The following is a 72,089-nucleotide window of genomic DNA, read 5'->3' as shown; positions in this document are numbered from 1 at the left end:
CGAACATGCACACACACGCACACACACACACACACACACACACACACACACACACACACACACACACACACACACACACACAGACACAGACACACACACAATCAGGCTCAATCATGTGAAGTTTATTGGTTGAATGGTATATGACATTTTTTTTTATTTTTTACACTAAACTGGACAATAATTTTTACCCTTAATTATTTATCTCACTCCAATATCATTCCAAACCTGCTTGACTTTCCACCTTCCACTGACCACTAATGGAGATGTTTTCCAAGATTTTACCATACACCATGAAAAGTGGACAATCATTTTTACTAATATATAATAATATGTCTAATATTTTAAAATATGATTATTTATTTTTTAAATGCCATAATCATTAGAATTAAATCAAAGACTGAAAAAAGGGCAAATGTATTAATTTATTTTTAATTTATTACAATTTTAATTTAATTTCCATAATTAGGTTAGTCATCTTTCATTCTTTTCAAGTTCTGTTGTTTAGAAATATAACAATAGGTTGAACGTTCTGGAATAATTCATATTCATTCAACAAACTGAATGGGAACGGATTACGCACAGAAGTTAAATATTTGGGGTTAAGAGATTTTTCAAATTAATCCATGTGTTACTATTTTATTGTTTAACCTTTTGAACATTTTGAATGACCTATAAAGAAAAAAAGCAAGGTGGCCTTTTTGTGGTGTTCGGGGGGAAAGCTCTTCAAAAGACTTTGAAATGCCTCTGCAGGGTAAAAGACAACAGGTGGCATGAATATAATGATGCTGTAAAGGTCCTTGTCTGCAACATGTTTTAAACACTGAGCATCCATTGATGCATATCTCATCATACACTCACAAGTCAAAAAGTTAGACAAGGCAACAACCTCTTTAGATGAACTTTCCACAAGTTAAAGCTAGTCTCTCGTTGTTCTTACTTGCAAACAATACAGTATTTTATTTCAAAGACTAAGAGAAAAGAGTGTCATGAGTTTAGCTTTGTAGATCTGTTCCAAAACCCGGTCAGCTGTCTACTTATACAACTCTTTGCAGTCTTGTGTCTGAGTTTGTGTAACTTGTGTAAACTACTGTATTTTCACTTTAGACACTTCATTTCAGACACAGGAGGCACCATTACAGTTTAGTTTCTTCCTTACAGAGTAACTGCCATTGTCGGCAAAAGGCAGCAAGCTTACCAGGTTTTGGAACAGAGTTAGTCTGGTTTGGGTGTGTTATAAATGTACTCTCAGTGTAAAAGAGCACAAAATGTACATCAGGTTTCAGGATCTTGTCCAACAATGTTGCTTTGCGAAACCACAAACTCCTCCGCTTCACCTCCTCAATCATGACTTATAGATCAGTGTCGCTTCCTGTCGGACTGGTCCATTATTTCATCCGGGGGTGTCAGGTGCCCAAAGTGCAATAATAAGCAGGCATGCTATTGTTTTTTCACTTTTGCTGCTGACTGTGGGCTGGTTTGTATTCTAGTAATACTTGTATTCTAATTTTATATTAATATAGTAATAATTGACTTCTAATTGACTTCTTTTTAAGATTGGACATCATGATAAGGAAGTGTGTGTATCTTGTCCACTTTGCAGCTTATTCTGGTCAGGAACCAACCACTTAATCCCCTTTTCCACTGCAGGAAATTACCACAGGAACTAGGGACTTTGGGACGGTACTCGGTGTGTTTCCACTGCAGAATCCGGGTCTAAATAAAGGTCCGGGTAAAAAATTGCCCCTCAGAAAGTCCCTGCTCACGAGGTTGGACTTGAGCTCTGAATATGCTGATTGGTTGAGTTAACGCAGCATTGTATTTCAACCACCATTTGCATAATATTTTTTTATATATAAATATTACTGTTATTGTGTCATGAAATGTAGTTTTAAAAGTATTTCAGGCAAGAATGTAATTGTTTAAAACTCATATCTGCGATTTATTTCTAAAAACAGCGCCTATTTGAAAATGTGCTTCACCGATTTCAGAGACAGTGCTCATGTATCCCAACGAGAGCAGCCTCAACTCGGCTAGTCCTTCTGACATTTGCCGCTGGCTCTGATGTCTCTGTAGTGGATAAACATAAGATATAATTCTATTATACTGTTCATTTATTAATATGTCAAAATTAAAATGAAAAACAGGCAATTTTTGTTAAAATATTTTATTTCATTGTAATGTAGGTTATGTACGTTCCCTGAACTACATTTCTGCAGCTATTAATATGTTTAAATGAAAATGTAAAGGGGCAATAATGTTTGATATATTTCGTCTTATTGTAAATACAGTGAGGAAAATTGAAGTAGCCAAGGTGAGCTAACTGATGTTATCAAGTACGCTGCTGTTTGCAGAATTACTGGACTTGCGTCGTCCCATCCGCGGGAGTACACACTCCCAAGTTGAATTCGGGAAGTCCAAACTACCAAGGATGCGAGTCCGAAATTTGCATTCTTGGTATTGAAACGAGTGCAGACCTACGTCACCAAACTATTTGCCTATTCTTCTCCGTACTTTAGACTGCGATGGAAATGCAGACAAGCAACAGGTCTGGGGGAATAAAACAAAAATAACGACTTTTTTCAACAATTTGTCTCTGTGTCACCCCACATCAGCATACCGATATTTTGGCGAATTTGAGCTGTACGCAGGCTGCTGCCTTTCTGTCAGGAAGTTGGTGATCCACTGACAGATGGAGTTGGGCACGGAGATCTGAAATAATTTGGGCAGGAGGAGGTTTAGGATGATAGAGTTAAAAGCAGAGGCGAAGTCCACAAACAGGATCCTCACATAAGTCCCTGGTCTGTCTAGATGTTGCAGGTTGTAGTGCAGTCCCATGTTGACTGTATCATCCACAGAACTGTTTGTGCTGTAGCAAACTGCAGGCGGTCCAGTGATGTCCTTCAGATAAGTCAAAACCAGTCTTTCAAATGATTTCACGGCCACAAACATTAGAGCCACAGGTCTGTAATCATGTAAGTCCAGTAATTTTGGGTTTCTTTGGGACAGGGATGATTGTTGAGCATTTGAACCATGAGGGGACTTCACACAGCTCCAGTGATCTGTTGAAGATCTGTGTGAAGATGGGGGCCAGCTGGTCAGCGCAGGTTTTAAGACAGGCTGATGTCACAACGTCTGGGCCTGGTGCCTTTCTTCTCTTGTTCTTTGTGAAGACCGGATGCACATCATCTTCACTGATCTGAAGTGAAGGTGTGTTTGAGAGGGGGGGGGGGGGTTGCAGGAGGTGTGAATGGTGTTTTTTCAAACCTGCAATAAAACTTGTTCATCTGCCAGGTGTTGATTCACCACAGTGCTGGGAGGATGGTGTCTTGTAATTGGTGATGGCTTTCAGACCTGTCCACACTGAAGCAGGGTCACTGGAAGTGAATTGGTTCTTTGGCTTTCCAGAATAGTTTTTCTTTGCCACTCTGAAGGGGCTGTCTGAGTTTTGCAGTTGTTTGACCATTGTTTGTCATTGTTGTAGGTCAAATGAGTCATGGTAGGAATGCACATGTCTTCACAGAAACTGATATAAGAAGTTACAGTCTCTGTGAGCTCATCTAGATCGGAGGCAGCAGCTTCAAAAACACTCCAATCAGTGAGGTCAAAACAGGCTTGTAAATTCCGCTCTGCTTCATTAGTCCTTCTTTTTACAGTCCTTAAAGGGATACTCCAGCCCAAAATGAAAATTTTGTCATTAATCACTTACCCGCATGTTGTTCCAAACACGTAAAAGCTTTGTTCGTCTTCGGAACACAATTTAAGATATTTTAGATGAAAACCGGGAAGCTTGTGACTGTCCCATAGACTGCCAAGTAAAATACACTGTGTCAAGGTTCAGAAAAGTATGAAAAGCATCATCAGAATACTCCATCTGCCATCAGTGGCTCAACTGTAACATTATAAAGCAAAACGACAATACTTTTTGTATGTGAATAAAACAAAATAAACGACTTTATTCAACAATTTGTCTTCTCTGTGTGACTCCACATCAATGTCTGTGTCAGCCGTGCCACAAGGATACAATTTTTACATATATTTACACTTTGATTTAAAAGAAAACAGCGCATCCTGTTTCACGGCTGACACTGATGGCAGATTCTCTGATGATATTCTGATGATGCTTTTCATACTTTTATGGACCCTGACAGTTTATTTTACTTGGCAGTCTATGGGACAGTCACAAGCTTCCCGGTTTTCATCCAAAATATCTTAAATTGTGTTCTGAAGATGAGCAAGGCTTTTACAGGTTTGGAACGACATGGGGGTAAGTGATTAATGAAAAAAAAAATCATTTTGGGGTGGAGTATCCCTTTAACAAGTCCTTCTTTTTTTCTGTTATCAAAGCATTCAGCAGGACCTTTTTCTGCCCATGTTTTCACTGTTTTCTGTTTACACTTCCTGGATTCTTGCTTTTCTTTTCTTGGAAACCTTGTAAAATCATCCCTTTCTGATGCTATCTGCAGTGCTTTTTATGTGGTCAAAGTGGTGCATCACATTTGTGTTCAGATAGGGACTTTAGTCTAATAATAGTCAGGATAAAACAAACAGCACTATGTTTTATACTGTGATTATTATATGTTATTTACATTGAAAACTAAGATGATCCAACATATTTTAACATGAAAAAAAAAAAAAAAAAAAAAAAAAAAAAAATCAAGGAGAAAAGCTTGATTGTGGAAATTCTGGAATATTGGATATTGTATGGCAAATACCTAAAGTTGACAACAAAAAAATAAAAATAAAAATGAAAATAAATAAATAAAAAAGGATGCCATCTACGAAGTTATATATATACGGAAGAGGATTAGGGCCAAGCAATAATAAAAAAATAAAACCATCTCGAGATTAAAGTCATTATATTGCGAGATTAAACTCAATAAATTTCGAGAAAAAAAAAAGTCGAAATACAATCTTGAGAATAAACTCATTAAATATCGAGAATAAAGTCGTTGTGTTTCGAGAAAAAAAACTTTGTTAAATTTCGAGAAAAAAAGTCGGAAAACAATCTTGAGAATAAACTCATTACATTACACGCCATTAATGGCAATGCCATACGGTTTTAATTTATCATAGCTGTCCAAGTGCCAGAGTGCATTTGAGTGAAGCCAGCAATAACCTTGCATTTGTCCTCTGGTTGTCATTTCATGTTGGACAAAAGCGAGTAGCCTACATCGCGCAAATTGGACTGATTTTTTCTTCCAAAAAGACCTAGCTGCTTGCAAATTCTCTTTAAAGTTCATGTGCTAATTATTATTGTGTCATAATTAGCTAAAGTTGATAGTATTTCTTTGTTACTGAAAGAAAGTCTAAAATATAGCTTGACTAAGTGATCCAACTCTGCCATGTCCTCTAAATGCTATGCAATGAACACTGATCGAATGCGTTATTCTCTACATTTCATTTCGACTTTTTTTCTCGAAACACAACAACTTTATTCTCAAAATTAAATGAGTTTGTTCTCACGATTATTTCGACTATTTTTCTCGAAATTTAACAAGTTTTTTTCTCGAAAACACAACGACTTTATTCTCGAAATTTAATGAGTTTATTCTCAAGATTGTATTTCGACTTTTTTTCTCGAAATTTAACGATTTTTTTCTCGAAACACAACGACTTTATTCTCGAAATTTAATGAGTTTATTCTCAAGATTGTATTTCGACTTTTTTTTCTCGAAATTTAATGAGTTTAATCTCACAATATAATGACTTTAATCTCGAGATGGTTTTATTTTTTTATTATTGCTTGGCCCTAATCCTCTATATATATATATATACATGTTTTACATTCATCAGCTGTGCAGTGCATTGCAAATGCTCAAGAGCACCATAACTCAACTAAATAACTCATCCACAAAATGTTCTGTTTTAAATGTTCAGGCTGTCATTTTGTTGCAGAGTGCAGCATTTTCGCTTTCAGTGTGGACAGAAAATTTGCTTGTGTCACTAAAGTATGTCCGGTGTTCAAGGTGAGTAAACAACATTGAAGTGGGTTTGAAAGAGACAAAATTCCGGACTACAGCAAGAAAGAAGACTATATGCTTATATGTGAACACAACATTCTGGAATTAGCATGTCCTCAACCGTGCAAGCATCAGACACTAACACATAACTTGTGAAATGTTTGAATTGGATCTAATTTAAGATGGACCAGCACAGACTCACACACACACACTTCCAACAGTCCCCTGGGGCACAGAAGGCAAAGCTGGACAACTCAGCCGAGGCTTTTTATGACAAATATTGATCCTCTTGCCAGGGTGCACCGCAAAAACTCTGCCTAGACAGACAACAAAAATAAATGTAACTATATCACAACTTCCTGCCAGAGGGAATGAATCTCTTGATATGAGCTAGTGTGGAGGCTATTTTGGTCCACAGTGGGGGGCTGAATGCAGGAGACCCAAGCACAGGACCCTTCCCTGGAGATGTTTGAGTGTGGGAATGTGTCAGGATGCTGCAGATTACTGTAATAAGAGTGTGTAAAGGTTTAGGGGTGTAAGGCCGAGTGCTAGTACAAGTGTAATGGACTACCAGCAAGAATATATGTGTCAGAAAACAACTGCATTGATGGATTACGAGAAGAAAACTGGAGCTTTGGTGGGTATGTGAACAGGAGAGAGAATTGCAGTGAGGAAACTGGTGGGTGAAAGGTCACATTGTCTGCAGATAGATAGAAAATATCCCTCCACCTCTTTTGTTGTATTCCAGATCTTCCCAAAACAGAAGAACTACTCACAAACTCCCATGGGTAAAGAACAGTCTTAATACCAGTTTAGAAAAGGTACATTTATGCAAACATATTGTACAGATCGAACACACATGCACAACAACTCATGGTCAGGGTTCAAGAATACAATCTTATGGATAACTTAGTGTACTTTTGTGCTCTTAAAAGCTTTCACGCTGATTATTTACAAGTGTGCCCTCTACTCTGCCATATGCTTCAGATTTGATTTAATTATGATAATACTGGAGTCTTTGTCCAACAAACTCCATTTAAGTAATAACTATATTTCTATAACGTCCAGAGCACTTTTTTAAGCCCAGACCCATTTAATTAAGTCAAATGTCAGTTTAAAATATTACGTGCATCACAGAGAGGAGAAATGTGTTTATTTGGTAGTTGTGATGGTTGTGCAGAGGTAGCAGTGGCCATAGCAGAGGCTTTATAGCTGGTATAACAAATAGATTGTCTTTAATTTTGCAAGGAATAGTTGTGGTCTCAGTAGGAAGTTGTTTAATTTACAATTGAGTAACAGGACTCAGCAGTCAGCTTGACAATTACAATGACAATTATTGCTGTATACTACAACAAAGTGCAGGCTTAAGGCCTATATACAAACAAACAAACAATGGATAAATAAATAAATAAATAAATAAATACAAAACTTTTAACACCAAAAGTGAGTGAATGAACAAACGAGCAAGTGAGTGAAATAACAAATAAATAAAAAAAAACACACTGATTGCAAACTATTAATGTGTAAGCAAAGCAAAAAGGCAGACAACAAAATGTGAATATATCCACATCAAACGTGTGATAAAAGGCAGTGTGAAGTAAATCATATATATCATATTTAAAAAAAAAAAAACTCATCGTTCTGAAAAGAGAGGTGTACATTAATTGGCCAGCTATCCAGTGCGTTGTGATTGGCTGAATGCCTCAAGCGTGTGACTGAAATGTTACGCCCCTTAACATACTGTGATGCCGAGTCCTGGCTCAACGAGACAAAATCAATAAAACCCATTACAAATGAGGCATTTATAGCATCCAGTGTGGACATAATTACTGATTATAATGACTTATACTGTATTTTTGCGTGTTGCATTGCTTATCACACTGCGTAAACATAAAACCACGTCTGCATGTGTGATCAGAGAAACGGCAAACAACAAGTGATACTCTACACTGCTCAAAACTTCGTTTGAATCATCAGTGTAAAATTCTTTAAATATGTAAACATACAGGCTGTGAGTCAGAAGCACCAGACTGTCCTTGCAAAGTTGGAATTGCTACATCTATGCTAATATTAGTCTGTTTTTCTCTTATTCAGAGGTCACTGTAGCCACCAGATCCAGTCTGTATCCAGATCCAATGGTCACTGCAGTCACCCGGATCCAGTACGTATCCAGACCAGATGGTGTATCAGCACCTAAAGAGAACCTCTACAGCCCTGAAAGTCAGTGGAGACCAGGACAACTAGATGAGCCCCAGAGACAAATCCCCAATAAAGACCTTTTCTCAGATGTCCACCGTGACATTACCACAGGAACCAGTTGAGTCCTCTGCACAATGTGACTTTGCTGCAGCCTGAAATTGAACTGCTGATTTCGTCTGGCCAGAGGAGAGCTGGCCCCCTGACTGAGCCTGGTTTCTCCCAAGGTTTTTTTCTCCATTCTGTCACAGATGGAGTTTTGGTTCCTTGCTGCTGTCACCTCTGGCTTGCTTAGTTGGGGAGACTTCATTTCCAGCGATATCGTTGACTTGTTTGCACAGATACTATTTAAACTTAACTGAGCTGGATGATGACATCACTGAATTCAATGATGAACTGCCTTAAACTGAAAAATTAGTATTTACTATTGTCATTTTCATTATTGACACACTATTTTCCTAATTAATGCTGGACAGTTGCTTTAGTTGCTTTAACTAGGGCTGAGAGTCGATTCCAAAAAGAATCGATTCCGAGGCGTTGGGAATCGAGAGTCAATTCCAAAGGTTGGAATCGATTCCATCAAGGGGAATCGACTCCTCATTCAGAGCCTTTTACAGTTCAACAAAGCATATCAACGGGAGTCTCTCAAACGGAAGGCCATCCGACAAAAGCTGCACACATTTAAATCCACAAAAAAAGAAAAGAAAAAAAAAAACAGAAAGAAAACGAGTCGGTAGGCTACTGATCAATTGAATTTTAGGATGTAGGCTAGCCTTCCGTTTCAGAAGCACAATTCACCAAAGCCATAATTACAACAGTTGTGAGATAAAAGATTATTATATATATAAAACGATTCAGAGGTTATTTTACGGTAGAACTGGCTTGTCCACAATTTTGAGCGGTTCATGACAGAATAGATCATGACGTCAATGAGGGTCTTGATCTTATTACCAACTAAAATACTATTTTTTAAAAACATTTCTATCAGCCAATGATAATTATAAAAGAACACGTCACGAGCATAGATCAGTGGCCGAGAGCGCATCTGATTGAAACCATGAGCTCTATCAGTTATTAATGTTCTGGTTATTTAGTTTAAGTGTACAGTTTGTTAATATTGTGCAAAGTATACAAAGTAAACTTCATCATTCAGCTCAACTGTGCACATTTCTTTTAGACACTTCATGTCTTATTTAATATATGCGATAAATGCATGTCCCTGCTTAGCTGGGCTATGACTAATTTCACAAGCAAAGCTGAAAAAACAAAACTTTTCATATCATCATTTTTTTACAAATTTTTTCAGCTTCATATTATATGAAGGATACATTATACGACCTATCCTGCAGTCATCATGATGAGATTAGGTTCCTTTAATCTAAAAAAAAAGAAAAAAAAAAAAACAAGAATTGAAAAAGAATCGAAAACAACAGTGAGGAATCGATTCTTGGAATCGATTCCCATCGATTCCAGGACCAGGAATTGGAATCGGAATCGATTCCAAAAATTGTGGAATCGAACAGCCCTAGCTTTAACACAATCTGTATTGTTATAAGAGCTATATAAATAAAGGTGACTTGACTTGATTTTATTTTTTTCAGTTTCAGCATCAGGCTTCCATAGGTTTATGAGCACACGAAAATCTCAAAACCTCAGACTATTGACACTGAATGTAGAATATTGAACGTAGATGAGAGAAAGATTATTTTGAAGCAGAGTCAATGCAGGCTAAAGACAAGACAGTTTGAGCGTGTGTGTTTGTGTGTGAGAGAGAGATAAAGAGTTATAATGTCAGATTGATGAAATTATATTAGAGGCTGTTTAGGGTAGGATGAAATAGAGAGCATGTAATACTCACAATAGTTTGTATACATGAATTTGTGTGTGTGTGTGTGGTAGCGTGAGTACGCATGCATACACACATGCACAGGTCCAAGGCCATTATTTTTGCAAGCACACATGTACATTCACGAGTTCACCCTTACATCTAATCTGTTAGCAAATAGTAAGCATATTTTGGCATGCTGTCCTGGGGGAGGGCTTGGGGTGGAGGAGGGATGCCGGAAAACTGTCACAGGATAGAGGTAAGTAGGCTGCATTTATATACACGTATTGTGCTAGTTAAGATGGTTAGCTAAACGAGTTGCACCTGTGCCAAATTGGTTGATTATCTGATCGTGCTCCTCCCGAACCTTGTTAATAAAACATCATAATGTGAGCATAATCAACATGCTCCTGAACACTAGTTGTTTGTCTTACTTTCATTCTTCCCCATTCACTTTGAATGGCTGTGAAACACCACAAGTGTGACTTTGTGTCATTTCTTTACAAAATAAAAGCATTTCAAACATAGAAAACAAGTTGACAAATATTTAATCCAATATTTGGTGATAATACTGTATAGCTGTCACACGTGTTGGTGTGTAAAGCAAGGTGCACGGCAAAGGAGATATCAAAATATTTCTTTTAATAATCCACAGGAGAGAAAACCAAACACAAATCCAAATGATCAAACATCAAATTAACATTACATTAATAGCGGTCAAAAAGGAACTGAACAGACAGGGTTTTTAAACACAAAGAAAAAGTAATTAGGGGAATGAAAACAAGTGGGGATTAATCAATTAACAAAACGAGGAACGGAACATGACCAAATAGGGATAACACAAAAGGAACAGAAAGTCCATGACTGTGACAGTTCACCCCCTCCTGGAATGGTGCGTCCTCGCACCGAAAGAGATAGTCCAGCGGAGGGAGGGTGGGGGTTCTGGAGGCGGGTGTGGGGCAGGCAAGGGGCAGGCAACGGAGAGGGAGCATGGAGCCAGGGTGGAGTGGATGGAGAGAGGAGCCAGGGAGGAGCCTGGAGCAAGAGAAGCCAGATGATCATCCAGAGATCAGCCAGGATGATGACCCACGATGGAGTCAACGGCGGGAGGAGCCATGGTGGAGGAGGAGCCGACAACACCAGGGGGCCGACTGACAGAGACTGCACTGATGGATGAGGAGCCCAGGATGGAGCAGAGCATCCACAAAGCCAGGTTGACGCCGAGGATCTGGAGGGCCAAGACAGAGCAGAAGGCTCAGGCGACCAAGGCGGAGGCGGGGCACTGGAAGACCGCTGCGGAGCCGGAGTGACTGAGGATGGAGGTGGAGCCGGAGGGAAGGAGGAGCCTGACAGAGCTGGAGGGATGGAGTGACGAGGCAAAGCCAGAGGAGTTGAGTCCCGAGGTGGTGGATGGTCGACGACTGACCAAGGTGGAGCTGGAGGGACTAGGGAACCCAGTGGAGCTGGTGGGATACTGGGCCATGGTGGAGACGAGGGAGCTAAGAGCCAAGGCGGAGCCAATGGGTCGGAGGTCCGAGGTGGAGTCCAGGACTCGCAGGCTGGAAGCGGAGACAGGTGATCCTCCCGCCAAGGCGGAGTTGGAGACTGGATGTCCCGAGGCAGACTAGAGCGCCCAGATGGCGCTGACTGAGGGTGAGCCAAAGGGCTGACAGACACCAGCGGAGATGGAGCAGAGGAAATGACTGGTCTAGGAGGAGGCAGGAGAGGGAGGCTGGGAGGGAACACAGGAGGATCAGGACTGGACGGAAAAGTGGGAGATACAGGAGATTCAGGGCTGGACGGAACCAGCGGAGACACAGGAGAATTAGGAATTACCTCCCCAAACCAGTCTATAAGGTCCATTTGAAAAATGTCCATTAATTCCTCTACATAATTAAATGAAACCAGTTGCAGCTCACCCTCAGTTGCAGGAGTGTGGGCAGGGCTTTCCTCCACACCCTCGATCTCCACCAGTAATCCCATGACACAGGGTGTTGCTGGCTTACACACCTGGTCAGTCGCCCTCTTGAATCCTAGCTCCGGGGTGATGATGGGTTCTGTAATCCTATCCGGCTCGGGCTCTGCGGCTGTGGTGGGCTCTGGCAATTGCTCCATGCAGCGGGCTGACAGCTGGCTGGTCTCTGGTTCGGGAGTGGGGCTGGAGATATCCTCAGCGGGGCAGACGGTGAACGGAGATCCATTTTTCTCCAGCACCCACTCCACGAAAGCGGCGAAATCCTCTCTGGGACCGTTCACTGGTAGGCATGCCTTACACCACTTGCCCAGGCCGGCATAGTAGAAAGCACAGAGCGAGCGGTCAGGGAAGTCAGTAAGGCACGCCAGATCGAGAAAGTCCCTGGTATGGTCCTCCAGCGAACAGTCAGACTGATCCAGGCATAGGAGCTGGACTGCCGGGATATTCATTCCGGGAGAAGGAGGAAACAAAACAAAAAAAGAAAGAAAATTGCTGCTAAACACACTTTTTTGGTCCGTTATTCTATAATACGTGCTGGTGTGCTAAGTAAAGCACACGACAAAGAAGATACATAAACAGTTCTTTTAATTATCCACAGGAGAAAAGGGCACATCCAAACACAAATACAAATAATCGAACATCAAACATTAACAGCAGACCAAAAAGGAACTGAACAGACAGGGTTTTTAAACACAAAGAAAAAGTAATTAGGGGAATGAAAACAAGTGGGGATTAATCAATTAACAAAACGAGGAACGGAACATGACCAAATAGGGATAACATAAAAGGAACAGAAAGTCCATGACTGTGACAATAGCATAAAAATAGATATATAAGCAATTGTTTGGAGGCCGGTCATTTTTGTTACATGAATCTGAACACATCCAGAGGGTTAATGAGTGAGTGAGTCATTGAATCATTCATACTACCTATTCCTTTGCAACTGTGCAGATATTCAGGAGAAAATAAAAACAATACCCTTGCTTGTGTAATATTGCTAAACTATACAATATGATATGATATGATATGATATGATATGATATGATATGATATGATATGAGATTAGATTAGATTCAACTTTATTGTCATTATGCAGAGTACAAGTGCAGAGCTAATGAAATGCAGTTAGTATCTAACCAGAAGTGCAAGAATATAGTGTTTTATATACATATAATTGCAGAGTAAGTGAAGCTATGATTTACAGAATGTACAGTGAAGTTGCAGTATTAAGCAGAGTATGTACAGAATATAAATAAGAATGCAATGTAGGGATTATATGTACATTATGAACAGCAGCAATGTAGGGTTATATGTACATTATGAACAGCAGCAACGTAAGAGCAGTGGTAATAATACAGTTGGTAGAGTGTACAATAGTACTGTTAAACAATGTATTCTATGCAAGTAATCAGTAGTGCAATGATATTTTTACAAAAATAGTTTACTGTGCTATGTACAGATGTTAGATAGCTTACAGTGTGATAGCTTGAACAATGTGTAGTCCATGCAAAATATTAGTAGTGCAAATACATGTATGTAAAGTACTGTGACCAGAGCAGTAACAGAGCAGGTGCAGGTTAGATTGCTGGTGTGGAGTTCAGAAGTGTCACAGCCTCGGGGAAGAAGCTCTTCCTGAGCCTACTAGTGCGAGAGTGTAAACTCCTGTAACGTCTGCCGGATGGAAGGAGGGTGAAAAGTCCATGGTTAGGGTGAGAGGCATCTTTGATGATGTTCCTTGTCCTGCCCAGGCAGTGCTGATCCATTGTGCAGTTTTCACTACCTGCTGGAGTGTTTTGCGGTCAGATGCGGAGCAATTGCTGTACCATACTGAGATGCAGTTTGTTAGTATGCTCTCAGTGGTACAGCTGTAGAATTCTACAAGGATCCTGGGACTCAGGTGAACTTCCTTAAGGCTTCATAAGAAGTAAAGGTGCTGCTGAGCCTTTTTGACCAGGGTGGAGGTGTTTAGGGACCAGGTGAGGTCATCAGAGATGTGGAACTTGAAACCCGACCATGCTCCACTACAGCTCCGTTGATGTAGATGGGTGTGTGTGCATGACTCCTAGTCCACCTGAAGTCCACAATGATCTCCTTTGTCTTCTGGGTGTTTAGTTCCAGATTGCTGGTGGCACACCACACAGCCAGGTGCTGCACCTCATCCCTGTAGGCTGACTCATTGTCATCCTTGATCAGACCTACCACCGTGGTGTCATCTGCAAATTTGATTATGGTGTTGGAGCCATAAACAGGAACGCATGGGTGAATAGGGAGTACAGGAGAGGGCTCAGTACGCAGCCCTGTGGCACGCCGGTGTTCAGGGTGATGATGGAGGAGGAGAGGTTATCTAACTTAACAGACTGAGGTCTGTTAGTCAGAAAATCTAGAATCCAGTTGCAGATGGATGTGCAGATTCCAAGCTGGCTGAGCTTGGAGATCAGCTTGGAGGGGATTACCGTATTAAATGCAGAACTGAAATCAATGAACAGCATTCTCACATGTGTATTTTGACTGTCCAGTTGGGTGAGGGCAGTGTGAAGTGCCATAGAGATGGCGTCCTCTGTTGACCTATTGCGGCGATAGGCAAATTGGAATGGGTCTAGTGTAGCAGGGAGACAGGATTTTAAATGGGATGCAACCAGTTTCTCAAAGCACTTGGCAATGATGGGGTTGAGTGCGACAGGACGGAAGTCGTTAGGGACCGAGGCAGTGGAGTGCTTCGGAACTGGCACGATGGTGGACGTTTTGAAACTAGTGGGGACAGTTGCTTGGGCCAGGGACAGATTGAAAATGTCCGTGAAGACCTCAGCCAGCTGCTCCACACAGGCTTGTAGAACACGACCAGGTATTCCGTCAGCGCCAGCTGCTTTCCGTGCATTCACCTTACACAGAGTGGAGTAAACATCTGAGGTGGAGAGTGTGAGAGGCAGTTCATTGGGTTGATGCTCAGCTTTGAGGGAGGGCTCCTTATTATTTTGATCAAAACGAGCATAAAAGTGATTGAGCTCATCAGGGAGGGAGGGGGAGCTGGAGGGGGGCACAGTGTTAGGTGGTTTGTAGTCTGTGATAGTTTGTATGCCTTGCCACATACGCCGGGAGTCTGAAGAATTGAAATGTTCTTCAATCCTCTGTTTTTGTGTGAGTTTGGCCTGGCAGATACCCTTCCTCAGGCTGGCTCTGGTTGAGCTGTAAGCCTCCCGGTCTCCAGACCTAAAGGCTGCATCTCTTGCTTTGAGCAGGAGACGAACCTCTCTGTTCATCCAGGGATTCTGATTGGGGAAATTTTTTATTTCGGACCGCAAAAAAAGAAAAAGAAAATATTGTACCCGACCCGCTTCCTGACCCACATTTTTTAAAAGTAGTAAATGCTCATCGTAGCGCAGGGGCGTAGAATTTGGGGGGGGGGACGCCAGGGACGTGCCCCTACCAATGTCCAGCGACTGCCAAACTGTCCCTAGCGATAATTTTGAAAAAACAATTAAATATATGTATATGTTTTGTAATTTCGCATCTGATGAAGCATCTGAAACATCATACCATTGATATTATTACCTAAGAAGTTAAAGTTAATAGGCTACGTTAGAAAACGGCGCGCTTTCATGTATTATTTTTAAATGGGCGGAATGTAGTCACTCACCTGATAAGAAGCGCAACAGCTGATGATACTGAACTGCAGCCTGCTGGTTAGAGCGGTTCTCATTCTCGAGTCAAGAACCGGTTGCATCGGTTTTCGGATCACCAGTACACTGAAATGAGAACCGTTTCTGTCAGACGCGTCCGATTCGAGAACCGATGAGCTGATGATACTGCGCATGTGTGATTCAGCGTGAAGCAGACTGACACACAGCATGTCTGAACCGAACTGGTTGATTCTGAATTGATTCTGAACTGATTCTGTGCCAATGTTATGAGCATGGGTAAACCGAAGACTTGAATGAAAGGCAATGTGGCAAAACATAAGTTTATTTAAAAACAAACAAATCGCAATGGATTATGGTATAGCAAGTGGATCATGGTTTCTGCACTGATGACACCTAATTTATTTACTTTATATCTTCAAGACTTAAATCCTCGTATGCTCATTATTGCTGTTACTGTATTTGGGTGCATTGTTGCAAAACTTTTCATGATTATGAGTTTTTTTTATCTAAAGTTATGATTACTGACTTTGTATATTTGAGTGTTTGATAGACTTGACGCCATTACGTCATCGCCAATGGCGATCGTAAAAGAACCGGTGAACTGTTTTTTTCAACCAGTATATTGAATCAAACTTTCCGAAAGATCTTGTCCGCGGAAAAGAACCGAACTTCCCATCACTAGACTGAGCTCATGCGTCATCTTCGCGCCAGTTATAAAGTGTAGGCCTACAGTATGTATTTCAAAATTGTGTCTAGTACTATATAAATTACAAAGGTTTAATTGGCATCTTTATTTTCAAAGGACCCAACTGACCGCGACCCCGAATATCATTAAAAATAGTTTTGGATGACTCGTAACCGCGGGTGACCACAGGCACCCGCTCATTTTGGATCAACCCGTGCATCACTGGTATGTACACATGACCTAAACACTATTGTTTTATGTTATTGGTCAGTAACAAAAAATAAATAAATAAAATGTAAAAAAATTGTCAGTCAAAAACTTGATATAACGAATATATTTCATCCTGGATGTACACAGGTCCATAAGAATGTGACAGAGAGAAAATGAGAGAACGTAAAGGTTCACCCTGACCTCGTAAGCAAAACCGAAAGAAACGTAAAAAGATACAAAGGAATTGTAAAATCTTTGAAGTGTGTGTTAACTGCTCTTGTTATTGAATGTCTGAAAAATCCCTTCTGCCCTCTCATACATGATTGCTTTCAACATCACAGGGACACATTTCAGATGACACACATCAAATTCAAAGCAAGAGGAAAAGGAACCCACAGGAAATGTTATTGGTAAAGCAGCTTTTGGCTCTTCATTGAACACCATGTTTTCTGGAACTGAAGTGTTTTTTGCAAAGTTTTCTGCTTAAGCTGTCGTGGTGTTCATTCATATTGTTCCTAGATTATTGTGTAGAGTGATCAGATGCATTTGAAATAATTCCTAAAAGCTTAATTGGCCAAAAAATTAACTGTTAAAAAAAAAAATCACTGTTTTTGGATCCTGACACAAAATGACCACCTAACATTAATTGACTAATCATATCAGCAGCACATGTGAAAGGGTGAATGAGTACTAGTCAAGCAAAATCAACATCAAAATAAACATATTGTAAGAGCAGACTGATTGCTATAAAAGGAGGGAGGAATGGCTTCTAATTATTGTGTTTTTGTTAGCAATGGTTTCCTTCAAAGAAACATGTGCAGCCACCAGCGCTTATCAAAGTTGCCTCACATGCAAGGAAATTGCTACAAAAATATTGAACCTGAAAGAATCATTTACAGACTGAAATTCTGCAGGAAGTACAAGGATTAGACAGCAGAAGACTGGTGCAAAGTTATTTTATTTTCTCTGAAGCTCCCTTCCAACTATTTGGAACGTCTGGAAAATCGGAAGAAGAGAAGAAAAGGTGAAGTCCTGTGTTGTGCCTAACGTAAAGCATCCTGATACCATTCATGTATGGGGTTGCTTTTCAACCAAAGGAGTGGGCTCTCTCATAATTCTGCTCAAAAACACTGCCAGGAATAAAGAATGTTATCAAAACGTCCTGCAAGAGTGACTTCTTCCAATGGTCCATGAGCAATTTGGTGATCCGTGCATTTTCCAGCATCCTGGAGCACCATGTCACAAAGCAAGAGTGATAAAGAAGTGGCTCGAAGATCATTACACTGGAAATTTTGAATCTGTGGCCAGACAACTCCCCCGGATCTCAGTCCCATAAAGAACCTGTGGTCAGTCCTCAAAAGATGAGTGGACAAGTAGAAGCCCACAAATTGTGATCGACTCCGAGAACTAATAAGGCAAGAACAGACTGCCATCAGTCTGGATTTGGCCCAGAAGCTAATAACCAGCATGCCAGAGCGAATTGCAAAGGTTATGAAGATCAAGGGTCAACACTGTAAATACTGACATTTTTTGCCAATAAAAGCCTTTAAAACTTATGATATGGTTATCATTGTTTTACAGTATACCATAGAAACATGTGGAAAAACAATCTACAAATACTGAAGCAGCAAACTTTGCAAAACACAACATCTGTCACTGCCAAAACTTTTGGCCATGACTGTACTTCAAGATGAGAATACTGCTCTGAACTTACACTGTTAGGTGTTATAGTAGACTATGGTTCTGTACTAATGGTAACAGTAAGTACTATGTAGTTAGATTACTTTGTCACACAATATTGGGTAGATTACATGCAAACTGTAGTGGATTACTGAATACAAACTGCACAACAAAGTTATTATTATAATATTTTACATTGTACATTTTAGGCAATATAATCTAATTTCATTTAGATTACTTTTGATCTAACTTATTTCATATTGATAAAATAAAATTTATCCCATTTTTTATCAACAGTGTGAAGTGCATTAAACATTGCATAATATTAGGGTTTCTGCTGTTTCTGAGGATTATACATCTAAAGGTATTGTCCTACGTAGGGTCATGGTGTTGATGGACCCTATCCCACCATCCTGGGATAGGCAGGGAAACACTTGTGAGCATATTGCCAGTCAATCACAGGGCTACACAAACATTCATGCATTCACACGTTAAATCTCACATAAGGACATTATTGTCTCTAATTCACATCCTACATGTACGTTGGAGCAGAGGAAACACACACCAACACAGGGAAAACAACTCCAAATGGCCTTTTGGCTCAGCTGGAAACTGGGGACCGTCTTGCTGTGTGGTGACAGTGCTACCATGCTGCAATCAAATATATGATATTACCATCTGTTAACAGATGAAAAGTAAGGCCTTTCTGTATTCTTTGAGGAAGCCGAAGAAATATGGTAAAGAGGCATAATATGGTTCTTGTATATCAGTTTTTCTTTTTTTCAATTTGTCATTATTTTGAGTTACAAGGCTGCTCTGACAGGCCTTACAGACAAACACTGAGGTAGGTCTTTACTGTGATGTCTCAAAGGTGGTCGGTTTATTGGTTTACTCTGAGTGTGCCACTGTGGTAATCACTAGTTATCAGTTTGATCTGTGGTCTTCAGGACAGAATCTCTTAACCAAAGAGATTCTGTCTTAATAAAATACCCGTGACCCTTTCTCAGAAAAAGGGTGCCAGTATCATGATTAGACAAACAGGTTTTTCACTGAGGTTTCCTTCTGAAATCAAGTGTGAAAATCAAGCTCTCACAGCCAGAAAGGTTTACATATATTTTGGGCTTACAAGAGCATCTGTGGCGTGACATGTAGCCAAGTAAAGTGTCCCATACTCTGAATTTGTGCTCTGCATTTGACCAATCCAAATAAACACACAGTAGTGAGTAGTGAACACACACATACACACACCGATATGAACCTATGCAGATATGAAGAGACATCATATAGTCTTCCTGCTTTGAGCATGATTGGAGGCGAGGGGGTTGGGGGCAATGGAATATTAATTTTCTCTCTGAAAAGAAGATCCCCACAGGGAAGTGAGATTTTCTGCACAGTCTGCAGTGCACTGGTTCATATCTGGAGGTGTTTCTCTGGACTGGGGGTTCTTATTAGACTCTTGGAACTTCTAGATTGGATTCATGGTGGAGGTTGATGCTAGCATGTTATCTGTTTAAACAAAATCCTTTCAGTACATTATATCAAACAGTTCAAACAGTTTTCTTTCTCAGCTTTTCAAGCACTTTTATGGGATATCTAAAAGAGACCCATGTGCATACTTATTTGAAGAGGTTTATTTATTTATTTATTTTTTTGGCAGTTTTATTATTGTGTAAAATGGACAAAATGTCATGCCTGTTTTAATCAGATGCTGTTGCATTAAAGGAATACAATGCAATATGAATGCTGTATCATGCTGACTTTAAAGTTTGTAGTTGAGAAGAGGGTGAAAAAGAGTGAAAACGAACAAAGCAATACATTAACACTTTCATTTCACACGTTCATTTCACAGTATATAAAGTGTTTATTTGCAGTCGGATAGCTAAAACAACTCTTAAATCATTACTAGATCCCTTAATAGCAAGTAAAAGAGAAGACTGGTAAAAACGTTTGGTTTTGGACAGAGCTCATCATTCGGAGCAGTCTGGAAAATGTCTTGAAGAGTGACGCACACCGGTGTTTTTTTTTTTTTTACTTATTGCATCGTAGGTTACTGGGTACTCTTGGATTTCCTCTTCCACCCACTCTGACGGCTTGAGACCCAAGTCCAATTCAGTCATGAGTGCTACACGTTCCACAAATGCATATGAAAACCTCTACTTGAAATGGTAAAAACATCACTTGCTTATTCATGTCCTGACCTATGAAAAGACACACTTCTAAACTCTGTTATATCTATTCTGGGTCAACAACATTCATAACGGTAAAACAATGATTCATACCAGAATAGTATTAAATGTCAAACTACACCTTCTTAAATAACTATGAAACTCTGAAAATAGAAAATCACAAAAGAATCCATGAAGTTGCTTGATGAGCGCAGTTTTCTTTCTTGTGTTGACACATTTCCTCTTAAAATAGAAAGTTGTGGAGTCATATTGCATTGACAATTTATGTGGGAAGTAAACGATCATTTGTTGTGGTTTTGCTGCTGGAGTTTTGTCTTTAACAGCCGACTATAATCCAAAATGTGAGTTTGGACACAAAGATTTAATGCGCTTGAAATGCCTGAAAAAGACGATGAAATCAAAAGGCAATGTGACCATTTAGAAGAGCTTTGGTAGTTTCCTTTTTAACGGCAACCATGAAATCAACATGCCACATGAGTGTAGAGCTGTCTAGCCTCTAACAATGTGTGTCAAAACACTTCCTGTTAGAAAATAGAATTTTTCTGAAAAAAATTCACAAAAATGTTGCAGATGCTGTAGAAATCAACCTCTGCAGAAAGGAGACATGTAAGTCTGTGGCTCTAAATTAACATCAAGAGCTGCAAATACTCAAAAGCCTTTAGAATCTGCAGTTCACTGTCCATTTATCCTTCCAGCTGTCAAACTCAAATGGTGCTAATGCCATAATACTTGAGTTGTGTGACGCACCATTTCTTTTCTAATAATACAATTGTTAGTGCTCACTAATAACAGAGCTATGCCAGCCAAAAGCCTGATTCGCATGAGAAACTGCACAAATCTATGGTGGCTCATTGGGATCAAATTGTACAGCTTGTTCTAATGTGCCATTTATTGTAGATTTTACAACACAAACATTCTTTGTCACAAAATGCGTTTGTGAATCCTTCACACTAGTCTGCTGTAGAGTGAAACCTTTGAAGTTACCTTCAGTTGGGGTGGATTGGAGCAATTTTGAATCTGGATAAAACATTCATACTTACATTCATGCAGCTAAAAAGCCCAAACTGATTAAATTATTGATCCAAATTATTTGTGAATGTGAGGCTGTTTTAAGATTCTTTAACTTTGCACATGCCAGATTAAGTAAGACTTTATAGTTTGTTATAGAAACGAGGGTCTCACCTCAGTCGTGGTATTAGTCATGGTGGGGGACGAAACAAAACAAAGTGCAGACTCTGTGTCAGTTCTTGCCATTTTTTGCATACACTATACTTCAGACAGTCAGTGACTGGATTGTGGGCAGGACATGGGCGTGCCATCTGAAGCTGAGACTATATTGCAGTTAAAAGATCTAGATTCCCAACACACGTACTGTACATAGCAATCTTTATATCTGGGTAAAATGAATGAGCCACTTAGAGTGACTCAGTGAGGCATGAGCTTTCCCTAATCTTCTCTCTTATATTTCAAGAAGAGGCAATTTTCTGCTAAATGTCAATTACAATGTTTTTGCACAAGTATACCAGCAAAGTGGCTCCATTAATTGTGGTTGGTTTTGAGGAGATAATTTCCCTCTGTTAAGCAGACTGTAAAAACATATGACTTAGAATGTAATTACAGGCACAGACGCGGGCAAATTTGTCTACTGCTCAAATATACCATGAAGCCGGGATTCATGTAGAAAAATCTTTTTTTTTTTTGAATAGCTGTTAAGCGCATGCCACATGTCAGCTCACCCAAAACAGCAAGCACTTCAGAAAGTCCTACCAAATAAGGGTGACAGTGTTTATGCTCAAATAAACTGTTGGCATGAAGTGCGTTCTTAAGCTGAATATTTCAAACAACAAATTAATAAAACAGAGAATGAAAAGAGAGGATGAAGAACAGGAAGTGACAGGGTGCTCAAATTTCAAGGAAAATTCATGGATTAATGTGCCTTTCAAATAAAAATGTATGTATTAATAGCTAGGAAAATCCCATATTGGAAAATATACTTGTAAAACACTCACTATAACATAATGACATATTGATAGTTAAATGTTGTTTGCAAAAAATTATGTTGTCATAAATCAGGCTTATGGCCAGCAAAACGTTAATCACTTCCACTGTTATAATGCAAACATAATCCAGAAAGTAAAACTTGTTTTAGACTTTAGAAAGTTTTTTATTTTTTATTTTTTAGAAAATTGAAGCAGGATCAAACAGAATTTTCTAGAATGATTACAAATGTAATTACATGCTAAGAAGTTTTATTTTTATTTTTCCAGTCCTCAAATGGTGATGTTTTGGTAAAATGCATGTACAGAACAAGACAAGGCAGGCTGCTAGATTCCCAGCAGGAGGTCACATAGACAGCTCCAGGAACAAACTTCTGCAAATTAATCAGAAAACTGCAAGAAAGAAAGAAAGAAAGAAAAAAAAAGAAAAGAAAAACAGCTTTTACCTGTCATGGGTAAAGTGACATTAAAGAGGAGATACTAGAAATATCTCTGTTAAACTTGTACTGTCATACGGTAGCATGTATGCGTGTGTGTGTTAAGAACTGTGGGTGCGTCTGCATGAACAGTGAATTAATATAGTTTATTTATTTGGCAAGAAGGTGTTCAGTTTAGACTGCTGTGACGGCCAGTGGCCTGTTTTCCTGCGCGCAGCTAAAATAGACTCTCACAGTGGACAGAAACTCAGACTTGGCTATTTACAGAACACACAGACACTGCATATGTATACTGTTGCCAAGGCTATTTGTGCGCACATATTCACACTGAAGAACATGAAAATGCACCATTTAATATGAAGCTGCAACAAATCGTATTCCTCAAATATTTAAACTAGCAAAAAATGGTTACCTTCTCTACATATACAGTATGGCTGGTTGTGACATGATTGTACAGAAAATGTAGAGAAGCAGAAAAATCATCCTGCATTTTGCTTCTCTACATTTAATGACCCAATAGTAACAGTATACAAAGACGTGAGAAAAAAAATAAATAAATTAAAAAACACTTTTAAATAGTAAAGTGATGTTAACCTACCATATGTAATTATTAGAATGTAAATGTGATCAGTTTCACAATAGTCTATACCTTCAGATGTATCTAAATCTGTATCTAAACAGTTTTAACAATTATATTGTATGTAATTCATAATCTGTAATTTTATTTTCATCAATAACTAAATTAACAACTAAGATCTTGATGTACAATTCACACCAAGAGTTAAACTTGTATTTGCAAACTATATAAAGATTTAAATAAATAATAACACAAACTTATCCTACATTTACTGTACTCTATGGTACTGTGAAGTGTAAATTAGACATGAGAACTGACAAAGAGCCCAGAAGAGACAGTGTTGACCACGGATATGTAACTCACTGGCAGAAGCACTTTCAGTGCTAACCGTTAATAACACTTATGACTGCAGATTGTCACATTAATGTAGCAGCGGATACCAGCAGCAGTCACTTACAGTGCTGACAAACACAAGTGCACATTTCTAGAGACACGAGAGGAACAGCTACATAACACCTCCATCCATTACAGAAAAATTACTACTGTTTGGCATCAGGGACCTTCATTTGTTTTTGTTTGATTATTTTGATTGTTACTGTCTCTCTATTTTCTTTCTTATTCCTTTTTTTTTCTTTTTTTTTCAAATATGATACAGATTTACATGTATTAAATTTATTTCCCATGCTTATGCATTTGGATTGACCTTGATGTGTTTCCCTTTACATATGGGACTTTAGTTGCTATACTTCTTTTAACTAATTTTTACAACTAATTGACGTGTAATTTTTTCACATTACTTTAGAATTATTATGCATGTAGTCTCTTAGTTAATATGAGCTCTATCTAATGTTTAAAAATCTAAATCTAATTTATAATCTATAATATTTTAAGATCAAGGTAAAATTTTCAGTTCATACCAAAAGCAAATATTTTGCATGTATGAGCTGAATGTAAAAGCATAATATATATATATATATATATATATATATATATATATATATATATTACGTAATTCCGTTACATGTAACTAGTTACTCCCCAACACTGCTCTTGATTTAGATTATTGTAAACAGTATATGTGGTTTCTGTCTGTCTTTCTCTTGTTCTCTTTTCTGGTTGTTTGTTTATCCTCTTCCCTGCTGAACTGCGGCAGGCCTCCGACTGTGAGGCTGAAACAAATCTTTTCTGTGCTTGTGCGCGGCGACTCGGCTGGAATTAGGAGGGATTTGTAAACATTAGCCAAAGAACAACACTGAAGTGTTTGAGTGCCTTAAGAACACTACACTACAGAGTGAGTGTGGGTTGTCCTGCACAAGAGCATTCGTGAATGTGGAGTGTATGGTTGATGAGAGGTCCATCTGAGGAGAGACAGACTGTCAAACACTAGCAGGAGAGACTTCTTAAGAGAGAAGATAGGAGATGAATTGTGCTAATAATGACATACAGACACACACACACACACACACACACACACACACACACACACACACACACACACACACACACACACACACACACACACACACACACACATGCATCGAAATCAGCAGTGAGGGAAAAGTCTGAAAGTAAACTCCCTATCCCTGCAGAGGAGTACATTCAAGAAGCCCTTTTCACATGCACCCAATAGATCTACTCAGGATCCAAGCACCAAATGTAACTAAAAATTGGTTTTGGTGAGAAAATCAAATGTTATTGGACAGTTTGTGATAACTTTTTAGGACAAACTGGAGTTTATTGACTTTGGCATTAGCAGAATCTCAAATAAGGGGGCAGTTCATGCAGTTACAGTACTTTTTGACTTTATCAATCACCCATGATCCAGTGTTCACAGTTCATTACTTAGCTATAAAAACACTAGTGAGTAGCCTATAGATGGGTTAAAATGCCCTCAGGTCAAGATGACCCTGTGGAAAATAGTGATCTATGACATTGGATTATTAATTTCAAAGGTTTTTGTGTCTGTTCGTTAATGAGCAATTTGTGGACACATCACTGTTTTTAGATTTGTGGAGTAAAAAATTTGACCCTAAGATTTGCACAACTGGGTTGTATACAAACTTAAGTAATGTGCCAAAAAAGAGGGTTCCCTGTATAGTTTACAGCATTAGTTGGAAGAGATCAGACCATAATTGGCATCGGCATCAGCAGATACCATTCTGAATAATTGGCTATTGGTATCGGCAAAGAAATGTAGTATCGTGTGCATAGCTAGTATATATTGCTTTATGTGACTATATGTAAGTGGATAAAACATAATAGTTGCCTATTTAAGTTAGTATGTAGTTGTTCCTGTGATAGGTATTATGAAATATGTATGATTCAGCAAATGGCAGATGTGTTGTAAAATCTTATAGCATCAGGCACATACAAATCTTGTAGCGCTTTTTGTTGCACAGAGGCTGGATCAATTTACAGTGCTGCTGGACTGGGGTGTGTTTCTCATCAAATTTGCTGCTTAACCACTATAGTACAATGCACCATTGAATAAATTAATTAGCTAGATGCATCTGTTTCCCAAAACTGTAGTAACATGGTCAAAACTCTGTTAATTGGACTATGTTGGATCAACAATATAGGACTGTTTTAGTGATGTCACGCTCAGGTAGTGGAGTAATAACTTCTGCTAATTAATCGATTTGAGATAGCAATTTTTGTCAGATTATTTAAGCATGTTTATGTAGTGCTGTATGCAAACAAGTATTTGCATAAGCCATATATTTGGTTAATTCAGTCAGTATTACGCAACATCATTTTCTGAAATGCTGCTGTAACGAACATGGCATGCGAGGACTACTTCACTATTTTGAACTATTTTGAAGATGTTTGTTTGTTTTTTGAGACTATTCAGACTATTAAAATATGGTGCTGTTTGTTGACACATCAAAATATATAGATTGAAAGGTATATGCAGTATTTAAATGGAATGAAAAATATAGAACTTGCATAGATGTACTTGCATAGATGAAGTGTGAGCCAGCTTCAGGGTAAGGCTAAAAGTAGCCTATTTTATTGCACCTTCTGCTCTGCATACGTCATACGCTTGAACTCCTTGTCATGAACGCGCTTGGTTGAGCTGGAGATTACAGTTTTAAAAAACTATATTTTTCTTACACTAACATATCGTTTCACTTCAGAATGCCTTTATTTAAACCCCAGAGCCATGTGTAGTAGATTTATGATGGATGGATGAATTGTTTTTTTTTTTTTTTTTTTTTGGCTTCAGAAACAGGGGCACCATTCACTGCCATTATACAGCTTGGAAAAGCCAAGACAATTTTAAATATAATGCGATTGTGTTTGTCTGAAGAGGGATGTCAGATACGCTTAGGATGCCCTGAGGGTGAGTAAATCATGGGCTAATTTTCATTTGGGCTATCCCTTTAAGCACTCAAGAAGCTGTTTACACTGTAAAATAAATAGTTTACTTACACTGTATGTACATCTGACCTTTAGAGTGTAGAATTCAGTCAGCGAGCGTGCGCACTTAAAACTCTGGCTTTTCAGCAATGACTGATCTGAACACCTCTGATTGGCCATTGCATTCATAAGCTCAACAGAATTGAGTTATAATGCACAAAGCTGTAAAAACATGTAAAAAGAAATATGATGCAACATGAGATCTAAATTTAATGCCACAATCAACACTTTTCATTTTATTTTCATTTTAACTTTATTCATGCATCCATAATAAATTTCATTGTGAAGGGGCATATTTGTCCAGTTTGGTGGAATTTTTCCCAAAGCTTTAGTTAATTTCCAACCCGTGTCAAAGGGATGGCTAGATGTCTGAGAAAAAAAAAAAAAAAAAAAAAAACAGCCAATTGCAAAAACACCCAATTGCAATTCAATTCAAAACTAGCCCAATTATGTTTTTTTTCTTCTGTGGTTTCCCCCACTGTCTGTGGTCTGCTCAGTCCAAATCGTGTTCCGGTGGTTCCCCTCTGTCAAAATAGCCGGCGGACTAAAAACACAACCCACAATAACAGTGTAAGGCCGTGCGTCCACCAAAGCTTTTTTTCCTGAGGCTTGCATATTTTTTCTGTTGGTTTCAATGGGAGCGCCACGTTTTTTTAAATGCCAGGAGTGTGACAAAGGTTTTTTTTTTAATCTTTGTTTTTCTTGGTGCCGAGAGTTGAAGACTATCATCACTATCACTTTTTAGTCAGCTAACCAGTCACAGTAGAGGAGGGGTGGGACTAATACCACATTGACCAACCGTCACAGCCTGCTTCACATTCAGCTTGTTGGCAACTCCAGCACACCACAGACTAAAACAGGACACTCACAGTGAAAGAGTCTGACCTTACAACATGTAAGAACTGAACCGTAAAAAGTAAAATCAGCTCTGGCCCTTTTTGTAGATTGCCTCTGTGTTGTTTTTTATTCAAGTGTAATATCTATGTGAAACCCAAGGTACTAAACCAGATATCTTCATGTTGCAGCTATAAATACAGTAGGAGAGTTGGTCCTTTTCCACCTGAAGTTGATTATTAGTGTTTTTTTTTTTTTTTTTTTGCAGCATTCATTTTCAAATGATATGCTTCACACCACTCAACAAAGCTGTTGACCTGTTTCCTATATTCCTGTCACAGCAGAAGGTCCTAAAAATCAATCAAATTGAACAACTGGATTAACCCTCCTTTGTTATTTCCCAAGGTGTTTGAATCAAATGATTTAATTTCTATCACTCCAGACATATCTCTAACTGTCAAATAGACCAAATGTTAACATGTACAAGCTCTGAAAGCTATTTAAAAGGGATATTTATAAAAAAAAAAAAAAAAAGAAAAGAAAAGAAAAAGAAAATGCAATCATTTAATAACTGTACTGTTGTTCTAAAGCTGTATGATCACACAACACGATAATGGGAATGAATGATGGTCTTCAAGCCTTGAGACAATGCAAAAGTGTTATAAAATGTGACTTGCCATATAAATCATGTGGCATATGGTAGAGTTTGGAAAGACACTCATATGAACTTATTATTATCCAGCAAAAATACTTATACGTAAGGCTTTGTCAAAAAAAATAAAAACAAAATATAAAAATAAATTCACTTTCATAAATTGCTAAAATGTAGTGTAATTAAGTACAAGATAAGTGGTCATTATTTTTTTTTTTTGAGAATATCGGTTCTCAGTGATGAACAAGACAAAGGGAAGTGAGTTGTTTTGAAATTCCGAGGGCGTGCAAACAGTTGCATTTTTCATACTGCATACCACATGTAAATGTCCCATTTTGCGGCGGGTTTTTAGCATGCACTATTGTGCTCCCAGTAAAGCCTGCCTCCTCAATTACCCCATCTGAGTTTGTTACCCAAACGGAGCACATGAGAGCCATTAAAGAGTAGAGATGGTATCAGAATTTACACTGGTTGCATGACTCCAAAGCCACACTCCATAGTGAGGCTAACCAACATACACAGAGAACAAGCCAATAAAAGTCTGGAGTGAAGGTCTCTGTCTTTCTTTGCAAACATAAGCCCGGTCCTGCACATGGGGAATAACTTCTGATGGGTCTTTATAACTGAATCCCTCCAGTAATGGCTTTTCAGAAGGGTGACAGCAAGGCTAACCTATAATTAAACACAGAAAGAACATTCTTTTGGCTAGTAAACCATTACTATGAAATGAGAGATTGAGAGAGAGCTTAGACATTATATATTTCCCCTCCGTCTTTTACGAACACATACACACATACAAATACCAATCATTTAACAGCAAAGAGCCACTGAGCCTTGTAAACACTAGTTATGTCTGGCCTAAAAAACTTGAGGCAGACACACTGACTCCAACCTCCCCAATGTTCACTTTTCTTCTACTTGAAAAAACACAACCACAATTTGTGACGTATATATGCAAAATGCACAATTGCCCTGGAACAGGAAAACAGTATTAGGACAAGCAGTGTTACAGAATATAACTGACATGTATGTATATCATCCATTAAAGCCGGCGCCGACACAGGACTGAAGAGGGGCTGGCTCAAGTAATAAAAGGGGGCGATAATGTAATGCAAAGTATCCCCAGCTATATGTAAGTGGCTCGTTCATGTATTTGTGAGGTGTAAACAAACTATGAAACTAAAAGATACAAATCAACTTAAAGATGGCAGAACTGAATAATATACTAATTTAAACAAAAAATAAAGCTGCCTAGGCCAAGCATTTTGCCTAGCATTTTTTAAACATTATATATATATATATATATATATATATATATATATATATATATTATATATATATATATATATACATTTTTTATTATTCTCTTTTTTTTCATCATTAAAATCCCTATATTGAGCTGATGACGGTAGCTAGAAAGAATCACACAGCACCCCACATACTGTAGAAATATTTGTTATTCATTACAGTATCTGGTGATCTAGTGGAGGTCACCCTTTCCCAGCCGCAACAGCTGCTGCTATAGCAGACAGTAGAAAGGACACAAATGACTGATTAAGACCTTAGCAATAAAACAATTACAGCAGTGCTTAACCTACTACCCCACCACACAATCACACACTCACACACACAGAGGGAAAGAGAGAGGGAAAGGATATGGGATGTAGGGACACACTCATTCTACTCTAGATGATAAAACCTATGGGTGGAAAGGACTGAGAAATATTGCTGAGAGACTGAACAAGCCCTGTAATGAATCAAACCACAGACACACTGTAGGATTTATAACCCGATAAAAAAGGCTTAATTTGCTATACACTTTCAATCAAAAGTTAGACATACCTACAATAATAGAAAACCCACCAATACTACGAAAGGAAGTATAGGAATTATGCAATGACCAAAATTCTTTAAAGCAGCTGCCCTTTGACTAATTTACAGGTCTTTACATTTTTACAGTTCTCTCAACCAATATGCATTATGCATTACTGAATATGCAAACCATTTTTAATAGCAGCTTTTCTTTCATTATTTGTCCCATCTCATTCACAAACAAACAAGTAAATAAAATATAAGCAATTACGGGGTTCAAGTGCTTTAAGGCCTTTATGACATAAACACAACACAAAATGTATGGCTGACAGTAAAACACATTAACTTTGGAGAATATGCTTACACACACACACACACACACACACACACACACACACGGTAACAAAATGCTTACTGCAAATCTTCTCTTTATAAGAGTTTATATATAATTTTCAGGTTTCACTGCAATCATAATGTGACTTAATTTTAAAAACTGATGTCTGTATAAATATATTGGTAAACTTTGACTAAATGTGATTTTCAATGTAATAATAGTGATTTTATACTGTCTAAATGTAAATCCAAAAGTATAACACAGAAAAGCAATATTTTAGTGACTTAAATGAGCCTGTTAGTGGTCCTCTGTTGCCTCTTACTGGTTACAATCGCAATATCAGTGAGTTTACAAGAGAAAATGTACTGTATTTATTTTTTATTTTTTTTTTACCTTTATAACTATTACATTTAAATTTTGTCCGCTGTGAGCACTTGAGCCTGTCACTAATGGTTTAGGAGTTATGAGTGATTTTATACTTTAGATTGCTGTAGCGCCCCCGCCAGGCCGACAGGGGGAGCCTTGGTGACTTGTAGACGGTGTGAGTACTACCATCTGGTTTGGTCTGCACAATTAGTTTTACGTGGAGATTGCTGACCCCTTGGCCATTCTAACAATAAGAATTCAGACTATAGTTTTCTAAACATAGTTACATTTTGATCACTCTATCATCTGTAATTTCATGTACTGATTCAACAAATCTAACATCTCCATTTGAGGTGTGTGCTTTACAGAATGCAATCATTTTAATGATATTTATTGATTTAACTTTCATTTTTTAAATTGATCTAATAGGAAAAAATATGTATATATTTAAATAAACTTCACATGAATTTATAGAAGTGGCTTCTTATAATAAACCCATGCAATCTTATCTGATGCTAATTTTAAAATGGCCAGTCTTAGTAGTTTCTTCATTTTGACTTTCATTATTATAATATTTTTATTATTATTATTATTATTTTGTTTGTTTTTTTGTTTGTGTAGTTGGATGCCAGCCATATTAAGAGGAGCAACATGCAGAAGATTTACATGCAAACAGTAGCTCAGATAGGTCAAAAAAAAAAAAAAAAAAAAAAAATTAAGGTGAACCATTGTGATATTACATCAGCAATCACAGACATTTGCAAAGTTTTACTTCACCCCAAATACTGCCACTATTAATAATGAGCACAGTGTAAATCTAATAGTTATTTTGTATTGCTGTGGAATCTTGTATAGTAATAACAGTTCTTATAAATTATATAAATTATTACATGGCATGAAAATGCTCTGTTACAGTGTTTGTACACTAATCCAGTTACTGCCCTTTAAAACACAAAGCCTGCGTATTATATATGCTCACGTATGAATCACTGAGCAATAAAGACTTTGATGTGAGGGGCCATTACCTGGTGGTAGTTATTAAAAATAGATATGTTTGTGCTGGAAACATTAAATGCGGGCTGTAAGTAAGGTGCACTTAGGCAAAAGACAGTAGATGAAAGCCATTTATGAGGTTAGACGCATTGCCATCAGGCTGTATGAATGAATGGGAGATACTGTATTCCTGCAGCTCACATTTATCTTCTGTCACTAAATGCAAAAAAAAACAAAATCCCAATAATTCTTCTGAGTACCAGGATAGAGTTGTATCACACACATTGATGGGAAAATCCCTATCTCAACATTGTTGGCTCACCATATACAGCATTTTTTTTCACAGCATTACTGAATCACCTTTTTTACGCATTCCTCTATGTTATCCTCATTCACAATTTAATAAAATGTAATTTACATGTTAATCATAGCATAAACATAGCGAATCATAGCGAATTCATTCCGAAAAATGTGCAGGTTTCCTCAGCTTTGTTGGCTCACCATATACAGCATTTTTTTTCACAGCATTACCAAACAGAAAATCTCGCTCTCTGCTTTGTTGGCTCACCATATACAGCATTTTTTTTCACAGCAAAACACCTTTTTTTTTTTTTTTTCCTGTCATTGATATAATCAGACAAACAGTTAGTACCTTTTCACAAGCCCCTGAAATGAGTACAATTAGACATTATTAGATAAAATAAACTGTTGTGCAGTCTTTCCTTCCAGCCACGTTCATCAAGCTAACAAGGCAGAGGAGATCATCTTCATTTCATAATTATTATTATTATTATTATTATTTATTTATTTTTTTTTGTCATTTTTCTCAACATTATTACCTCTCAGAAGACACCTAGAATTTTACAGAAGGCTCTGAACTCTGGCTAACAGCACAATCCTTCTGCCATTACATTCACCTTTTTACGCAACTCACCACCACTGGATTGAAAAATAATAGAAAAGTGCTTGTTATTGATTAATAATGCTGTTAATATTAACTTGAATTAAACTGAGGCCTCAATTTTAATATTTACATTAATAATTTAAAAATTGATATTTCAATCAGTTTAGATTATTAAAACGTCTAATAATAAATTAAAAGTACATAACACATATTTTTATTCAGCTAATTATTTACAGATTTTCCATGGTCATCATAGGCAACCTAGAAATATCAGGGTTTTTTAAAATTACAACTATAAGGTTTTTATTGCTTCCTTTCCATAGAATCTAAAACATTGTCTACTTCTGCTGAATTCTAAAATATTTAATGGTCTAGAAATGTATCTTTGTGAGTGCAGTCTCTGTGATATAATTCCGGCCCTGGAAAATGATTCTTCACTTCATTCTTGAAATGATTCTTAATTTTTTTATGTCACATTTAGTAACATTTTGGGTCCCAATGATCATTTTGCCGCTGTTGTGTTTCCCTGTACGTAAAAATCATTGTTGAGGTTCATGGAAATTCATAATATATAAAGTATCTCATGAGTGCTTTTGTTTCATCAGCTATTGTCTTTTATACAGTGCAGTAATGACAAGCAGTTGGACATTATGGATATTAAAAAGTCATGGAAATTGAGAGTATTTGATAGTATTATTTTCTGTACATCTGTCCAAATGTACCTCCAAATATTGAGTTTGTGAAATGAATTAAACTACAGTATCTAAAAGTTGGTAGACCACAACTCTATAACATATGCCACAGAGTGCCTGTCTAACCCACTGCTGAAGGTTCATGATTATGTCTCTCTAATTGTGTCCCATTACCCTGCAGGCAGACGGGTTCTGAAGAACTCTACAATGACCTCACATTTCAGCTTTTGACAGAGAATAGTCTTGACCTTAAAAAGAGCACAATAATTGCCCAAACAAAAGGCACGTGAGGATACTGTATAGAACAATAGCAGATACTGTGCTAGATGCCTTCAGTAAAACAGCACTTACGAAGAGCTAGTTTAATTAGCCACACAGAATAATACTAACAAGGAAATGATGGAAGTAGAGAGGCAGAGGAAGAGGGTTGACCGCGGGCAGTGCTTGGGGGAAACGGAGATGAAACTTCTCCTTGCATACATTTTACTACATTCTGCTGATCAGCAAGTTTGGGTGAGATCAAATGCATGTTAAGTTGGAATTTTCTTTATTATTATTACATTTTTTTTTGTATTTTTTATAATAATAATAATTGTAATAGTAATAATAATAATAAACTTTAAAAGAATTGATTATTTGTACATTTGTATACTGATTATGTCTATGTATTTTTTAATCATAGCCATTTAAAATGAACTATAGTGAAAGGAAAAAATTGATTCAAATAGGCATACATACTTTACCTTCATATTAGATACTTCATATACTACCTTCATAGTATATATTCATGTACATTTAACCTAAAACACTGCTGTTGATAAAAAGTAGAGTCATTGTCATGTAAGAGGAATTATAATATCATAATAATAATACATATTGACATACTGTACATATTTAGTGCACTGTATTAACCACACACACACACACACACACACACACACACACACACACACACACACACACACACACACACACACACACACACACACACACACACACACACACACACACACACACGTAACAACTTTATAATAAAAGTTTAATTATATAACATTTTCTGTTGTTAATCTGATACAGGATATTGTTTGGGCAGTGAAAAAATAAACTGAGTCTAATTGTACATTTTACATTTTAAATCAATCAGTCAATCAATAAATACAAATAAAAGTAAAAATAGAAAACTTGTGAAAGTCAATGACCTTGTCCTTACTACAATATTAGGAGAATGTATGTATCTCTTCAGTTTTATTTCCTTGACACAATTTATTTATTTGTTTATTCACATTTGATGTTTGAGACTAATTATGAGACCAAAAAAATATAGTGTGTGTTTGTGTGTGATTAATAAGTTTGTATGTGTGTGTGTGTGTGTGTGTGTGTGTGTGTGTGTGTGTGTGTGTGTGTGTGTGTGTGTGTGTGTGTGTGTGTGTGTGTGTGTGTGTGTGTGGGTGGGTTCACCTGTTTTCTTGATGAAAAGCTAAGTGATACACTAAATAATGGGGGGGATTGTAATATATTGTATATACTGAGGATTGATATCCTGCATTCAAAGAGCAGATGAGCCCTAATACTTCAAATTCCCTGAAGCTGAAGCTAGAACTAAAGGCTTCAAGCTAAAATGGCATTATCTCTAAAGTCACAATTTCAAACTCAGGTTATTTTGCTGTTTTAAAGAATTTTTACTCTCTGTCTCTCTTGAGTCCAGAAAAGGAAGTAAGGCTGTGCTACACAACACACATACAGATCAGAAGCTAAAGATAAGAGGCGGTAAGCTAAAATAGACTCAGGTTAAAGACATTATTCAATGCATCGTATTGTACTCTGGACTGACTGTACATAGATATCCATATTTTTAACCTTTAAGCCCAAATACAGTGTCTGCTGCCTGCACAGCTAAATATAGACTGTCAGCCTCCGTATCCAGTTTCCCTTGCCTGGAGCAGGTGGCTGGAAGATCGGGCGGACACAGCAAGTCTGGGTCGTCTCGTCCTGCTGGAACACAGAGTGACCCTGAAGCAGCATTGAAGTGGACAGGTTTTGAATTAATTTATCACACTTGGAGTATTTGGACAGCAATGATTGAGCATACAAAATAAATAAATAAAATAAAATAACAATAATAATAATAATTTTATGAATTTTAGATCTTTGTCAACATTTAATATTAATTATGTGATTGGTGACAGTAGCATATTGAATGGTCTGTTTTTGTTTTCATTAGATTTGAGAAATCATGAGAAATCATGAGAAAAAAGTGCAAAAGTGGATAAGTCTGGTCCCATCTCAGAATCATTGAAATTTAGATTATGTATTGATATTATTATCATTATGAAAGTGAAGTGACATGACATACAGCCAAGTACGGTGACCCATACTCAGAATTAGTGCTCTGCATTTAACCCATCCAAAGTGCACACACACACACCGTGAACACACACCCAGAGCAGTGGGCAGACATTTATGCTGCGGCACCCGGGGAGCAGTTGGGGGTTCGGTGCCTTGCTCAAGGGCACCTCAGTCGTGGTATTGCCGGCCCGAGACTCGAACTCATAACTTAGGGTTAGGAGTCAAACTCTCTAACCATTAGGCCACAACTTCTTTTTCATTATCATTATTATAATTATTATTATTATTACTTTTATTATTATTTAGAATGTATGCATGTGTACATTCATATAACTTTTTTTTCCCCCACTTTGGTACTATTTTTTTCAAGCAACTATTACATTTTCAAAACTCTTAGTACTAATATCACAACAGACCATCAAAAGTGCACTTTTTCCCCAAACATTTCAGCATATTTTCAATGATATAATACAAATATTTTAATTCTTATAAATACACACAATCACGAAGTATCCTTTCCACTACACAAAATATGTTTCCTCTTTATAAATGTTTATTCGCAGTAACTGCCTTTCATAAATCTATTACTATCAAACTTTTCATTTGCATGTCTTCTGTTTCAGTTTAATACTTTTTGTCTATTATTTAATCTAATCTGTGAATCAATCTGTGCATTTATAGATTGCTATAGATATAGATTCAATAGTATACAGTATATATATATATATATATATACACATATATATATATATATTTTACAGTCATTATACAGTATAAAACCGATTACTCCTATGGAATGTCACCATGATTATGAGATGTATTTTACATTATATTATGCCATGTGATACTGTATGTAGAGACGTATACCATAGTAAAGTTTGCACATTACTATAACTGACCTTTTATCTGAAAGGTTCAGCTACAGTAAGTCATATGGCACAGTGAGGACATTTACTGCATTGACAATAAACTCTGTTCTAGCACAAAACCATGGCCATGTCAGACCTTCATCACACCTTTTGATAACACTGTGTATTTTCTAACATGACAATTAATGCCTGTATTATTGTAAATATTTCAGCAAAAAGGTGATTTGAAACGTTTCTTGTTTGCTCTTGAATTATCTGATTGTTAAGTAGTACTAAATTGGAATAAGATCACAATGTTGTGTTTCAGATGATTAAATCAACTGTTCTCAATATGTATTACAATAATCTTATGTTTTGAAACAATGATTGTGTGGATGAAAATATGTGTCATTTTAATGGAAGCATGAGATCAGTTTTGAAAGAATGACTTGTGGTGTTACAAGTGTGATCAGTTTAGATTATTGTACAAAGATTATATACACCTGGAAATATATACCTTACTTGTGAAAATACTACCAAAGAAATGTAGTTCATATAGTCCAAAATAGCAGGCTGTAAGCAGAAACTCCAAAACTGGAAGTTTTTTTTTTTTTTTTTTTATGAGCAATGAAAGTAAAGCAAAATGTGCAAGAGAAACTGACTGCAGCATGTTTCTAGATTTAGTTTCAGTCACAGTCTCAATATAATATTGAATTGAATTAGCATGTATTGAATATTACATATGTTTGGCATGGGTATCATATTGAAAGGTAGTTGGTGAAACCCAACCTTTCATCAGTATACATTTAGTTAGTTTAATTCTTATGTACACAAGTACCCCAAATATAGCTGTTACACTGGATGTCAGGGGTGTTGGAAAATACAGAAGTGTGGTGGGTGTTATATGTGGTGTTTTTGGCACCACTGTAGGTAGATGACACTCCATCAGTGAGACTGACCAGTATCAACGGCCACTCACTTGGCCCTCCCTATGGCCGATGTCAGGCTCACAACACCTCAACACGAGTACGGGTGTGTGTGCTCACACAGTCCTCTCAGGAATTTGGTCATTTTCTCCTACCTCAGCAGTTACTGTGTCCTTTTGTCCCCCCACTGGTGTCTGAACTATTGCCACGTGCAATGGAGGAGTCAGGGCAGCCAATGGGGAATACTTTCTTTCTTCAATACGCATAAGTGTGCGTCTGTTTATATAGGTTGACTGAATATATATATATATATATATATATATATATATATATATATATATATATATATATATATATATAAATCTAAAAACAGCTTGGCAAGTCACAATCACCTTGACACAGTGTGCTTTTTTTAAATAGATTTTTAAATAGATCTGAAGTTGTTTATTAAAGCCAAAATGAACTGACAACACTCACACAACAACTCTATAAAATACAATATATTGAACCAAAATTGCCATGATAACACCATCAACTCCACAACAAACCTCTTGTCACGATCACCAGCTGGAGTGCCCTTGATAGCCACCAGAGGGCACTCCATCCCATACCTCTGTTACGCAGACATGTATAACTTCCCATAATCCTTTGCCCGGACTCATTTGCATTTACATTTACATTTACATTTAGTAATTTTGCAGACACTTTTATCCAAGCACTTTTTATGAGCACTCATTGTTTACACCTGTGTCTCGTTAACCCTGTCTGCTCACCCTATATAAGCCTTGTTCATTTTGTCATTCGTTGCTAAGTCTTGCTTGTGTCATCTGCATTTCTAGCCTAGTGTCCTGTTCTCAGGGGGGGTATTCCAAAGAGCAGGCTATGTGACATACCTAGATACGTTTGAGGATAACTGAGCGAATAACCTCATGTTTCGGTTCCAAAATCGGAGGTTACTTTCAGGGTATATAAGTAACCATAGTAACTTGATTTCTGAAGATAACCTGCTCCAGAGCAGGTTATGTCCCAGGGTTATATATATAACAGTTATCTGTATAAATTATAAAACACTATGACAAGGTAATGTTTAATTTATTATATTATATGTATATATATTTTTTTATTACATTTTATATTATAATCTCACACATGGATTTGCATTTTCTCTAATGTCTAAATTCTAAATCAAATGCATATCTGATATGACTTAATATATAATTAGCATCAAACAAACAATATACAAACCCGATTCCAAAAAAGTTGTGACACTGTACAAATTGTGAGTAAAAAAAGGAATGGAATAATTTACAAATCTCATAAACTTAAATATTTTATTCACAATAGAATATAGATAACATATCAAATGTTGAAAGTGAGACATTTTAAAATGCCTGGCCAAATATTGGCTCATTTTGGATTTCATGATAGCTACACATTCCAAAAAAGTTGGGACAGGTAGCAATAAGAGGCCGGAAAAGTTAAATGTACATATAAGGAACAGCTGGAGGTCCAATTTGCAACTTATTAGGTCAGTTGGCAACGCGATTGGGTATAAAAGAGCCTTTCAGAGTGGCAGTGTCTCTCAGAAGTCAAGATGGGCAGAGGATCCTCAATTGCCCCAATGAAAAATAGTGGAGCAATATCAGACAGGAGTTTCTCAGAGAAAAATTGCAAAGAGTTTGAAGTTATCATCATCTACAGTGCATTATATCATCCAAAAATTCAGAGAACCTGGAACAATCTCTGTGCGTAAGGGTCAAGGTCGGAAAACCATACTGGATGCCTGTGATCTTCGGGCCCTTAGATGGCACTGCATCACATTCAGGAATGCTACTGTAATGGAAATCACAACATGGGCTCAGGAATACTTCCAGAAAACATTGTCGGTGAACACAATCCACCGTGCCATTCGTCGTTGCCGGCTAAAACTCTATAGGTCAAAAAAGAAGCCAAATCTAAATATGATCCAGAAGCGCAGGCGTTTTCTCTGGGCCAAGGCTCATTTAAAATGGACTGTGGCAAAGTGGAAAACTGTTCTGTGGTCAGACGAATCAAAATTTGAAGTTCCATTTCAACAACTGGGACGCCATGTCATCCGGACTAAAGAGGACAAGGACAACCCAAGTTGTTATCAGCGTTCAGTTTCAGAAGCCTGCATCTCTGATGGTATGGAGTTGCATGAGTGCGTGTGGCATGTGCAGCTTACACATCTGGAAAGGCACCATCAATGCTGAAAGGTATATCCAAGTTCTAGAACAACATATGCTCCCATCCAGACGTAGTCTCTTTCAGGGAAGACTTTGCATTTTCCAACATGACAATGCCAGACCACATACTGCATCAATTACAACATCATGGCTGCGTAGAAGAAGGATCCGGGTACTGAAATGGCCTAAACTTGAGCAACTTGTCTCCTCAGACCCCAGACGTTTGCAGACTGTTATAAAAAGAAGAGGGGATGTCACACAGTGGTAAACATGGCCTTGTCCCAACTTTTTTGAGATGTGTTGATGCCATGTAATTTAAAATTAACTTATTTTTCCCTTAAAATGATACATTTTCTCAGTTTAAACATTTGATATGTCATCTATGTTGTATTCTGAATAAAATATTGAAATGTGAAACTTCCACATCATTGCATTCTGTTTTTATTCACAATCCCAACTTTTTTGGAATCGGGTTTGTAATTCATATTCTCAAGGACTAACGATTAAAGGGATACTCCACCCCAAAATGAAAATTTTGTCATTAATCACTTACCCCCATGTTGTTCCAAACTCGTAAAAACTTTGTTAATCTCCGGAACACAATTTAAGATATTCTGAATTAAAACCGGGCGGCTTTGTGACTGTCCCATAGACTGCCAAGGATATGTTTTCTACGTATATTTATGCTTTGATTTTAAAGAAAACAGTGCATCTTTGTGTCGCGGCTGACACAGAAGAGTGTAAGCTGCCTGCGTACAGCTCATATTCTACAAAATGGTGCTACACTGATGTGGAGACACAGAGGAGACAAATTGTTGAACAAAGATGATATTTTTGTTTTATTCGCGTACAAAAAGTACTGTCATCGCTTCAAAACGGTTAAGCCACTGAGGGCAGATGGACTATTCTGATGATGCCTTTCATACCTTTCTGGACCTTGACAGTGTATTTTACTTGGAAGTCTATGGGACAGTCACAAACACTCCCAGTTTTCATCCAAAATATCTTAAATTGATGAAAAAAGACGAACAAAGCTTTTACGGGTTTGGAACAACATGGCGGTAAGTGATTAATGACAAAATTTTCATTTTGGGGTGGAGTATCGCTTTAAAAGGAAAAAAAAATAAATAAATAAAAATGTTTGCACAACCATCAGTTAGGTGGAGATATGCACTAAGCATGTATATGACCATTGAACAAAAAAGAAGAAAGAAACAGCATGGTGCACTTTTTCTTAGCATCCATTTCCATAGTGATTCATCGCTTTATTGAGAATGTCTTGAGCCTTAACCAGGAACATACTCATACAGTTGAATGAACTTACTCACGGACGCGTTTTTGGAACCACATACCTAGAATAAGCAACGTTTGGGGTTAATCAACCGAAAGTTCAGGGTTTAGTTGACGGTAAGTTAACCATGCCTTCTGGAATACACCCCAGCTGTCTTGGTTCCTGGTTTGTTATTCCTGACTGTTTTTGGATTTCCCTTTGAGTGTGTTTTTTTGCCCTGTTGCTTTTGTTTGGACTGATTGCCTGTTATGACCTTTGTCTGTTTTGGACTTTGATTGTGGCTAACCCCTTCATTAAAACACTGCATCCTCAATCTTTGTGTCTACATGCAGTTCATGAAAATACTTAATTTATGTTCTCGGCCTTATTGTGATTGTTTCATCTGTGTATGTTAATTAAAATGTACATCATTGTAATTTTTCATTACAATGTTTTTTTTTATTTTATTTTTTTTTACCTATGAACAAATTTCCCTTTTTCACTGACATCATTAAGACGGTTTCAATTTCAACTCCATTCAAGAATGGAGTGCCCACTGTCTAAATCATGTCATATTTGATTGACAAACTTCATTATCAGTCCCTAAACCAGTGTTGTAGTACTCAGGAATATTTTTCTTGTTCTGGGTCTTGTCATAGACTTGGGAGCATTTGGACTTCAGACTACAGCACTGCCCTAAACATCCGAAACAGCATAAACAAACAGATTTCAACAACATTCTTAACCACGAGTCATGCACAAAAAAAATTTCCCTGCTAAAGTCAAGCATCCTTCTCCATTCCTATTAACACTTAGCTTACATGGAAAGGCTGCTAATTGTTCACTTGTGTTTTCTCGTGGAAATGAATAAAGCCAAATATGACCTTTACTAGAGGAATATGCTGGTCGCAGTCCTAGGCTGTGTCAAAATCATCTAAAACGCTGCTTTCTCAGCCAGTATAATGAGATAGAATGACAGGTCCAAAACCAATGTTTGTTTAACATCCTATCTACTAAGATGCCTTTATTGTGTCAGATTCTGAAGACATGATAACCCACAATTCTGTGTGTGCGATAACAGAGCAGGTCTATGTAAGACACCTATCATCATGTTTTTCATTCCTGTGTTCTCTGTGTCCTGTCATTCCTAAGTGTTTATCAAGCACATTTCCTCAGCCGTCTCTAAAGGGCAACTAATTCACAGCCGCTCCAATGGCTGCTGGAAACAACAGCACTTAAAGCACTTCATTGAACGCTGATTTGTCCTTGTCATCTCCCACAGCTCCGTCTCATTTTTCCCTGGCGAAGTTAAGTGAGGCTGGAGCCTGGCCAGCCCTGATCCTGTGCTCTACTTAAAGACAATGGGGACGGGAACACAGAGCATTATGGGAAGGATGGCATGACATTAACATATCATCCTCAATATGCAGATTAGTATGAAAGACAAAGATTCAAGAACAAATAGGTAATCTCTTTACCTCGATAATATTTTTAATAAATATTTATATTCAATCAAAAGATAATAAAAAATATAAATAAACAATTACCTGAAAGTGTAAAACATAAAACGCTGTGGTGCTGTATCATTTATTTGAGCACGCTGTGGTGCTGTATCATTTATTTGAGCATCCTGAACAATAAAGAAAATTGGCTCAACCATTGACAATATAGCAGATACAGTGTTAAATACACTACTACAGAATGTATTAATAATACAGAAATAAAAAAAAAAAAAAAAAAAAAAAAAAAAAAAATTATGTAAATATGAAGAGTATAATATATTTTTTTTTTTTTTTTTCAGTGCTATAATGACAATTTTTTTATATATATATATATATATATATCACCTTATATATATATAACCTTTAAAATGTGTTTATGTATAGTCTACTCAACAACACATATAAATACTAAAAATAAATAAATATAAATACAAAAACAAACAAACAAACACATATAAAATATATACACACACACACACACACACACACACACACACACACATATATATATATGCATTTTAACCTAGCACGCAGGAGAACAAGATCTCTGACTCTTAGTTTTGTTCTAGAAGGTACAGCGCCTTTGAATCAATCACGGTCAGAAGGGCCGCAGTGAATATGGAAAACTTTGGTCACTAAAAGCCCTTTTATGATTCAGCAATGTTCTGCACAAACACCTTAATCCCTGACAGCTCAGAGAGCAGCCTGTACCCAAGAGCGAGGTGCATGAGGTGCTCCAGTGAGATGTCATTGGTGTAGTCCTACAAGAGTACACACTGAGCCTGGAGAAAGATGGATTGTGCTTCAACTGGGCTTTCAGAAATCCATCACCCCAGCACTGAGAGTTTGGCCTATGGGAAGGTGAATTTACACTTGCTTTTAGTCAGGTGTAAAGCAGAAAAACGAAAAAAAAAAAAAAAAAAAAAAAAAAAAAAAATTGTCTTACAGCGCTTTAGGAAGCACCAGCCTCACTGTGCAGGTGGATGTCAGGTACACTGCAAAGTACTCATTCATTTAGTATTCAGTCCAGTTTAGGATTCCTATAAAAGATCAGTGTATTTTATTGTTCGATATACGCTTTTGCCCCCATTCTATGCAGTTAATGTATGCTTTTTCATTAGTCTTTCCATAGTGAATTTCCATACCATACCTATGTTGTGTACTGTAGTAAGTCAGAGATATAGTTGAAATTTATTTTACCTCACTTATCAAGGTCAGGCTCAGAGAACTCACAGTCACAGATGAAGGAACTTTCTGGAAGACCTGACAAAGAGAGAGAAAGAAAAGAGATGTCATAATACACCACAAACTAAATGGAAATTGTGACTTCACCATGATTTAACACATAGTTTATAGTGATCTTTGTGGAGAGTTTGTACTATCAGCTGAAATTATATTATTAAAACATTATTATATTATATAATAATTCTGTCAAAGATGAACCGAGACATAAAAACTGCAAGTTGTTCATATTTGATTAATCTGCAATGAAAAAAGAAAGCTTCATCTGACATTATAATCAATCTTCTTTTACATTAATGAAATTACACCATTACTGTTTACATGAGGTATTGAATTTTCATTACTGATGTAAACTGACATCATTTTTTTTTTTTTTTTTTTTTTTTTTTGGAACTTGTTTATTTATTTATTTGAACACATTTTTAAGACAAAGAATTACTCTATCATCTCTCTCTCTCTCTCTCTCTCTCTCTCTCTCTCTCTCTCTCTCTCTCTCTCTCTCTCTCTCTCTCTCTCTCTCTCTATCTATCCTCTATCTCTCTCTCTCTTTCTTACTGGCATACAGTCATGTATATATATATATATATGTTGTGTGAGTGCATAGTCACTTTATGCCATTCCACTACAGTATAATGTACACATTACACTCCAAAATCATCTAATTTTGATTTTAATTCTTACTGGCATACAGTCATGATAACTGATCCCTTCAAAACAGAGTTCAGGATGGCGTTCATCACAGAAATAGAATATTATGTCTGGAAGGAAAAAAGTTATATCTAAAATTGTCATTTGTCAAACCTAACATAGAAATACAAGAACTGCATGTAAGGGCCATAGATTGTGAAGACGAACTGAATTTCAGAGTTTTTTAAATTATTATTATTATTATTAATAATATTAATAATAATAATAATAATAATAATAATAATTCTAAACATAAAATAAAAAAAATAATCACCAATTGCCTACATGTCTAATTTACCAATCTGAGAAAAATATGCAAAAAGATAGGAGGTAATATGTTTAATTATATGTTGTCCCTAGATAAAATAAAACAATTAAGCTATAAATCACAATGACCAGCTTCAAAAAACATATTTCCCCGATTGAATTAGTTTAATGAATACTGACAGACAAATATTAGAGCATTCATATTAAAAGCTCAACACTTTTTACTGAAAATTTAAATGTAAATTACTCAAGTATGTTGAAAAGTACATTATCAACAGATGAAATAAGATTACTGATGATTTTATAACCCCCGAAAATGCCTGGAAGATTCCTCTCTATATGCATATTTCAGAGAATTTGTTTTGCCACACACATGGCAACACTTAAAAAAAAAAAAAAAGATCTCTATAAAAAAGGAAGCTGTCAACAGAATGTATTATATTGAATAAAGATGATATTTATCTAAACTAAATCGCTATACATCAATTGTTTTTAATTGTAAAATAATTTATTATTCATTTAAAATAGCATGTCAATGCCCAAATAATAGATTAAGTAAATACTCTGAATCCAAAAGATGTCTAACTTGCTCTCTGTATCATACATGCATCATCTCCATCTTTATTGCATCTGTGCATCGCTGGAAAACCCCAATACTCTGACACACAGTTTCAAAGTGTGTGCACATCTTTCCGAAAGCTCTTTCAAGTTTGTCTGCGTCACTCATAAGCCAAAAGACTTCCAAAACTGCTCTATCTATCTATCTATCTATCTATCTATCTATCTATCTATCTATCTATCATGATGACATGTACATTTAGTGTATGACGTAACATGTACACTAAATACTAACAAAGCTTCAGTACAGCCTGCAATGTACATGGATACTGATGACCGTGAAATTGCATTAAGCCAACTAATCAAAATAATTCCAAATTGGGGGGCGAATTTGTTGAGCAAGCTGTAAGTTGTCATAGCTGATTAAAAGTGAAAATGGATGAAAGGTAGCTGTGGATCCATAGGAAGAGTGTTATGCCTATATGTTGGTATGCGTTTGACTTAAGGACTGGCACAGGAAATGAATAAGGTCTCCCCTTAGGGTAAACATCTCTGTAATGACTGTACGCGTGTTTCTACATTTCGCTCACTGACCTTCACACATTCTCTGTACACACAAACACTCACGCACCGAAATACACCTTCACCAAAGCCTGAATTTGCTCTTACAGAGTCTCAGTAAGAGTAGAACATTTATTGATTCAATTGAATAATTTTTACTTTTTTCTTCCACATTAAATGATGATCAAAAATAATAAGAATAAATAAAAGTATTCCCAAAAAATGAAAAAATAACAGCCCAGTTGTAACAGCATGATTTTGAGTAACAAAGTGTAACGTTTAAGGACAACATTAATACAACAAAGCAGAATGTTGGGTTACAATTTGTGCTTTCCCTAATTTCTTCAGTGCACACAACGTTTAAGGAGATGTCTAGGGTTTTGCCAACTCAAAGTAATAAAATTGAACCGTTTTCTCTGTGTGCGCATAAGAGAGAGATTTGTAATAAATTGCAGTTTTCGCCTACATGCTAAAAGCCCAGGCTGGACACAACTGCAGTTATACAGATTCATGATTTATAATTTTTACAGGGCTCAAGTCAGCCCTTTTCTGAGTGATTAATCATTGGGAAAATCATTTCAACTCTCCAGTTATACTCTCTCGCCCGATCTCTTGTTTCCTCCTCCACACCTCTTGTTTCAGGAGAGGTGGACGACAAAGCCGCCTCCTTCACATGGAGGAAAGGCAGATAATTAGTAATTAAAGAAAAAGTCTCAGATCAAACGGACCACTGTTCATCTTGATAGAGAATAAATATATCTTTAATTTGACCTTTCTTTGTGTGCAGCTACGTCTGGGTTTTCTAAGAATTTGATTTAAAATAATTTTTAATAAGGCTTTGTGTACTATCACTATCCTTATATCAGAGGTCAGATGGCACATGTCTAACAGTGGAAAAAGTCTCGCAAACATACAGGATGTGTTTGTTTACTCTGACCGCCAAAAACATATTCACATAGTTCACTAGGTTCTCAACTGATTTCACCTCATATTTTTACATTATAACACTTAAGCTAAATTGTTTATCATACAAAGGTAAAAAAAAAGTCAAACAATCTGAATTTATTAATATTAATATTTACTGATTAAGCACAGAAATATGCACAATTATTAATGTAACAAGATGAATAGGAAAATGTATATATTTTGTAAAAACGAAACAAGTTTATGAATGTGGATTAATTTTGCTCAGTGTTTCAAAGTGCTTTTTTTTTAATACATATTTATTTTACTATTTGCATTTAGCACATACTTTTTCCTGCTGTCCGCTGTACTATCAAAACAGACCTACGACTCACCAGTTAAGAACCCCTATACACATACTCATGTACCCGGGCTCATACAACTGTGAGCTATTATAAACATGCTCGTCTCAGGCGGATGCATAAACACGCTGTTTTTTGATAACTACAACCATTTACATTTGCAGTTAAATTACTCTATTTTTGTAATTCAAGACCCACACAAACAGCTTTTCCAGGAGTTTCAGGGACTGTTCTGTGCACTGAGACATTTGTGCAACACAGCAGGCAAAACCTGCACCCAGTTAAAAGGGATAGCTTTTGTCAGGTAATTCACAAATTTCTCTTGTGAGTCACTAAATAAAGGGTAGAAAGGTGACACCTACAGTGGCGCTTTAACTTCAATCCAAACATAAAGCAAAGTCTATTGCATTGAGATTGTGTCGAACTTTGGAATGTTCCAGCATCGTCTGCCATAAAATAATTTATTTAAACTTCAGCAAACATTGTGTGCTATTGGCTGCCGCTCTCTAATCCTGTGGTCTTTTCCAGATAATATTTGTAAATTTATGATATAGTGTTTGTAGTGAAATTGCCATACATCTTGAGAATATTAACGGTCTGTGGTGTTAACAAATGGTTGTCCTTTGAGCCAAACAACTATATGATAAGAGAGATTGCTAGTTACACTTTCATTCTGAATCATGTGCTAGACAGTCTATTTTTTGAGACGCCAAGCATGTTTTGTGAAATGCATGCACTGGACTAATAAAATCAGGCTACTAACAAGACTTGTGTTTTATTCAACTATTGATTGTTATAATAATAATAATATTAATAATAATAATAATAATAATAATGCTAATAAATAAATAAATAAATAAATAAATAAAACTTTAACAAACAACATTCAGAGAAAGCAGACTTTAAGTGGCCCAAATTACATTTTATTGCATATCATATAATTGTATGAAATGAAAATAAGCATATATGAACATCACATATGGTTAGTGAGTAAAATAATTTTGCACAGCAAAATATATATGAAAAAAAAAAAAATAATTAACATAGTTTTAAGAATTTATTGATGAACTGTATATCCTGATTTTATACAAGCAGGGTATCAATCCCTGACCATAAAACAATGTCCAGACATTTTAATATTGATTACTACATTATTGCCATGTAAGTAATAAATGTATTAACAACAAAGAAACAAAGAAAGAAAGAAAGAAAGAAAGAAAGAAAAGAAAACAGAGTCCTGTTTGACAATATATATCTAAATAAGATTATATCCTTTAGTTTTCAGCAAAGCCATGATGGGTGCCTTTTAAATTAGCGTTCAAGATAGATTCCAATATGTGATATATAATTTGCTACAAGCTTAGTGCAACTCATTCCAAATAGGTCAGATTTTATATCAGACTTTTTTTTTTCTGAATGCATGATGTTGACTCGAAATTCTACTTTAATACTTTGGTTTTAAAATACAGTAAATGGCAGGCTACAACAGGAACTACAACTGTCAAACTGTTGTTTTCATTGCATGTACATGCTGCAAAAAGCTCAAGTTACGCATGATAAAAATCCAGCTGTATGCAAACTTGGAGCTTTCCCAAACATCTAACAAAATGATCAGGCAATATCTAAAATCTAAGTCATCTTCTCCGTGTCAACCTGTGGCATGGGCTACCTCTAACTGATCTTATATGATGCAAAAAAAAAAAAAAAAAGTTCATTCCAGAGTTATCAAAATGCAAAGATTTGACATTAAATACACAAACCACTTTTAGCAACAACACTGTTTATGTCCCAGAGGGAGAATTCCTTTTAGAAACCAGGTCCTTGTTCTCTCCCTCGCAACACTGCTTCCAGCTGGCTCTCAACAGAGAATTAACTGCATGGAAACCGAATGGATCAACTTTTTCATGAGGAGGATGATGGCATGATGCTCCTTTCACTTTTTTAGTCCGTACTCCAAAAAAGTGATGGGGATTGAAAGAAATGAATGCCATGCGGAGCAGAAGTTCTTTTCCAAGTAGAAGTTCATTTTCAAGAGCATAAAAAAACAGAGGGGGAATAAAGAAAGAACAAAAAGACCATACATGTCCAGCATGCAGGCACTTTAATGACATGTCTCTTTATATAGTTTATAGATTCTCATGTAAAGTCACAAAACAGCAAGCAGAAGGCATGAGATGATAATGGGGGAAAAATCCTTTGACTTTGGCAAAAGAGCAAAAATATATATGACAAAAAAAATAGCAAACTTTCATATTTGGCAAAAAAGAAAAAAAAGTGAATGAAAGTCAATATCATGAGTGTATATGCATACACATCAAAATATTAACTAATTTAGAGAATGATATAATGCATATGCAGAAATATATATATATTTGGTTGCACAACAAGCCTCCAAAATTCAAGAAGAGCTGACTTCAGTTCTTAAAAAAAAGGTTGTGAGCCTTTATCTGATAACCCCCAAAACGGAAAAAAAAAGAAAAAAAAAAACACTTTTAAAAACTTTATTGATTTCTTTCTTTATGCTTTATAGGGAACTCACATGAAAAACTCCGGGGATGAGGTGTTGTTGTCGCTGCTCGACGAGTTTTCTCGGAAGCCGCTGTTCACGAGCTTCTCGTACTTCTCTTTGTACGCGTCTCTCTCACGCACCAGTCTCGAGATCTCTTGTTTGAGGTGGTCCACCTGCTGCATGAGCTGGGTTTTCTCGCCCTCCAATACGTGCCTCTGTTGGACCCTCTTGTAGCGACATGACTGGGCATAGCCTCTGTTTTTGAGGGTTCTCCTCTTCTGTTTGAGTCGGATCACCTCCTCTTTGCTGACGCCGCGCAGGTGGCGGTTGAGCTCCCGCACGGACATGGTAACGAGTTGCTCGTCCGAGAAGCGGTCCTCCAGGTGGGAGTGCTGGTGGTGGGTAGCAGAAGAGTTGTTGCTGGACTGGACCCCGGGAGTTTGGTGCTGCTGGTGGTGGCTGTGGTGATGGTGGTGGTGGTGAGGTGCCCCGTTCTGCGCTGCAGCGGCGGCAATGACTGCGGACACCACCGCGGCGGCGGATCCCATCTCCTCTCCAGCCATGGTGCCTCCCGCCCCGGCTGCGCTACTGAATTGCTGCCCTCTAGCATAGCCGTCGAAGCTCTGGAGCTGATGTGTGCTGTTGATCAGCGCTTCAACCGCGTCCTCGGGACTGAAGCCCAAAGCCTCCGGGTTGAGCTGCTGCTGATAACCGGTCATCCAGTAGAAATCCTCTAGGTGCGCCTTCTGCTCGCTCCCGGAGCCAGGGCTAGGCGCCGAGAAGCTTGGGGAAGGGGGAACCGAGCTGCAAGGCGTGCTCATCGGGGTGGAAGACAGGGAGCCCCCGGCGATCAGGCGGCTGCACTGGTTGATGCTGCGATCGGGCTCCAGTGGCTCTTTCTTCACCTCAAACTTCATCAGATCGAAGTCATTAACATATTCTATGGCAAGGGGACTGGTGGGCAGGTCGGAGCTGCTCAGTGCCAGCTCTGATGCCATCCTCTTGCTGCTGACTGTCCTCCAGAGCGGGTGAAGAGCAGCTGTCAAAGCGGGCTGGGTCGGGAGAGAGTGAGCCAGCTTGCTGATGTTTAAATGCTTTACTTTTAGCAGGAAAACAAAGACTGCACAGGACTTTTCGCTGCGCTCCTAACTCCAGATTATGAGCTCTCCTTGGCACAGTCTATTGCACAGATGCATCGGATCTCTTTCTCCTCTCTTTAAAAGTGAATTTCGGCGGCCTTGGGTTTCAAACATTTAACACTTTGGTGACTCCTCATGAGCAGACATCATCGTGGTCAAACGGGTGAGTGTAACGTCAAAGAAGTGCGCTAAATTCTGCAGACACAGCTCGAACTGAGAGCGTTTTTAAACTCGACACACTACAGTACAGTTTAAAAGCATTGCTGAGTTTTATAGCTTACGTGACGGATCGGAGAGAGCCAATGGGGTCGCTGAATCTCAGAGCTCGTTAACATATGGTTTCGGAAACGAAAACTTTTCTCGTCAGCTGACTGTCATTTTGGTAATGCAGGATGAAAGAACTGAATGGACGTCGACTATTTAACTTTTTGGTCATTCCCTTTTCAAAACGTTAAATTCTATTACTTTAGTAAAACGAGTGTGTAGACGTGTGTGTGTGTGTATGTAGGGTTTTTATTTATTAATTAATTTATTTTGACATTTCTAATACTATACAGTTAGCAGTATAGTAGAATAAGACAGGAGGATAACAAGTGATTTCTTTGACACAATCATCATAAAATAATTACTATATATTATACTATCTATCTATCTATCTATCTATCTATCTATATATATATATATATATATATATATATATATATATATAGGCCTAACTATCTATAGTCTGTGCCTGTGCCTGAACATCAACCCTAATAGCCTAATACAACATTATTATTGTTAGAATGAAAATTAAATAATTTCAATTAATACGATTATTTGCAAATAATTAAAATATCTTCTTGGATAAATAGGCGTTTTGGAAACTCAACAGTGCCCCCTTTTGGATAAAACATATAATTCTGTGCGCCTTTAAGTTTCTACTAATTTGTACAGGAGAGAGTTAAATCTGACAAAACCTCCCTAAAGTAATTTTTGGGACATCCACGTGTGTAAAAACTGTATAAAATGGAGTAAATATAGTTTTATTTTAGTAGTTATGTTATAGTATTTATAACTTGCTCAGTGTGTGTGTGTGTGTTTGTGTGTGTTGGGGGAGGTGGGGGATATACCCAGCCCTTGTATAATGCAATTAGACCTATTGGAAAGTGAAACTTTATATTCACGTGTATGTAGATATGAATGAATAGGATATATGGCATTACAGTTTCAACAATACAGAGAGAAAACAATGAATCATTTGTAGTTGTACTTATAATGAACACAATAGCATTCACATGATAGTATGCACTATGAGAGACTGTCTATTATTTTCAGAATGGACAATCAGATGGAACAAATTGCATAATCTACTGTAGTTTATTGTACAAGTGTTTTATCAAATACCTAAAATGTGCATGGTCTGTTATTATCTCTAGTAACAACTTTTATTTAAGTAAAATATATTGTTTAATCTGACTAAATCAATCTCACTATATTAGCTTAACTAATTTTTTAAATAAGGTAAAAATAGATCCTAATGGTAAAAACTTCACTTTTCACTCAAAGCTGCACTCTTTTCACCCTAATTCAGACCTGAAGTACATTAGGATGTAGTTCAGTGATCAACCAACTGATTCAAGCATAGATCAAGAAAACAGCCATAAAACATGTTTATCAGTTCTGTGAGATCTGCCTCATCTAGTCATATATTAAACTACTCTTCTGTTCATTGCTCTTTTACTGGAGGTCAGGGGTCGATTACGGCAGTATTTCTTAGTGATTTTTCTCTCCCTTTTATTCTTTAAGTATTCAGTTAGCAGGAGTACCATATAAAGTCATTTTTGCTTTGCATAATATAATTGTCTGATTAATTATTGATCCCGATCTTCAATTTCATGATTCTTACAATCTCATTTTTTTTTTTCCAGAATTTCAATTAACAGTGCAGTGTCATGCTCTGTACAATAGTAAAAACAGAATTTCAAACCCATGAGGATATGTCCATTAAATGATAAGTTGCTCATTTAGGAAAACTCTTAGCCTGATGATACATGGGGCAACCAGGTAAGACACAGGGCCCTCAACCGATCGAAAGTATCCAGATATAAATTTGTTACCCATTCTCAATGGGAAAGTGCCCAAGCGACATTGCTCAAAAAAAGGTTGCCTGGCAAAATTGCTAAAAAAGTTGCCCTGTGTATCATCAACCTTGTGTGACTTATGTTAGGCTTGACACTGCACCAACCATTTCATACCCTGCACAAAAGCCTATAATCATTTACTCAGTATCTTTTCTGGCAAAGTCTGCAATCTCATGTTAGGGATCCTTGGTATTTTTAGAGGTTGGACTGAGACGAGTGTAATGATCTGTCCGACCGCTGGCAATGAATGATTACATCAATAGCTGTTACTGTATGTGTATGTGCACTGCATTTGCATTAGCCTAACTCTGTATTTGTATATGCTCTTACAAAGCGATGCAAATGGTAAGTTTGTTGAACTTTAATTACATTGGTGTATATACAGTACTGTGCAAAAGTCTTAGGCCATTTGTATTTTCACCAACAAAAAATGGTTTTAAGCCAGTTATTTTTTTTCTTTTGCAACAGTGTGTCAGTAGGAAATATCAGTTTACATTTCCAAACATTCCTTTTGCCATTTATTGTAATAATGCAGTGAGATTTGTCTGACAGCAGCCAGTGCTCCACACAGAGATCTGATCTCACCATCATCCAGTCTGTCTTCGATTACATGAAGAAACAGAAAAAAACTGAGGCAGACTAAATCCAGAAAAACTGTGGCATTGTCTCCAAGATGCTCTATGAAACCTTCCTGCAAAGCTACAATACTGTTAAAAGTTTTAATCACTTGTGTAAACATGGTGTAAAGTGAGGTTACTTTAACAAATAATGACATAAATAGATTTTATCAATTAACTTTAACTAAATCAAATCAGAATTTGGTGTGACCACCCTTTTTGTTAAAGCAGCTTTTGTCCTAGGTAAAGATAAAGATAAATTAAAACTAAGAATGCACTTTACCAGATAGTGTTTATTATTTCAGAAATTTAAATAAAACATTGTATTAGAGACAAAAAAAAATAAAAAAATAAATAATAATAATAAAATAAAATATCAAACATTTATTTGGAAGAAAGTCCTACAGAAGATTATGCAGTGACTAATGGCAAAGTTTGGCAAAAACTGTGCCTCTTAACAGCACAGAATCATAGGAATGTAACACTCTGCTTTGTTTAATTTTGTTTCAGTGCTAAAGTACATGATGAGCATAGTGTAAAATTAAATTATTTGATTTTAAATGCTGTGTTGCTTGCATTGACTTCACATTTGAATAGAACATTTCCTACTTCTTTTCAAACCACACAAACACCCACACTGTGTGCTTACCCCACAGTTCAACCACAAGTGCAACAAAATGCCTCGGCAAATTACTGTAATCTCGATTCTGTCAAAGCACATTGGTGAGAAAATGAAATGAAAAAATAAATAAAAGGAGAGGATATGACTCCATGACCCCAAAGTCACTTCATTTGCAATCTCTCAAAAGCCCAAATCATGACAGCCCTTATTTCTTATCAATTAAAAAAAAAAATGGGAAAGAAGAAGAAGAAGAAGAGGAAAAACAGGATGGAACCGTTACATGTGAAATTGAGGAATATGAGTTTTTCAACATATAGAATGAAGTCACCCATAAGAGAAAAGAAAGAGGGTAAAACTGAATAAACTTGGCACTGTGAATCAATAGCAAGTAGGAAGAGATCCAGAACAATCGACCAAGGGTCGTGTGCAACACAGGCTTTTTGGAAAAATATTCATATTACTCTTGTCCATATTATTTGTTTATTTATTTATTTGCCAAAAGCGACATACAATAATCAATTTGTCACAGAACCTAGCAATATTTGTTTACAGTGTCAGGTTTATTAGCAAGAAATACAGTGAAATCATACAATGACCAGTAGGGGTGTAAGGATATTCAAAACAAACAGATGAACCGCGAAACATCACTCACACTACGTAACGCGGTACTCTCGTGGTGTGCTGCAAAACTCTCTCGCTTGTGCAGCCACTCACAGCCTTTTGTGGAAATGTAAATTGCAATATTTTTATTTACATATCGAGTATATAATATTTATCCCATATAAGATGCATTTGGTTGAGTTACGCTGCAGTGAAGCAAATCATTGTAGGCCTAGGCTACTATGGTGATTCAGGGTGCAGCGCGAGCAGTACAAACAACAAGGTAGAATATTAATAACTATGACTGGGATTGTCTATACATAACATTATCCTGAGAAAGCAAATTTTTCTGCACGTTGAGCAGCACAGACACATTCACTTGTGCATTTGGGTCATTTTGTGCAGATATAAGTTGTAATATTAAAGTTATGTAGTATATATAATGAAGTGTATCCTATATGATATAAATCTGATAAATTAAATCCCGGTGATTAAATACCCGCTATCAAAGTGCTTCATTGTAGGCTACTGGTGCGCAGCTCAAAACAGAAATGCAGAACATTAATAACTATGACATAACTTTATAATGAGAGCACTACTGCAAAAATGTTGTTAATTCGTAGGGTTTAGCTGATGTTTTCAGTGTGTTGTTACAAAAAAACGCGTCCACGGATGGAGTTACACATTCTGACTAAGTAACTTAGTTCACTTGTGTTTGATTTTGTGCAATATCAGGGCCTGAATTTCGCTGTAATTTTACACATTCCTGCAGATTTCGTGATTATAAAGCTGGCAATTCCTGCAAGCATTTCTGCACTATAGCAAGTAGGTTGAATCCAAACAAATTATCAGAGCAGATCAATCATTTTAAAACTTTTTGTGAGACGGAATTCCACAAACAGTGTGAGTGATTGGGATTCTGCCACTCTCCCAAAATGTACAAATGGCCTCACATCCACAATATCCACGTTGCAAGCGAGCTGCATGCTGCAATTTAAGACTAGTACAGCTTGCGACTCTTGATTGTCAGATTGAGTTATTACATATTTAAAATAATTTCCTTATTGTCTGGCTATTCCATTTTATTTATCCATGGCACATGCATTTTTTATATGTAGCCTAAGTAATGTTGTCCAATAACTTGTTTGCATTATTTAGGTATTATTTTATTTTATTTAAAAAAAAATAAAAAAAATAAAAACACTTTACAAAGCAACCATTTTTAAAGTCTAATTTGTTAATGCTTTAATTAACTTGAACTAACAGAGAGCAATTATTGTTATTATTATTAAGTTAAAAGTGAATCTAGTTTTCTTAAGCATTGTTGGTGCCATGCCATGAACCCCCACAGCAAAACGAATCCATACTATTCAGTGGTGTACACTGCAGAACAGTGTTTTAGTCAGGACCAATTAATTTGAGTCTGAGTAGACCTATTGAATCCAAGTCAAGACCGAGTCCAAATGCCCCCAAATCCATGACAATATCAAGAAAAATTATATTTGGCTCGGACTTGAGACGGATAGTCTAGTCTCTTCCTGCTTCTAATGCAACGGGAGGCTCCTCCAAATTCTAGAACAGGTTAATGACTAGTCACAGTAGAAGGACACAATGTCTTGTGAACTGCACAAATGCAAAACTCAACATTGATAGATCTGATGGTTCCAAGAATGTTTTGCTGTCAATCATGACGTACAGTTGAAAAAAAAAAAAAAAAAAAAAAAAAAAAAAAAAAAAATATATATATATATATATATATATATATATATATATATATATATATATATATATAAGATGAATTGAATGACATTACTTTCCCAGAGATCTACAAACTTTCAAAAATACTGACTTAATGACTTCTGAGGGTTAATTGGTTCATCTAATGGAACTTTTGATATTTTTGCATTTAAAGCTTTGCAGTTGAAAACCAAATCACATGAAGCAACACCACTGTATAGTTTGTGGACATAATTTTCCTCCTGCTGTCACCTACAGACATTTTTAAGGCATCACAGGCTTATTTCAGATAAGTGGGCTGTCTTAAATTGTATGCAGTGAAGTTGCTGATATGAGTTGTCGTAAGCTCAGCAAAGATTGTACATCAACACGGAATCTTTTTGGTGGACAATAAGTGAGGACAGCAATAGTAATGCTCAGCTGCTTATAGGATCAGAGAATAATCAATTCCCATGACACTCAATTTCACATAAATAATTTTTTGTTGACGCAAAAGATGCGGGCATACTTAAAAAGGTGTGCTCCAAAAGAAATGCATAAGCGAACATCAGCCAAAGGTTGTACGTCGTCAACAAACCAGATTCAGCAGTCATGATAGACTGTGAGAAGTCTGAATATGAAAAGCTTGTATAACCTTTTTTGTGTGCGTGTCCAGTGGGACACCTAAGTCTCTTTCTGCCATGAGTATAATAATAAAAATGTGGGTTACAAGGTGGAATATATTTTAAACTTTATTAAAAAAAAAACTCATGAACAAATGGCACACATATTCTCTCTCAAATCTTTTTTTTTTCTTCACATAAAAGCATTTTTCTCCTCATTAAAGTTTCAGGGGAAACAAATAAAAGAGAAACTAATATCACTAGCAAAATAATAATAAAAAAACGTAATTATAAATAAAATATTTGAATACACAATTTTGATACATTATTATAAATTGTTAATTTTCCTCAGGTGTCATATGAGGCATGCTGTTTGTGTGCCAGTGAAGAGCATCTCAAATCAGTTCCAGTTTTTCTACCATTTCAGTTAGGACTGAACTAGCTGCCAATAGTAAGTTACTAGCCCACTAGGTTTTGAGTCATAGTTTCCAATCATGTGTTGATTGTTCTGTAGGACAGGTCAAATGAATTGGTAATCAATGGCTAATTGAACTTTTAGTTAGGTCTTTTAGTTGAATGTCTTCAATATACAGGAAGGAGCATGCAGACATTGTCATGCAATGAGTTGCCTAAGAACATCAGGTTTTTCACAGAATTATTTGAAGCATGCTTAGTAGTCGAACTTTTGGGGAACAGTAAGGAGTTCCTGTAACATTTTAATAATTTGTTTTAATTAAATGGTTCACAGAGGTCAAAGCAAATAATGGACAACCTTGTTGTCTTGTAGACAATAAATTGTTGGACAAATGTGAAAATAAGGCTTTACAGCTCCTTAGTGAGTATTGTATATGATGACAAGTTAACTTCCATGTCATGTACATTTCTGTCTGTGGCTGCATTTACACTGCAAGTCTTAATGCACAGATCTGATGTTTTGACCATATCTGATTTTTGGCCCTTCTGTTTACATTAACTTTAGACACGACTGGTATACAATATCTGTTTTTAAACTAATATCCGCCCCAAAAGGATTGTCTGCAGTTATCACTTTTCTATGCGACCCTTGGGTTTGGCATGGCTGTGCTATTAAAATTATTTATATAATTCACATCGAGTGGCCATTATTATTTGCCAGCATGGACAACGGCTGTCATGGATGTTTTACAGCACAAAATCTGACTGAATGGATAAATAACTGAAAATAACAGTAAATTTTATTTGTTAGACTAATTTATCTACAGGTAGAATTCTTTAGTGAAATAGCACCAATATGATATTTATTGTAATAAATTAGAATGAATTAACGAGAGAGAGAGAGAGAGAGAGAGAGAATGTGAGAGCGAATGTGAAGCTTGCAAACAAGTGATGCTTGTTGGTTTAATTTCAAAAAGTTATCACCTCACTGCTGAGAAATATAATGTAGCTTTTAGCTGTTGTATTTATAAAACTGACAGGGCAGGGGTTGAAAATCAGCTCCTGAATGTACAATTTCTTACCTATATAAAGTTTCCATCTCAATAAAATGCGAGCGCAAACAGCACACCGGCAAAAAATGCTGTCTTTATGGGCAAACGTTTCGCCCTCGCATTGGGAGTTCTGCAGGGAATCGGATATGTGTGTTTAGACACATGTGCAGATATCAGATCTTGTGCGGATTTTTGTGTTTACACATGTGCAACAAATTCTTGTCTGTGTCAGATGTGAGCAAAAAATCTGATTTTTTGTGCCAGTGTAAATGCAGCCTGTAAGACATTCTGTGACATTATGAGACATTATGTCAAGTCAAGTCTAGTCACCTCTATTTATATAGCGCTTTTAACAAAAAAGATTGTGTCAAGGCAACTGAACAACATTAATTAGGAAAACAGTGTCTCAATAATGCAAAAGGACAGTGAAAGGCAGTTCATCATTGAATTTAGTGATGCCATTCATCTCAGTTCAGTTTAAATAGTATCTGTGCAATCATTTGCAAACAAGTCAACGATATCGCTGTAAATGAAGTGTCCCCAACTAAGCAAGCCAGAGGCAACAGCAGCAAGGAACCAAAACTCCATCGGTGACATAATGGAGAAAAAACCTTGGGAGAAACCAGGCTCAGTCGGGGGGCCAGTTCTCCTCTGGCCAGACAAAACCAGCAGTTCAATTCCAGGCTGCAGCAAAGTCAGATTATGCAGACGAATCATCTGTTTCCTGTGGTCTTGTCCCGGTGGTCGTCTAAGACAAGGTCTTTACAGGGGATCTGTATCTGGGGCTCATCTAGTTGTCCTGGTCTCCGCTGTCTTTCAGGGCTGTAGAGGTCCTTTCTAGGTGCTGATCCACCATCTGGTCTGGATATGTACTGGATCTGGCTGACTGCAGTGACCCTCTGATCTGGATATAGACTGGATCTGGGTGACTCAAGTAACCTCAGAATAAGAGAGAAACAGACTAATATTATCGTAGATGACATTCTTCTAATGATGTAGCAAGTACATCGGGTGTTATGGGAAGTGTTCCCGGTTCCGGTTTACCTAATTAATGCAGCCTAAAAATCATTTAACGGATTTGGATATTAGAAGCGTATTAGTGTGTAATGTGATACATTACAGGCACATGGATTGTGTCACTGACCTCTAATTTTCAGCCTCTAATTGTGCCAATAGCTGAATTGAATTACAGTAAAATTTCCACCACATTACTCTTATTGACCGAAGGGTTTACTTTGAACTTTAACCTCATATCTCATCATAAACAAACAGAGCTCAGATGTCAGATCTTCAGACGGACATTGATTTCCTTCAAAATAACTGTGCAGTATACAAATAAATCAGTGTTATTTGGCTAACTGCATTGCTCAATCTGACTCTGATTCATCTGTACTCAGTAAGTAAACTCATTCTATTTGGTTGTTTTCTGGTTCAATCAGTTGTTTTCTCATTGATTTGGAAAACTAAGATAACAAAACCATAATGGGTGGGGTGGGGTGGGGTGGAGGGGATGGGGGGTTACATCATACCATTTCTAGTATTGCTAACTGGTCATTTTAAGTTTTATATACACACATATATATATATATATATATATATATATATATATATATATATATATATATATATATATATATATATATATATATATATATATATCAGCAAACTTACATTTTATTCCAAAATTGCAGTGGAAAATTGCAAAATTGCAGTGGAAATCAACTGGGAAACTCTTTTGATCATAATGAGAATAATCATTAATAAAACTATTAATGACTCGGTTTCATAAATTCTAAATCTAAAAATCTAAATCTGCAAATCTTCTGTCCTGACCTATATTCACAGTGTGAGTTGTGGGTTGACCTGTGTGAACATATATGTGATCATTTCAACTGAGAGAGAGAGAAGGAAGTTGGAAAACAAGTACGTGAGTGAGGACATGACACTCGTGACAGAGCCTGAAACTATTCTTGCATGCACAGTGAAGAGGATGTGATGTTCAAACTGACTATCTCCATGATCATATATGACAGAAACAGAGAAAAAAGCCTTTCAGTTGCGGTTACATGAACTGCTTTGGTTTTGTAAAAACATGTTTTGCAGCATATTGCATGTGAAGATGTGAAGTAGTGTTAATTTTGTCAGCTATTTTCATTTTAGTCTTAGTCCCGTGCTAAAATTTCCTTGTTAGTTTTTAGTCAACCTTATCCTATTTGGTTTTAGTCAAGTTTTAGTCAACTTATAGGCTCAACATTTTAGTCAAGTTTTAGTCCAAGAAAATCTTAAATATTGTAGTCTAGTTTTAGTCTAAGAAAACCTGAATATTTTAGTCTAGTTTTAGTCACTGAAAACTTGACATTTTAGCAATAAGATTATTATTAATTAACCGTACAGCAGTATTAATTTTGGCAGCAATTTTTCATTTAGTCTTAGACTTACTCAAATGTACATTTTAGTTGTATTTAGGCAAACTTTTCCTGTTTTTGTTTATTCATTGAAATGTATGAGCATTTTAGTCAGGTTTTAGTCAATTAAATCTTATAGTCACATTTTTTGTCATTCTGTATAATGGTTAAACTGATAATTATTATTATTATTTTATTTTTATGTTTTTTTCTCAAAATTATAATCGTAATGATTGTTGTCATTTGAGAAATTTACTTCTGCATTTCAGGTATTGCACTCCAGTAAGCACAAATCAATAGAATGTGGACACATGGTGTGTTTTACCTCACCTATAGTGTACTGAGTTATTATAGGCTTTTTATTATATAAATCAATACCAAAGACTTATCCAATCTCTTTGTCTACATTATGAAAACATTTGCTAAAACAAAGAAAAATATTATAACAGTGAAATTCCTAATAATTCCAAATTTAAAATTCCAAATTCCAAAATTGCAATAGTCTATTTCTATATCAAAACAACATCGACTGAGTGAGTGTATTTATTCAGCAATCACAATTGCAAACAATATAGTTAGAATGACTTCATTTAGGTCACTTAACTCCAGCTTGTTTCTTTTTCAGATCATCAGCGGCAGCTCCGCAATGAGGAGTGAGCGCGTGCGCATGGTCGCCAGATTGCTTAAAATAAGCAAAACACACATGGAAGAAAATGTATCAATTTAGGAATTCAGGAATTAGAACTCTTATCTAATATCTGGCAACCACACTCATGAACGCTGCGTAGTAGAGGCCTGTAGAGCAGTCTGCAATAACATTTTGTCTCCTTTCTTGAAGAAAATAAAAAGAGGTTTTTGGTAAAGTTTTGATCTTTTTGAATACATTTTAGTCTCGTCTTATTTCGTCAACTAAATTTCATGTTGATATAGTCTTAGTTATTGTTTATCGACCTTGTTGTCGTCTAGTCTTCGTCTTGTCTTAGTCATGGGAAAAAAGCTCTCAACAAAAATTTTTCATCATAGTCTTCGTTAACGAAATTAACACTGAAGCACCATGTCAAGTCATCCAAACCAGTGTTTTTTTTTTTTTTTTTTTAACCAACAGCAGAAAAGTCAAAAGGGGTTTGGAACAACATGATAGAGAGTAAATTATGGTGATGCAGTGTTTCCTGCAGTGTTTAGCTCTTACCCTATTCAGAAACACCTGAATATTATGCATTGAAGAATAGGTAAAAATACAACAATATTATTATTGTCATGTTTATGTTCCCTGTATTTCCATGCCCTTATTTGGTCCTTCCCGTTCCTGTCCTAATTGTTTCCAATTTGTTCCTGGTGTTCCTTGTCATTTAGTTATCCTCATCGCCTGTCTGCCCCTTGTTATCTGCCCTATTTAAGTTCTAGCCCGTTCTGTTCTCCCTTGTCTGGAATTGTTAATGTCAACCCTTGCTACGTGTGTTTTCCTGTTTCCCTGGATATTATTAAAGACTGTGTGTTTGAATCAGACTCTACGTCTCCTCATTCCTCGCTCAGTGCTCCTCACAGTAACAGACCCGTGACAGGTTTTTGTTTCCATTTTTGAAAAGTGTTTTGTTTTCCTGTTCGTTTCTCCCCGCTAACATGGAGGAATGGGCTTTGTTCAGCACCGTGGCTCAGGCGAGTCACGACCCAGTCACCTACGCGAGGGCACGCCCTAGCCAGCTCCCTGGATGGCGAGACCCTGGTGACGCTGTTCTGGCTCGGAATCACATACCATCAGCCAACGGAACTCCCGGACACCACCATCCTTGACTGGAAGGAGGCGGTCATCCCGTGTCTGCAGAGCCTCCGATCCCAATCCAGAACCCCTCCGCCGGCAGCTCCGAAGTCAAGCCTGCTGGCTGCGGCATTCTCAAGTCCACCGGCCGTTCTCGAGTCAAGTCCACTGGCCATTCCCGAGTCAGTCCCGCCGGCCACTACTAACTTGGTGCTCTTGGACATGGTGCTACCTCTAGAGTTCTCGGCTCCTATCCTCACCCCAGAATCCACTCCAGAAAGTTCTCCTTCATCTTCGCTGGTCCAGTCCAGCCCTCTTTCATCTCCTGATTCCTCCGAGTTAGCCAGCCCTAGTCCTCCAGAATGCCCTCCAGAGCCTGCTCCTCGAAATTGTCCTCCAGAGTTCCCTCAAGTGCCCGTTCCTCCAGAGCACCCCCCAGAATTACTGATTTTCCCCAGTAATTTTTCTTTTTTTTTTGGGGTGAGGTGGCATATGCCCGTGGCCACACCGACTAAGCTCACAGAGGATCCGCCATGGCCTCCTGAGTCCCCTGATCCGCCATGGCAACATGTACTGCCTGCTCCGCCATGGCCTCCTGAGTCCCCTGATCCACCATGGCAACCTGAGCTGCCTGCTCCACCATGGCCTCCTGAGTCCTCTGCTCTGCCATGGCAACCTGAACTGCCTGCTCCGCCATGGCTCCCGGAGCTCATCTCATCACCTGTTGCCCTTATCTGCCTTATTTAAGTTCTCACCCGTTCTGTTCTCCCTTGTCTGGAATTGTTAATGTCAACCCTTGCTACGTGTGTTTTCCTATTTCCCTGGATATTGTTAAAAACTGTAAGATTGAATTGGACTCTGCATCTCTGCGTCGTGCTCCTCACAGTAGCAGACCTGTGACAGTTATATTATGGAAGTCTATGCATTAATTTATACTTGCCTGAATATGAGAATTAGACCAGTCACTCCTTCTATATGGTACTCAATTTACACTTACTTAGTCTGCAGTTAATCCAAATTGCAAAGCCTTCCTATTGATAGAAATATGTGTTCATGAGACTTTGCTTTTTAACCAAAAAATTGCAGATTGTTACACTTAAATGGTCAATTAAGTTGAATACCATCATAAAAAAAAAAACCTTTTATTCACACTTTTCAAAACATAATCACTGGTGGCAACAGGTGCTTTAGGGTTAGGTGGTATGTTAGCTTAGCATAGCGACAAAACATGACAATTCATAAGATTAATGCAATATTACTGCTCTAAACTCACTCTATTATGTCTATCGAGTGTTTGAAATAACAGAAACTAACCTTATACTATACAATGCAATTGTTTTAATTTAGTTCCAATCATGCTCAAGTTTTTAAGCAAAAAACAGTTTTGTGCATCTCTAAACTATTGAAAACATTTTCACTGAAATATCAGTGACTGCGCGCAAGTTAACTTTAAGGAATTTATGTGATTAACATGAACGTTAATGTATAATGAGTCAAGAATCAAACTGTAACAGAGTTCGTAGGTCGGTCAAAGGGGTCATATGATGCTGCTAAAAAGAACATTATTTTGTGTATTTGGTGTAATGAAATGTGTTTATGTGGTTTAAGGTTAAAAAAACACTTTATTTTACACATACTGTACATTATTGTTTCTCCTCGATGCCCCGCTTTCTGAAATGCGTAAATTTTTACAAGGCTCATCCCTCTGAAAAGCGAGGTGTTCTGTGATTGGCCAGCTATCCAGCGCATTGTGATTGGCCGAATGCCTCATGCGTGTGACGGAAATGTTACGCCTCTTAACATATTGTGATGACCTGTCTGGCTAGAGCAATGAGACATAAACATAAAAACCACTATAAACGTGATATAAACATGGTTTCTAGTCGTGTCTTCTTTTGGTTTTCTCAACGAAACAGCATCACTCACCGCGGCCTTGAGTGAGCGGAGGCCGGAGGCCTAGATTGAGCCGCGGACTAGAGTGAGCCGCGGCCAGCTTGAGTAAGCAGAGGTGGGCGGCTTGAGACAGATTCTACTTGAGGTAGCTTGAGGTGGATATCGTACTCTTTTGGAAGGCCAAACAAAATTGTTTCACAGTGAAACACACAACGTCTATAAGACATGGCGGCTGTGGCGACAACAATACTACAACGAGAATAAAAGGTACGCCTTCTTTCTTTGTGTGAACATCTGGGCAGCGTTATGCAAATCTTCCCACATAGTGACGTAGAGATGTGGGGGTGTGTCAGAACGAGTCGTTTCAGGGGGGCGTGGACGAGTATTAACTTTTATAAAGAATATCTCTTTGGATTTGAGACTTTAGTCTTTGCAACTTTACAAATCTTCTTTATTCACCAAGAGCTTGTAACACTCCAAAGAGAAAGGAAAATTTGAAATCGCATCATATGACCCCTTTAATAATAAACACAAAAGAGCTTGACAGCCCCTCACTGATTTACAAACAGAACCAAAACACAAAATAAAGTCAAGGCCTGGTCCTCTCTCATCTTTCACTGTCGTCGTCACTCCTCCTTTCATCCTTCCGGAGCTCCTCCGTGGGACTCAAGACTGGTGAGTGGCACAGGTGTCTTGCATTAGCATTTACTCCATCGGCCTCGCTCCATTCCCATGGCTCTCGGCCCTGCCCTTCTCGTCACACAAAGTATCAAAATGCACAGAAAAAAAAAAAAAGTTTTACAAATCAGAAATTTGAAACAGAAAGCAAACTTACCTTAAATGGAAGAACATCCAGCCATGCATCACCTCCATCATGACAGACCAACTGTCCCTTTCTGATTCAAAGCGCAGGTCCAAACACGCATGCACGGATTCAAGCACGCTATACATTTAGATTAAAATTTACTCAATATTTCTAGATGTGCAATGACTATAAAACATGTTACTCTTCCCACGCAGTTCATTAATTACAATAGTGAAATATGTACATTTTATTTAGAAAAGTGTTGATTTTTAATATTACAAGTAGAACTTATGATGGTTAATTTAATATACTTTCACAGTTGTTGTTTTTTTCTTTTCTTTAAGTGCATATATCCTCTAACACCATGAATCTTGTTTTACAACCAAGTTTAACCATAAATTGTTATAATGTTCCAAGTGAAAAGGTTTTAAAACAGTTTCATTTATTGAGTTATCCTCAAACGTGCCCTAAAATTCTCTAACCAGACCCTCTGTTTTTCTCTAAACATCTACTGTAATTCACTCGACTCCAGTTAAATTTTAAATGTAAGACCACCCTGTGAAAAAAAATAATAATAAAAAAAAGGTAAGGAAAAAATCCCATTATAAATCAAAGATCTTTCCGTAGAGTTTACAGAGGAGCCAAGACGGATGTTCCTACACTCAGATAAGCAAAAGGGCCCTTGTGGAATCTCAATTTTCACCCGGCTTCTAGAATGTGGGCAGTGATGTGAGTAATTACATTAATCCATTTATCATCCACTGACTGAGCAACCAGGGAGACTATAGCAGGGCAACAACCAGAGGGCCGGCATTATGAGGGGCACGTCCTGCTATTATTGACATCCATTTGGGTTGGTTTGGTTGTTCACCCATATTTAAAGGGCACTGACTGGGTATAACAGCAGTTTGGCCTATTATTCAAATCTGTGACCATGACCTTGGCTTGTGCCCTTTTAACACATGAAAACAAGCAGCAGTAAACCATCAATATGACACAACCATGAGAAAACCATCAACAGACACAAAACATTTGAGGACGCAGAGGAGTCAAAAGGTTTTGGGTCAGAAGAGGTTGGCCACAGTTAGAATTGACATGAACTGTTGTAGTTGCACTTTTGAGTCTTTCGAGGTTTATAAATGTAAGAATAAGAATATATTCTGATACACCCAATTTTTCCTGTTTGAATTCCTCACACAGAACAAATTTCTGTTTCAAATTATTCATGAAGTAATTCTTACGTAAATGGACAAATGTAACAGTTTAGATGAAGGTTTTATGACCCATTTACAAGTTGTGTTTATATATACTGTATGAAAAGTTTCTTGCATTAATGTGTCAGTGGTAACCGTGTGCTAAAATATGACTATGTGGCTAGCTGAAATCTAGATGGAGTCATGCTAGAAGAGAATATATTTAGGAAGAATCAAAGTAGAGCAGTTTTCATTTACCACAAGAAAGTGTACCTTTGATTCAGTCATGGCATGCCTACACAAGTGGATCTGTAATGTCAGTAATTCAGATATGTATCACTGATAAACTTATAGTGGTTTTGTGTGCAGGAATTGTGTCTATCTTCCTACTATAAAGATGACTAACTGTTAGGTACCTAGCAATGACTGTAGTTTGTAATTATCTGCTTTGTCATTTGCTTTCCAGGAGATTCTATCCAGAGTCACCACAGTGCATCTTCAGTAAGTTGTGCAGCTTTAGTCAAGGTAAACATTAACTCTCGATCAAACCAGATATGTTGAACCATTCTGACATTGTCATTATTGTATTGTTGGATTGTTTGACCCATTTTTCTCGATGATGTCAGCGTTTTAATCCGTTTTTCTCTTGTCATGACCAAGTAATTCTGAAAACAAACAAACAAAACCAGTTGTTGTCATCAAAACAAGGTCAATTTGGGCACATACATGTATATACCAAGTTAAAATTACAATTTGACAAAGATGTTGATGTTAATGTTTATTTGTACAATAACACACAAATTTGGGTGTACTTGTGACATGCATACTCATACACACACAACCCACATAATGAGACATCCTCTGACCTTTCTTCGCACACCACAGGAGAACCGTGATGAATCATCTTTTGAAAATGACCTTCTGTGTTGGGTCATTTAATGATTTACCAGCCACATGTGATTATTACATTCATTATTTGACCAGAGAGTGTCTACTAATAACAATGATTGAGAGAGCCTTCTTTTTATATGCTAGCTAAAGATTTCCAGTTCAAGTGCTGTGTTGTATCATAACATCTTGTATTTGTATTGAATTATTAAATACATAAACATAATACATAAATTATGTATTTTAATTATTATTGTGGATTTCCAAAATAAAACTATTACCTAAAATTGATACCTAAATGAAACATAGCTGAGGATTTACCTGAACTATATACAAATTATATTATGCTGCCAACAGTGGTCATGCTCTTTTTCCATGAAACACATATTGATAAAACATATATTTTTAATACACTGGAAGACACTTTTAATTGCCGGAATAAATGCAATGTAAATTCTGACTGTTGAAATAAGCATGATCTCAAAATGTTAAACATAGTATATTTACTTTTTTTTTTTTTTTATCAGAAATACAACCAAGAATCTGGTGAATTCAAGTGGACTCCTGCTGAATACTTGTGGTTAGCTGTGGAAATTCCCGTTTTAAAAATTCAGGACACCTGCACCATATATTATGAGGAATCTCCCTCCCCCATTTCTCTACGAAGAACCAGAGAACAGCTGCTTTCCCCAAGGGCCTTCACCAGACATACCAGCAGATTAGTGCAGTGGGCATTAGTGTAGTTCGCTCTAACCCTTTTCCCTGTGAGTTCATTCTCTATCTATCTGTCCATCTTGGTTAGGATGAGCAGCACAGAGTGAATGTATGTTTGCATCTGCCAAACTTGTTTGTGTAATCTGGGGCCCCATAAAGGCCACAGAAGGGCAGCAATGTGAGGGCCTCTATGAGGTTAAGTATAGACAGGGCATTTTACAACCATTCTCTGCTTGGTAATGAGGCTTCCTGTCAAAGGATAAGACATCCATGAGGCTGTCTTTGTAAAAGACAGAGAGAGACAGAGTCAAATCACAATAGGCCAAAAACAAAACTGTAATGTGTGTATATATATATATATATATATATATATATATATATATATATATATATATATATATATATATATATATATATATATATATATAAACTGTGGAAACATGTATAGCGGCTTGCTGAAGAGTAAAATATTTTGCTCAATAGTTTGCTCCTTTATTGTTCGAAGACTGGCATTCTCAGCTGTACATTTAATAAAAAATATTCAAAATTCACATGCTCTGAAAAAAAAAAAAAAAAAACAGTACACTCTTATTTTAACAATGATGAGACAGTGTTCCATGTTCTCCTAAAGGAAACTTGTTAACAATTTACCCTATGGCTTCATTTCTTAACATTAGTTAAGAGGTTAACTATATTAGTTATCGTGACATGACATGACTTGTGGTGGCTCATATTTGTAATTTGTGTGCTACATTTCTCCCATCCAAGTGCACACACATAGCAGTGAGTAGTGAACACACACTCACCGTGAACATACACCCGTAGCCATTTTTGCTGTGGTACCTGGGGAGCATTTTGGGGTTCAGTGCCTTGCTCAAGGGCACCTCAGTCATAGTATTGAGGGTGGAAGAGAGCACTGTACATTCACTCCCCCCACCTACAATTCCTGCCAGTACCGAAACTCAAACCTACAACCTTTGGGTTACAAGTCTAACTCTCTAAAAATTAGGCCACGACAGCCCTAAGTATAAGAACTTGGTGTTTAATAATAATAATAATAATAATAATAATAATAATAATAATAATAATAATAATAATAAACATTTTGCAGTATTTATCAATCTTAAATTTAACATTTACATTAGTTAATGCACTATGAACTAACATGAATAAACAATAACAACAAACAATTAACCACTGTATTTTATGTATTACTCGCTGTTAATTGATGTTAATACAAATTAAATCTTACTGTAAAGTGCTACTGGAAACTTTTATTGTTCAGATGTTTCTCCTTCATATCCCAGAAGACTTAAGAGAGTTGTTAACTCTATTAAGTTGTCAACATTGTCTCCTAAAATTCAAAACAATTGTTATTGGTCATAGGGCTTTTCAACAGTTTAGTATAGAACAAGCTTTTTTAGTGGTTTTAGTGTTTTGTTAGAAGACATAGTAAAAAAACAAAATTAGGTTAGAAAGATTACAGAAGGCTTCTCTGAGTGATCTGTTAGTGGAGGATGTGTTTATGATCAGATAAGAAGGAAAAACCGCCTCGTGCCTGGGCGGACATCCGTTAAAATGGTCAAATTTTCTCAGAAACCTGGTGTCGTCTGGGGCCATTGTCAGTGTATGCCACATTATTTGCATGTGTTTAAATGTCTTGTTTGTGCACATCTGCATGCAATTTTGGGTGAACACAATGTGTCTTCTTTTTAGGGTTAAGGCTTGGGTGAGAGCAGGGTGGAAATATTTATTTAAATTATATAATAATAAATAATAAAAAATAAAAACTGCATACATACATAAATGATTTATGGGATGCCCTCATTTTGATTATCTATATGTGTCTAAGACTTTCCAAGAATCATTTTGCCTTATTCAAAAGCCAGTCACTCACTTCAGAAGTCTTGTTTCAGCATGGATAATCTACAGCCTGCTGGAGATAAGCAAACACATACGCCATCAAATAAAGGAGAGAGAGAGAGAGAAGAAAAAATCGGACTTTCTTTGTTTTCTAAGAAAGAAAATGGCTTTAATAAGTGATACATTTCTAAGTAATGTTTCAAAACTGAAACAAGTTTACAAAAAATGTGTAAGAATGTATAATCACAGTGTTCATCCATTCTGACATGCACCTTTTCAAAGGAGGAACATTTTATTGCTCAGAGTTTCTCTTTTATCTATCAGGAGGCTGAATGAATGAATATCTCAGTTAAGTTTCAAAACATAAATTCTGTCTCAGGTGTTTCCCCTAAAATTCCTAATAAATAAAAAATTGTATTCACATTTTAGTCACATTTTGTCACATCAATCATCTGAGCATTTTCTCTCTCTCTCATAAGTAGAACTCTTTAAAATAAGTAAGTAAATACATAGATTCATACATAAATCTAAATTTGCTTTCCATTTAATCCCTTTGTTTCTGTCCTCAACCAACTGACTCTGATAATTGAAATGGAAAGTCTGTGTGTGTGTCTTCTTGTGTGGTTAAAGAAATTAAGACACTGGGTTTCAGTGTCACCATGCCAGACGTGTCTCCGGAGCAGCCAAGGAGCCTGAATCCTCCGTCTAACTTGAACAATGATCCCCAGTGGTCTGAGATATGCACCATAAACCAGCCAGCATTCTTGGCCACAATTACAGAACTGAGCCATATGGGTCTGTCCAAAACACCTACACATGACTAACAAAAGCCCTGACTGTTCGAAAACAAGGGAACTCTGATTGCTGGCCTTGTCACCCCTGCAATCTCCTCTCTGAGTAGCGTTCAAATTATATTATCATAGTTAACTCAATAAATTTTAAAGACATTGCCACTTGTTCTTCGATAATGAAATGTGCCATGATGTTAGAGAGGAAGGGGAGGTTATTGCTGTGGTAACTATGATTCACACTGAAATAATTAAATATGCAAATAAATAAAATTCAGTGTAGAATTTAGTCTCTTTTTGAGTTTCTTTCTGCTCAGTCTATTTAAGGTTTAAAACTACAACAAAGTCATTGATTGTTTTGGCATTAAGCATACTGTACTACATTGAGCAGCTCTAAACTTGTTGAAATGAGCACCGCTGTCAGTCAACTACAGCTGACTACAGAAAAAATAAATAAAAATAAAAGTAAGTGCTGGATGTCCAACCTGGCCAAAAGCTTGTATTAGGTACTTAAAGTCATTTTCACACAACATAATAATGTGTTAATGGTCTGCACTACCATTATGTGGGGAAAACACAGGATGTAATTCAGTTTGCTGTGAATTATTCCAGATGTTATCCAGAAATAAATCTACAAAAGGTTAGACGTGGATATATACATGAACCCATAACATACTTGTCAATGTAGAATTGGCAAAATGATTTTACTTTCATTTTCATATTACTCAGTCTTTAAGAATCTGTCTTTTCTCAATAACTGAAGCATGACAGTGGAAGCTTGTGCATAATTTCTATGCAAATAGCTAAAGGCCAACCACATCTATGCAGGTATGCAAACAAACACAATGTACTGTTAATGTTTTCCTATTGTACATGGACTATGATTGTAGTGTTTGCCCTGAAAGAGAAATTGACTATAAAAGAAAACTGAAAAAGAAGTTTAACCAGCTGACTACTACTGCATCCCTTATGGCAACATTGAGGATTCAACACAATAATTTGACACAACAACACATGGACTTAATATGGCACATAGTCTCAGAGTTTGTACTTGAGTAGCTGGGGCCCAGATCAGGAAGCAGACAGACTGGCTAAACCGACTGTCTGCTAGCCGCCTCACGTCACAGAAGTCAGTTAATTCCCAGCACACAGAGACTCTTTCACCAAGATATCATACTATAGAGACTGTCTGTTCCCTGAACTAGCAAATACAAAAAAATGTCCAAAACAATTTAATGCTAACAGTTTAACCAACAAATAAAAAAACAGATGGAATACAGATAACAAATGATAAAACTTAGCTTAATGAATATTAGA

The 72,089-nt window shown here is 37.0% G+C and overlaps 2 protein-coding genes across 3 annotated transcripts; one reads left to right on the top strand and one right to left on the bottom strand.

The window, feature by feature from the left end:
• Positions 1 to 43,031: 43,031 nt before the first annotated feature.
• On the bottom strand, positions 43,032 to 50,961 carry LOC109063848 (transcription factor Maf-like). Its single transcript, XM_042774987.1, has 4 exons — positions 49,592 to 50,961; positions 43,673 to 43,735; positions 43,419 to 43,512; positions 43,032 to 43,323 (listed from the first exon to the last, which is right to left on the bottom strand). Exons 1-2 carry the CDS (start codon positions 50,557 to 50,559, stop codon positions 43,708 to 43,710), a joined length of 996 nt encoding a protein of 331 aa, XP_042630921.1. The 5' UTR covers positions 50,560 to 50,961; the 3' UTR covers positions 43,032 to 43,323; positions 43,419 to 43,512; positions 43,673 to 43,707.
• LOC122148563 (leucine-rich repeat extensin-like protein 5) lies at positions 50,725 to 68,474 on the top strand. Of its 2 annotated transcripts, XM_042774990.1 has the most exons (3): positions 50,729 to 50,863; positions 66,986 to 67,044; positions 67,935 to 68,474. In XM_042774990.1, the coding sequence occupies exons 1-3, from the start codon at positions 50,836 to 50,838 to the stop codon at positions 68,148 to 68,150; spliced, it is 303 nt and encodes a 100-aa protein (XP_042630924.1). In that variant the 5' UTR covers positions 50,729 to 50,835; the 3' UTR covers positions 68,151 to 68,474. The 2 variants fall into 2 exon arrangements, with proteins under 2 accessions (XP_042630923.1, XP_042630924.1); XM_042774989.1 differs by lacking the exons at positions 66,986 to 67,044; positions 67,935 to 68,474 and adding an exon at positions 61,498 to 63,484 and having other exon boundaries at positions 50,725 to 50,863.
• The last annotated feature ends 3,615 nt before the right edge of the window (positions 68,475 to 72,089 follow it).

This window comes from Cyprinus carpio, chromosome A18 (genome assembly GCF_018340385.1).
Source record: "Cyprinus carpio isolate SPL01 chromosome A18, ASM1834038v1, whole genome shotgun sequence".
Taxonomy (NCBI): Eukaryota; Metazoa; Chordata; class Actinopteri; order Cypriniformes; family Cyprinidae; genus Cyprinus; species Cyprinus carpio.
This window is presented reverse-complemented; position numbering and strand designations above follow the sequence as displayed.

Bases quoted from the DNA above. Each gene is read 5' to 3' on its own strand.
- LOC109063848 (XM_042774987.1), bottom strand. From the start codon at position 50,559: ATGGCATCAGAGCTGGCACTGAGCAGCTCCGACCTGCCCACCAGTCCC. The intron at 43,736-49,591 runs GTGAGTTCCCTA...TCTCTTTGTCAG, and splicing joins TCATCCCCGGAGTTTTTCAT to GTCTTCCAGAAAGTTCCTTC.
- LOC122148563 (XM_042774989.1), top strand. From the start codon at position 62,851: ATGGTGCTACCTCTAGAGTTCTCGGCTCCTATCCTCACCCCAGAATCC.